Here is a 72,089-nt window from a genome sequence, read left to right as displayed (position 1 = left end):
TTGTTGTGACGCGGCTCAAATGTTTGAGTATATGAACCTTAGATGCAGAATATAATTTCATAAAATAAGAGAAGTTCCTGTAGTATTTCTATATAGCAGATAAGATTTAGTTATTCATTAAAAAAGGTGAGAGAATATTATGTAAAAGAAGCTTACTCATTAAGCATTTCACCCGAATCTTTGTCCATCAGTTTCAAACTGTTGTCAAGTGTAGATACTAACACACATTGTGCATCTCTTGTAAAGTTGACACTAGTTACAGATTCTATAAATAAAGGATGTAGAATTGTCATTTACTCAGTTGAAAGCATACACAACATATATCATATATCAACAACATAGTTATCAATTTCAAATGACAATTATTGATGATATACAAAGTATTATATCATTACATGTATATCACTTATCTATATTTCATTTTCCTATCTGTTTCATGATTTCAAATACAATAGCTCTCCCTATTCTTCAAATAGTCAAGCTAAAAATGTTCGAACAATTACAGACAGTCTAACAGAAAGTATTGCTTCTTAATCATAAATACATAAATTTATATCATTCTATAACATACTTATTTTAGATGAGATTGACTACTTACTTCCTATAAGGTCTGTGTGTAGTTTGCCATTTCTGAGATCATATCTTCTTATTCTACCATCTGCTGAACCAGTAAGTATTTCATGATCGGAAACTTGTATACAAGTAACACTGTCCTTCGATTCATCTAAAACCTGTGAGTAAAATCCAAAATACAGTTGTAGTAAAAAATATTCTATGAAGAGATTGCGACATAAATGTTTTACTCAGGGAATATGTATAATCAAATATTAAGGATAAATGGCCTTTAAAGTCGTTTGGACTCACATTCTCTAGTATCCCATCTTTGTCATTGCCATGCCATATTTAGGCCAACCTCCCTCAAGTCGCAAAATGTCAGAGCATCAGCAGATGAATTTGTACAATAGCAATAGAAGCTTAACTCCCATTTGATAAAGGGGTAGTTTGGTCTGTAGGACCTGTTCTATATGTACCAAACATTCAGATTTAACCAGTCAAGAATTTCAGACAAATCTGCCGATGCCCTGTTTCTTCCCTATATCTTGCACATACCGAGGGGCAGAGAGAAGATACTAAATACCCTTTTCCCAAGAAGCTTTCATATTACCTGGACTGGTTCCATTTTTCTTGATTTTAAATCCCATATTTTCACAGTACTGTCTATAGAACCAGACAAAACCAGCGTTGACTCTTCATTAAACCTAACACAGTTAACTGTTCCTGCAAATAAAATAGGTCAAAATTTTATATTGCGATAAATGACATATTTTTTATGTATAACAAATTCTGATCAGAAATGAAATATGAATTATCCATATAATTTCATTAGAATGATATTTCATGGACCTGTTTTATGACATTTACGATTTTGTTTATTTTAGGTTCAAGCAGGTATTCCTTTCATACTGGCAGACACTAATCAAGTGTGAAGAGTCCATAGATTCTACACCAAAATCAACCTGCTTTTCCCTTATTAAAACAAGACATACCAGTAAGGCATTCTGCTCAATCATTTTGAGTGCTTTCACCTTTGATAGTAAAAAGAAGAGTCTGCATAATGCACAGATAAGTAGGATATCCTAAATATCCTTGTCAATCTAGAAATGATTATTGATGACATTGACAAATAGAGAAATATTTTCACAAGACGGAGAGAAATGGGTTTTATATTGTATCCCTATTCCAAACTAAGCTATATTGAATCTAATGTTGAATATCACGATATTCATTGCCAGCCCTATCTATATCCCAATAACACACTAACCTGCATGCCCTCGATATCTTCTCAGAGATTTCCCAGAGGCCACATCAAATACTATCACAGTTTTATCCATACCACAGGAGCATATCTGACTGTTGTCTCCTGAGCTCTGGGCATCAAGAACTTCATACCCATGACCAATATACGACTTAAGCAACAACTGTCTGTGTGGATTCCACAGTTTTACACTCTTGTCACTTCCACAGCTCAGGCAGTATGAGCCATCAACTGTATAAGGATAAAAACTATTTCATCAACTGTAGAAAGACAAATACTATTTATTCAACATAATGTGGCATTTGAGTTAGGCAAAAGTCAATTGTTTATATGCCCCCTTACTATTTATAATCTGAGCACGATAAACAGAACTTTCTTCATAACTTTTTATAGTTCGGAACATTCCATATTAATATTATATAGGTAAATGAAATGTTGCACATCTCAATGATTGTACGTTTGACTGATAATTGTATAAGTAAATAATAAATGTCGCAATAGCTCAATCGGTAGAGCACTATGCTCAGAAGGAACCTACTCATCGACAGGAGGGTAACACGGGCTTCAAAAAAGTTTCTTTTCTAGTTTGTTTATTTTCCCTTTCATATATATACACGAAACTACATAACGGTAATTCTTCTTGTTTATTTTTTATTGATGTATCTATATTACTTTTTACACGAAGTATCTTCACCTCCTTTATTACATGTTTTTCATTTCATATTACAAATGTATGAATATTTTAACAAATTTCAAGAGACAAAAAAATACAATATCTTTAAGTTCATATGCGTAATCATATATTCATTTTGTCAGACAGTAAGTAATCGGAAAAAAAAATTAAATAAAATTTAAACAGTTTCCAACAGGTTTCGAACCCACTAGCTTAATTCACTTTGAAATTCATATTAATAAGCAGTCTTACTTACTGTGCTATACAGTCAAACGAAGATAACATCTCACAAAATATAATTTGTATAACTTTCAATGTAATTATTTGGTTAATCACTTGCAGTTACCTATGTTTACCTGAGTTAATCTTTTAATGGACTGTGCTGGTATTTTTAGAACTGACGAAAGTTCTGTTAATCATGCTCGGACTATAGTGATGCTTCCATCAAATTGATCAGGCCTTTATATTTTATTACAAGATTTGGTGTCAAATGACTACAGTGCAAGGGCTCTGAGCAAGGATTTTAATTTCAGACTGGCTCGACATGATCACGGGGGAGGAACTGTTACACGAATGATGGAGTTCTTATGACAACTCGTTCAGGAGTTCTTGTGATAACTGTCACGGTGTTTGTCAGAAAACATCTGTATACAATACAAAAACACTCGTCAAAAATGGCTATTTTCATCTTTAAAAATGAGTATTAGGTGCTAAATTTAACTTTCATGATTAAGCTTGTCATACTTCTTGCATTATGTGTCAAAAACTAATTGATAGGCCATTTCCATCGCCTCTTGCTTAAAATCTGGTAATTTTGAGTTAAAATTTTAAATTATTTGCCAATTCAAAATTACATAATTATAATGCAAAATTGCAAACATAAAGCACAGGCTAACAGATTTATACCCGATTTTTCAAATGTTCTTGAGTTCTTGTTTTTATTGTCAAGTTTTTATAATCTACATGTAGTCTGGAACGCTACATGTAATTACGAATGATTATCCCCTTACAGCATTGCAATCATGACACTAAGCCTTTGATTGGTATATCTATGTGCCCCTTCCAACAAACAATTATCGGCAATAATTTAGATCAATAAAAACTTTATTAAAAAGGTTAATTGTTTACCCCCTGTGGCTCCCTAAGCGAAGGTGTCATAGTACACTGTAATTAACAACTGGCCAGTATTAATTTAATCTGCCTGCAGGCAGGTATTAGTGGTCAAACACCATGAAAATTACCGCTAAATATGAAGTGATGAAATCTACAAGATTCAGCGAATGTTTCAGGTAAACGACATGGCTAATTGGTCATTACTTAACATAGCTTTATTCTTTTCTGTGGCTGATTGAATATACGATCCCTAAATACTAAAAAAAGATAGACATTTCTTTTATTAATTTTCAATAAATTGAACAAATGTTATCAGTTACAGTACAGTATCGACATATTTACATAATTGAAACATTCCACTTAAATGTCCTTTACCATACGGCATATAATGAAATATACTCGGGACAGTAAAGTAAAGCGACTGCAAGTCTCAGTCGTATTCAATTTGAATCGGGGTCAGCTCGGCCCTAAAATGTACTCGGCCCCCGGGTCAGCTCGGCCCTATTCCAACTCGGCACGGGTTTACTCGGCCCATACTTATATATTACTAGTAATGACTACTTTTTAAATGTTTTCATCATAACTTTCATTCTTTAACATTTTCACAGTAATAGACATCTACTTAAGGATATTGAAAAGTTTTTTTTTGACGAAAGTACCAATTTGTATGCGAGTTGTAGAGAAAGGAAGAGTTTACAATTTATATGCATGTTTTGTCTACTTCAGATGTTTTTAGTAAAAAAAAAAATATCGTTAAAACAGCATTGGTCGTATAAAAGAACAAACACCCAAAAAGTATTAAATACAATAACATTTATTGTCATAAAAATTCAATCCAAAAACTTTATTTATGGATCAATATTTAATTAACATACATGTGTATTGTATCTTCTTAACAAAGATAATTTCAAACAATACTTAAATGTACACCGTCATCCTTTTCAATTTCTATTTGTAATTGATCGTACTTTTGATTATTTTTACAATAATTTACTCCTTAAATGTTATATTTACAGGGGTTTTTTTTAGGAAAAGGGGAAGACGCTGGACGCTGGTAGGGAGGGGAAAAAATATACGAAAAAAATCAATTTGGGGAAACTTTATTATGACGTTATTTATACTATATACTTAACTACATGTATAGTAGAGAGTTACAACTATATCTTTTTCCCCTTAAAAACTTTATCATCATGCAAAATATTCTTTGCAGTATAACATATTTTCTTAATATGTATGGTGGTGAATGGTTTTTATACTTCTATTTTTGTATGAAATTTAATACAGTATAGGTATAATAGTGTATCTGTGACACACTTTAGCTCCATACAAGTCATTTTCATAATAAGAAGTACAAAATATATTACTTTACTAAAAATAACCAAGAAAATGACAATATTTTGATAGCAACTGATTTCCAGAAATAGTACCGTTCAGTACGGGATATAGCCAAGAAAAAAAAATGGCTGCCTCCATGTTGAGACAGTACTTGCAGTTTCCTGCAATGTTTTTGGTTATTTTGAACAACAATTGGTGGTTTATCCTGCATAAAATGAAGAAAAATAATATTTTAAACCATGTAATTATTAAATCTGATCCAGTTTAAAGGAAAAATAGAATTTTTTGGGGGAAAAAACTTGGCTATTTACCGAGGGGAAGACGCCGACTATCGGTGTCAATTTGTTAGTAAAAAAAACCCCTGATTTACTAAACAATCTAAATCCTAATATAAGTTTTTAAAAGAGAGCCGAGTTGACCCGTGCCGAGTTGGTATAGGGCCGAGTTGACCCTTTACCTTCAATTTGACCGAACACTACTTCACTTTTTCAACTGTCATATTACCGTTGAATCTTACAGCTCTGACAGCACCCTGTTTGCATATTTGTGTGTAGATAAGTTTACTTGGAATGTCTTCCGTCATTTTTACATGTGTTCGATTTCTGATTCTTTAAATGCTTTGAAATGTCAAAACGTTTGTTGACGTTCAGACGATGCTAATTTTTTGGCATAGCAAAATATTCGTATCTAATAAATTACGAGTTTGAGAAGATTTATGCACAAAAACATTGATTCTCACCTATGTTGTATATCTAGAATGTTATTTATTTAATATTATCGGTTATTATGGTCAAATCCGCATCTATCAAACAAATAGTACATAACCGAATATTTGCATTGTATACAAAGTACTAGCTTTGTGTTTAAAATGGCTGCCTCCACAGATTTTTACCTCCGATATTATGTTGGACACAAAGGCAAATTTGGCCATGAATTTTTAGAATTTGAATTTCGTCCAGATGGTAAATATTCATATCTATGTTTGCTAGAAGTACACTTTTATTTCCACTTTGATTTAAACAAATAAGCCGATTTCAATGTAGCATCGGCTCTTTAAACAAAGGGAGGTAATTTTACTTTTTTTGTTGAAAATTCAATTCTTTGTTAGACTTCATTTATTTCTGTTTAATACATTTATTTTGTTGTGCCACAATGAAAAGGCAAAGCCTCAAAGTGAGCTCAATTTAATTTTACCATGAAATAGTATCAAACAATATTCTTCATTTTTATTTAACATTTTCCATTTTTATGATTTTAGAACTTTCATTCGGTATTTTATACTTTGCTTCCATTTAATGTGGTTCCCTGTCCTTGTATCGTTCCTATGAAAGTGCGCAGGACACCAATATAAGCATTCATTTTCAATCAGAATTTTTCAGCTTTTATGATGTTATCTTGTAATTCGAAAAGTTGCGATGTGTAGTGTACGCAAGCAGGCCCTCAAGCTCTCTATTATTATTTGGGGTGAAGTGTCTTGTCAATCCTGGGAAGACGGTTTAAAAAGATTTCATTTTTCCATTTAAATGCCAATAATAATGCCAATAAAGGTGACATCCGGTGTTTAATGCACTAGATAGAAAACTGTTTTCACTCAGAATAATCAACGATTATTATTAATTCGAAAAGTTGCTATTGTTCGTTATAGGAATAACTTGCCCATTTTAGTGGGCCATTATCTTTGAGTAACATTGAAAATGGCGACGCCCAACTAGAACTGATGCTGAAAATTTCATTGATAGGTATAGAAATTTAGATTTCTATATATTCTTTAATTGTTTTTTTATTTGATTTTCTCTTAAATATACATGTGTAGCCTATATAATAGCCCAGAAAGGCATACATGCCAGAGGTTTTTTTTAAGGAAAAGGGGAAGACGCTGGACGCTAGTAGGGAAGGGAAAAAATAAACAAATAAAATTAATTTGGGGAAACTTATGATGTAATTTATATTATGTACTAAACAACATAATAGAGAGTCACAACTATATGTTTTTTCCGTTAAAAATTTATACAGTTTAGGTTTTTTCCCTTAAAAAATTTAATACAGCAGAGCATTGAACAGATAAGCTTTAAAAGTGAATTGGGTATTACTCCATCATTTCCTTTGGAATTGGGTATTGGTTCCATTTAATTGGGTATTCCAACAACGATACCATATGATTTCAAGATCAATTGGGTATTCAAGTATGAAAATATGAATTTTATGGTTTCTATCCATAAAATTTAAACTGTTTTAAAAAGAAATTTTAAATAGGATTAACAATTTACTAGAACTTTTCACAATTGTTTTATTTTTATGCCCCCACAAAGTGGGAGCATATAGCGTTGCACTTGTCCGTCCGTCTGTCCGTACGTCTGTCTGTCTGTACGTCCCGAAATCTTGTGAACGCAACTCCTCTTAAACCGGATGGCAGATTTTGCTTAAACTTACAGGGATGAACAACCTTAATGTGTAGATGGTAGTAAAGGAAGGAATTTTCGCTGCGACCAAATTTAACAGAATTATGGCCCTTTGTTGATTTTTTTCACTTTATACTATGTAGAAATTTTGTGAACGCAACTCCTCTTAAACCAGATGGCAGATTTTGCTTAAACTTACAGGGAAGAACAACCTTAATGTGTAGATGGTAGTAAAGGAAGGAATTTTTGCTGCGATCAAATTTAACAGAATTATGGCCCTTTGTTAATTTTTTTCACTCTATACCATAAAGAAATTTTGTGAACGCAACTCCTCTTAAACCGGATGGCAGATTTAGCTTAAACTTACAGGGAAGAACAACCTTAATGTGTAGATGGTAGTAAAGGAAGGAATTTTTGCTGCGATCAAATTTAACAGAATTATGGACCTTTGTTAATTTTTTCACTATATACCATAAAGAAATTTTGTGAACGCAACTCCTCTTAAACCGGATGGCAGATTTTGCTTAAACTTCTAGGGATGAACAACCTTAATGTGTAGATGGTAGTAAAGGAAGGAATTTTTGCTGTGACCAAATTTTACAGAATTATGGCCCTTTGTTGATTTTTAGTTTTCAACTTGTGGCACATGTAGTCTAAAAAATATTTGACCTAGAGTCATAAGATTGACAGAACAGTGGCGGGTGGGGGCATCTGTGTCCTATGGACACATTTCTAGTTTTATATAAAATGCTCATGTTATATTTCATATTATTTTAACAAGTTCGTTTTCTGACTGATTGTTGATTATTTACGACTGTTTTGTTTAAAATCATTTTCCCTTTTGTATGACGCCATATTGCTTTCAAAGCGTCTATTGATACAGCTGGGACCTTCTTATTGACGGTCTCTGTCGGTCTGTAAAGACCGTCGACCTGAGTAGACAAATCGACGATCTCATGCTTTATTGATATGGCTTAGTCGGTCTTTTGAGACCGGGGACTGTCGAAGACCGGAGGCGTTGATTAGTTAGCATTGATTCGGGAATGTTCGGATAGCCTGCATATCGATATATTTTGTCCAAAACTAGGAGCGTACGACAGATTAATTTTGCTGTGATGAAAATGACAATATGCACGGGTTTTTAAGACAATTGCGTATTTTATTTCTTTAATGGGTTTTGATACGCATTCTTAAAAAATTAATTGCGTATTTTATAAAATTAATTGTGTAAATACGCAAATACGCACCTTATCTGTTGCTCTGATACAGTGGAGTTTAGGTATAATAGTGTATCTGTGACACACTTTAGCTCCATACAAGTCCTTTTCATAAGAAATACATAATATATTACTTTACTAAAAATCACAGATTAGCAATGTTTGAAACTAGATTTGTCACACAGTAACCAACAAACACTGAGGAGGGATTGAAAGGGGGGAATCAGTTACAACTCTAAATTTTTAAAGAAAGAAAACAATAAATCATTAAATGATTAAAATATAATTGCAAAACAGTCTATAATTATTCATAATACAAATGTATATATTAAACTTTTTTAAAGTGAAAACTGGAAATAAAACTCAATTAAAGATATTTCCATGAAGAATTCATTGCAGATTAAATTCCAGTGTATCTTTTATTTGACATTCTTCACATTCTTTGTATCAAGAATATTTGAATTATATTTAGTAATTAAAGAAATCACTTAATTCCTGACGCATATCAACATACATTGCTGAAAGAATCAACAATGCCATGTATGAAAAAAAAGTATGTGATTTCGGATGTACCACATTGTGGATAATGTTTTAGTTGTTATTTATTTTTGTTTAAAACTCAAAAATATCAAATGATGTTGTAGAAATGCTCATTTTCATAATTAAAGTTAAATGGGGGAAATATAATTATATGTTTGCATAGTTTTAAGATTACAACTGGTTTGCATTTGCTTAAAAATCACCCTAATTTTGGTCCAAATTTGCTGCTTTTTAAAGGCAAATCCCCCTATCTGGATGGCTAGAAATTTGGCATGACTATGCAGAAAGGCAATACCCAGGCCCACTACATGGTCTCGGCCTTTGACTTCCCTGTATGAGATGGGTCCCATGAGTTGGTCCAAGGGGAACAAAAGGTCTAGGATTTCATTATATTTATGGACAGACTATAAATTTTTGGACGATCAATAATTTAACAGATTTTTATACGCCCGTTTGAAAAACGGGACGTATTATGGGAACGCCCCTGGCAGGCGGGCGGGCGGGCGGCGTCCAATTTTGTCCGGAGCATATCTCCTACATGTATGGAGGGATTTTAATGAAACTTCATATAAATGTTCACCACTATGAGGAGCAGTGTCGCGCACATGAATCAGGTCTCTAGGTCAAAGGTCAAGGTCACACTTAGAGCTCATTGAAAAATGCTTGTCCGGAGCAAAACTTCCACATGTATAGAGGGATTTCAATATTACTTGGCACAAATGTTCACCATTGTGAGGCGGAGTGTCGCGTGCAAGATTCAGGTCCTTGCGGCCAAGGTCAAGGTCACACTTAGAGGTCAAAGTTCAGATAAAAATATGAAGATGTGTATATGGACCATTTAGTCATCATTTATTGAGGGATTGTAACACAAATGGTCATTATCAAGACTATGGCTGTGATACATATAATTTAGGTCAATATATACAAGGTCAAGGTCACTAAAGATGATGAAATATCCAGATTTTGTAAATAGAATTTAATCAAAGGGAGACAACAAAGTTATTACTTTGTTCATAAATGACTTACACAATTACTCCCCTTGATCTATTTTCTAAAAATAGAATTTAATCAAAGGGCATGAAATAATCCTCTTTCTTGGACTCGAGTATGTTGTAAAGAATGTAACATTTATTTACACATGTTTCATTCATTGGTCAAGATACTTAACTGTGATAACTATGGTGTTCTGTAGACTTGGTATTTGTTCATAAAGATCATACAGTAATTACCTTATCAAATGTAAATACTTTCTCATAGAAATTTAATTATATTTTAATTTTCAAGTAAATATCAGTTCAGCTCATTCAAAGATTAAGAATTGTAATGAAATGTATTTCCCTAGAATAAAATCTTAAATCAGAATTTTTTAGTTATTAAATTACATGTACTTTTTATACGCCCGTTTAAAAAAAGATAAAAATATGAAGATGTGTATAGGGACGATTTAATCATCATTTATTGAGGGATTGTAACACAAATGGTCATTATAATGACTACGGCTGTGACACATGTACTTTAGGTCAATATATGCAAGGTCAAGGTCACTAAAGATGGTGAAATATCCAGATTTTGTCTGGAGCATATCTCCTACATGTATGGAAGAATTCTTATAATACTTTATGGAAATGCTCACCACCATGATATGTATTGCTCCATGCATGATCCAGGTCTCCAGGTCAAAGGTCAAGGTCACACTTAGAGCTCATTGAAAAACGCTTGTCCGGAGCAAAACTTCTACATTCATAGGGGGTTTTCAATATAACTTGGCACAAATGTTTTTCATTGTGAGGCTGAGTGTCGCATGCAAAATTCAGATCCCTGCGACCAAAGTCAAGGTTACACATAGAGGTCAAAGTTCAGATAAAAATTTGAAGATGGTTATAGGGACCATTTAGTCATCATTTATTGATGGATTGTAGCACAAATGGTAACTATCATGACTACAGGTGTTACACATTTAATTTAGGTTAATATTTGCAAGGTCAAGGTCACTGGAGATGATTAAATATCCAGATGTTGTCCGGAGCATATTTTCTACATGCATGGAGGAATTTTAATGTTACTTTTATAGAATTGTTCACCACCATGAGACGTAGTGCCCTGCACATAAATCAAGTCTCTAGGTCAAAGGTGAAGGTCACAGTTAGAGCTCATAGAAAAACACTTGTCTGGAGCAAAACTTCTACATGCATAGAGGGATTTCAATATAATTTGGCACAAATGTTCATCATTGTGAGGCTGAGTGCCGTGCATAAAATTCAGGTCCCTGCGACCAAGGTCAAGGTCACACATTCTGTGCATATCTTCCCTATTGATTTGTTTTAAGGTTCATTTAACAACACAGTGCCAAGAATAAAAACTTGCTTGCTAGATAACACTTATCCATAATGCCCCCATCTCCATCTAAAGCTTTTTCGTAAACGGGCGTATTTTGTGACTATGGCACCCTTGTTTTATCTGTAAATTTACAAAATAGAAAGAGTTGCATTAAAATTCAAAACCACAGGTTAAAATGAATAAGGTTACATATTATATGATGCAATGTAACAGTATAATAAGATCCAGAACAATTTGATGACTTTCAATTTTCACTTTTAACAAAAATTTCAAAATCATCATACAAAGTTTCAAAATCATCATACAAAGGTGAAACTCCCCCATTATCTTTGTAAATATAATCAATCAATAAAACAACTTTTCTTATGCTGCAGATTTTAGTGTTAAACTATTAACAGCAAATTTAACATTGAATATCTTAAAATTTATTGATTGAAAAATCTTTAAATTTTAAATACGGAGAGTCCATAAATATCAGGAAATTCTAGACCTGAACAATACACTTCAACCTCAAGACACTTCAACCCTAAAATTTTGTAGACAGTTTTCAAGACACTTCACAAACAGATTTCATCAAAAGATGGATGGAATGTCTGTAAAAAATGGCTTGGGATGAAGTGTCTGAGGGGTGAACTGTCTGTATATCCTAGGACCTCCTATTTGATTTCAGGACTTTTCACTTTTAGCTCCAAGATGTTGTAACCTTGTCATGGCCAATGTTTGATAAGTCTGCAAGCCCAATATATATTGTTAATATGTATTAATAATCATTCAAAACTTTTTAAATTTATAAATTTTCAATTGAACACTTGAACAAAGACTGTTAAATACTCTAATTTCAGGAAAACTGAGATATGCAAACAACTCTAATTACAAAAATGACACAATGATCAGGAAAGAGGTATGTTTTCTTATTTATAAATGTTTCATTATTTTTTAGGGATAAATGCTAAATTTAATGGTAAAGAATGCCCATCTATTAAGAAAATGTACAATGATAATTTTAAAAAAATGTCCCGAAATACAACTATTATTCAAAACTAATGGTTCCATTAATTCTATGCCATTACTGAGTGTCAACTAGTAAAACTTGTAAAAAAAGAAATACATGTATGACTATGTTTTATATCTATTGTGTGATCATATACTTATATTTCAATTTTTGATGGTTTAAATCTAAGTTGAACATACATGTTTCAATTTAAATCAGCATTTAGATATACTTGTAGATGAATTACAAGAGGTGTCAGTCAATGTTTTAGTCCAAAGCATTGCAGCCATACATGTATATCAAAATAATCAATATAAGATGACTAATAAGTAATATATTAGTCATCAATTTATGAAGTATAAGTCTTCGACTAACCTTTTTCATACCTGTTTTCATGATTTCAATAAAATACTTATTCTGAATTATGATGTGTATTAGTTTTAATACAGTTACAATTAGCATGTTTTCTTTCTTTTTTTCTTTACTAATTAGTCAAAATTACCTTTTTTTTTTCAAGTCTGTATTGATAATTGATTCACTGAGAAAAAAAATTCAATGAAACATCAATATTGTTCCTATTAATGATAATAGCTGTAATTTTGATGGTGACATGCAGTTAAACTCAGATTAAGCCATCCAGTTAGTTCAATTTGAAGAGCATTCAACTGTGATTTTATCATTTTATTGACCCAGGTTTCATGCCCGTATGATGCATGTCACTTTTGTTTTGTGATCATGAAATCCTTTCAATGGTCATTCTCACTGTACCTCTGCACATACATTAACATATAAAATATCAGTTCCTTGCAAAATTGATGGCATCTACATGTAGTACTGGTAAACTGCTTTAAAGCCTGCCCAGGAATGTGGTGGTTGAGCTGTGCTCTGATTTATTCAAAGTGGCTTACTGTCATATTATCCAGAGGGTAAACTACAAAAACCACTTCCATATATTTACATGAAAAATACATGTAACTGTGGTTTTACACTTTCCTAAACTTTCATTTATTGAAAGTTTTCACAAGAAGAAATTAAGAATTTAATTTGATTTTTGACTCAACCAATAATGAAATAATTGAATTGAAGCAAACAGTAATTCAATAAGAATTTAGTTCAAGTGAACTTAGCTTATTTTGTGTGACCCTTTTGTATTGCTGTGCTATATGTAAATATTTATCTTTTTGCTATGAAATTGTGACAGTTTTAAGAAGTCTAAAATAGAGTGTGATTTAGAATTTCAATTTTCAAGTTGTGTATAGTGTATATAGCATTTTGGCTGTTTGTCCTGTGGTATGGAATTTCCATACTAAATTGATAATAAGGCACTGTGTTGAACATTTTATTGGTAAGCAATTGACAATAACAATACAATTACTTTTATAGGCTTATGTACACAAGTCAGTAATGGAGGAACTAAAGAGAATTATTGATGATTCAGAGGTGATGCATGAAGATGATGCTTTATGGCCACCTCCAGACAGGGTTGGCAGACAGGTATATATTTATCATTTCCTTAAAAAAAAAAGTGATTCATTTTCATTCATATGGAAAGATTCTTGCAAGTTGAATTACAAATAGTAATTGATATCATACATATTCTTATATTAACTTTTTATTTTGCCATTTTGAATCCAGTAACTTTTGCCATGATAGATTTTGGGGCAATACATGTAACAACGTCCAATACCATTTTTCCGTATTCACTATTTCAAGTGATACCTGTAACACTGTATTATGTAAATTCGTGCAAAATCAAGTTGATTCTGCTAAATTGTTTCAAATAATTACTTACATGTTTTTGATTTAAAAAAAATATAATTTAACATTTTCATCTATATACATTTACAATTATACGCCATATCTTAGAGATTTATAGATACTTCCAATTAATGAGCCTATTTTCAAATAAAAGGTATTGTAGCAGCCTTGTAATTGCGAGATCTGTAACCATTCTTCAAATGCTGTACATTTATCTAACTCTTGGAACTGAAAATGATTTGCTTGCAAAATTTTCATTTATGCTGCTTTTGGCATTTTTTAGAAATTTCATGTCTCTCTATTTGGCCTAGAGTTGCTACTCATACTTGCAGTCGTACCATGCTCTAACTGCTTTTCTTCTATCGTTTTGATATTGAAATCCCTTTAAATGCATAGATCCCTGACCTGTCTAATTCTAATGATCAGATTAAAAAAATTTCACCATTACACATTTGTTAACTTAAGAGCACATGCCAATGTTTGTGGTGAAACCAATTGTTATTCAAATAAAAGGTCAAAGTGGGAATCTACCAATAAAAATGGACTTTTCAAATTCAAAGTAGAAAAAAAAACTCTTACACAAATTCAGGAGGTTCAGAGGTAAAACAGACTAAAGTTAAATAAATTATACTTTCAGGAGCTGGAGATAGTAATTGGAGATGAGCATATATCATTTACCACATCAAAGATTGGGTCACTAGTTGATGTAAATCAGAGCAAGTGAGTATTTCAAAACAGTATTATTACTAAAATATATGCTCTATCCTATTCATATTAAGTAAACATTTACCTGAGCTGATTTCTGAGGGGTAGAATCTTTCATGCTGTAGAAAGATAGGGTTATCTAGCTGAATCAATGCAGTCTGCAGGTTTTATGGTTATAAAGTTTTTAATGGTCGATATACATTCTGTGCTGGTCTGACCAATCAGATAACTGAGAATGAGTTTGAGCATAGAAATTTTCTTTATGATCTTGGATCCCGGTCTGTGTCGTGTGTAATTGTAAAGTGGTTAAAGAGTGGTGCCTGTCACTCAAGGCACAGCTGTCCTATCTGCAACTTCTATTTGCACATCAGTGTTGGATTTGTTTGATTGTTGTTTATTTTTGCATAAAAAAAGAGGCCGAATATTGGCCTTTTACAAATTGAAAAAGTTGATTCAAATTGAAAATTAATTCTGAAAATTCAAAAAAAATTGTGAAAAGTTTTTCTAACCAGCTCAACCTTTTAGGCATATATGGCTTGTTATTAAAGAACATATTTAGATATGTGTAGTACCAAAACAAAATGAATGTTAGGTTTATCGAGATTTCCCAATTTTCTGACAATTTCATTGAGTTATTCCCCTTTGTCAAATTGAATGTTTTAAAAATCTGCATTATCCAGGCTCTTATTTGATTTCCAAGAACTAATATTAGTCAAGTATGCTGTCTGCCATTATTTTAACTGTAAATGAAAAAATTAGTTTAGTGATAAAACATTAATAATATATTTATGTCGTTTTTTTATGCAAATTTAACTAAACAAATCAATTTGCTTCTGTATGAATGATTCCATTTTGTAGATTACTGCTTTACCATTGAGTATTATACATGTAATCTGTTGGTGATCATAGATTAAAGCCACTTTGAAATTAATGCACAAGTTTTTATCAGATTAATTGATCTCGGAGCTTCACAGAAATTAGCTCAGAAAATGCAATGCATATTGATTGATGGGAGGTATATTGTATATTTCTCTGTTGATACTGCCTCTGCTATCTAATGTAATTATATATTGCATTTGATACTTAAGTTAATTAGAATACATGTTATTCTATTTCACCAATTTTAAAAGAGAGAAGATAAGATATTTGCACTGCTACTTTATACATTGTGTGCTAGCAACAATGATGCAAGGACATGGTACCAGTTTAGAGCCTCAAGTGTCTGTTAATGCTTGAAGTAATGTATATTGTTACCCTGTTCCATCATTCGTCATCATCAGTTTTCTATTTTCTTTTTCAGTGTTAACTTACGGTCAAATCTTGAGTTTTAACAAATCAATTGTTAATCATATATAGTCTGTCACTGTATGTGTAAAATTAAAGATTAAATGATGCTGAATATGTAATTTTGGCCCTTGATTGATTATATGTAATATAACTCGATTAGTATAGTAACATCATGTTGAATGTTTGAAATTTTTACTTTTTCTTGATGAATGCAATAGCCAAAATATTGATCTGACAAATTATTATAACTATTGTATAATTGTTGACTTTTCAATAATAAAATAACATGTTGGCATGGCCTAGTGGTTAACGCTTTGGACTAGTAATCTAAGGATTGTTGACCACATGGGTTCAAACCCTGCTGGTTGTTTCCTTGAGCAAGAAACTTTACATTCATTGCTTAGTACTGGTTGATTCCAGGAAGGGATTCGAGAGTGTTTCAATAAGCTTATAGCTTCCAACACAATCAAATTAAAATAAATTTGTATATACCAAATAACACTTCTATACACCTAAGATGATACACCCTTAGACCTTAGTGATTGTACTGCCAGTTGCTTGTATCATGATCAAATCATCAATGTTTAAATATTGATTTACAACAATCTACAATTTACGATCTTATAGTAAGAAAGAGAGAAAATTACTTTTCTGAATAATTGATTATTGGTTTTAACAGGTAGATATCACATGACTTTTGTTTTATTATTTCAGGGACCCGGAGGGTTTGAGGACATTCTACTACCTAGTACAGGATCTCAAATGCCTTGTGTTCTCTCTTATTGGACTGCACTTTAAGATCAAGCCTATATAAGTTCTGTAGTGACAAAGAGATTTTAAATTCCATTTCCAGAAAATCATCAACATTGCCTATTAATGGGTAATGTTATATAGCAAGTGTCTAAGGATGTTACTTCTACAGTAAAAGAAATACTAGTATGTCTGATGGTTAGAAATAACTAACAGCATAATAATGTGAAATATTCTAATAAAAGTGAAGGATTTTAGATTTTACTTTTCTTATGTTTCTTTACAAAAAAAGGTGAAAAGAAGTCTTTAGTTGTAATTCTCTTGCAAAATATTGTATCGATAATGATTTAAATGACTTTGTTTTTTAAACTCTTTTATTTTTCTAGGTTGAAATGTTTTACTTTGCATTCAAATATTTTATGAACATATTTGCAACTCAACTCAACTCAACTCAACTCAACTCAATTTTATTTAAGTAAATAATGGCCTCCGGCCCAAAATACGCAACAGTATAAATATTATAGTGTATACATGTATTGAATGTAGTTGCATAACATATAAAATTAAAATAAAATAAGTCAAGAGCTGGTACTTTTCAACAAGTGAAAAATGATTGCAAAATGATTGGTAACATTTTCATCTCATTTTCATTTTATGACTGTTTATCATGGTAATCATTTCTATAAGAAATTAGAAGCCCGATGTTTTCATTTTCATCTTACATTTTGTATATGACTAAAACATTTGAATAAAGGTGTAAAGTTCAAATCTGTTGTCATTTTTTAGTTCACCTGTCTCAAAGTGACATGGCAACCGAAAGAAAAAACTTAAAATATCTTCTTTTAGAAAACCTCAAGAGCTAGAGCTAAAATATTTGGCATGAAACATCAACTAGTCAGGGTCTACCAAGTTTGTATAAATAACTGCCCTGGAGCCAAAGTTGGCCCTGCCCCGAGGGTCTTTTTTGATTTTCCTTATTTGTATATAGTAAAAACTTTAAAAAAATTCTTTTGAAAACCCTAAATAGCTAGAGCTTAAATATTAAGCATGAAAATTCTTCTAGTGGGTGTCTACCAAGTCTGTTTAAAGAAATGCTCTTGGGTTAAAATTGGTCCGGCCCCGGGGGGTCATTGATATACATTATTTGTATATAGTAAAAACTAAAAATATTTTCTTTTAGAAAACCACAAGAGCTAGAGCTTAGATATTAAGCATAAAGTATCTTCTTATTGGTGTCTACCAAGTTTGCTCAAATCAATGCCCTGGGGACAAAATTGGCCTCACCCTGGGGGTCATTGATTTTCCTTATTTGTATATAGTAAAAACTTAAAAAATCTTCTTTTAAAAACCCCAAATAGCTAGAGCTTAGATATTAAGCATGGAACATCTTCTGGTTTGTTCAAATAAAAATTGGCCCTGCCCCAGAGGGTGATTTTCATTATTTCGTTGAAAGTAAAAACTTAAAAAATCTTCTTTTAAAAAACCAAAAGAGCTAGAGTTTAGATACTAAGCATGAATTATTTTCTAGTTAATGTCTACCAAGTTTGTTTAAATAAAAGCCCTGGGATCAAAGTTGGCCCCTCTTTCTCATAAAAACCCCAAAGAGTTAAAGCTTAGATATTTATCATGAAACATCTTCTAATTGCTTTCTACCAAGCTTGTTCTAATAAAAGACCCTGGTTTAAATTTGGCAATGGCCCAGGGGCCTATATACAGGTGAGCGATTTCAGGGCCATCATTGCTCTCTTGTTTGATCCTGATTTCAAAGGAAATGTTGAGTTATTGTGTCATATGCCTTTTCCTAGACATTTTGGAAATACAATAATAATAATTGAACATTAAATAAGAGGAAATATCATTTTGTTAGATACAAGAATGAACATAGTAAATTTGTTAATTTGGATATTGGGTGCCAATGGGATTTTCATGTAAGCTTTTGGAAAAAAATGAGCATATTTGCCATTTGTAATAATGGGTCTGACATTCTAGTGGCACTAGGAAAAGGCCTTTATCATGACCCACACTTCTGCATAGACATCAATGTTATAAACATTTTTGGTTGGTCACTTCAATACAAAGAATGGTATTATATTGAAATGTAATACATGTTTGTAGATGCACCTAAATGAGTTCTATCTGCCACACCTTTTTCAGGTAAAGAGGTCAAGGTCACTGGGACATGTAATAACAAACAGGTCATGAAATCAAAGTGCATTATCTTAAGAACTTTGTAGATGCACCTTGTTGAGTTTTCCCTCAGGTCAAAGGTCACTGGGACTTGTCAGATTAATGTCATACAGTCAAACCTGTGAATAAAGGCCATCCAACGGAGGACCATAAATGGCATTTATAGAAAAGTGGTCTTTTTATAGACATTACTCTCTTTTATTTTTATCAATTTAGGTTTGTCAGGGAGTAGTCTTGATTTACAGGGAGGTCTTCTTTTTTTTCAAATGTGGTCTTCCACATAGGTTAAACTGTATTTTGTATAGGCATCTGGTGAGTTACAACCATGTTCAGGTAAAATAGTCAAATGCCAATGCCAAAGGTACTCCTAACATCAAAACATTAAATTAATCATTAAATCAAAGTGAATTGATCTTGATATTCAAACTTTGTAGATGCACCTTATCAAACTGTCCCTGTAAACTACAGCAACATTTGAAATGATGTCAAACTTTTATTCCGAATTATCTCTTCATTTTACTTTAGGATTTGTGCAGTTGAGAAAATTGAAGCTCACTGCTCAAACAAGTTTTGTTATTTAGCAAGTCTGAGTACAGTTTATCTGTATTGTCAATTTGTCAGACATATTCAAATCCAGAAGCAAGCAATATTAGTAAGGGGTCTAAATGGACGAGTTTTGCAGACTTCAGAAAGTGTTTTGCAGGAGGAATCTTCCAGATATCTTGAAAAAAAATATTGTTGGTTCAACTCCCTGATGGACTCCTTTGTCTTTCTCTATCGTCGGTCAAGCTGGAATGTTGACATACATTTTAAAGCAAGTCAAAGTGAAAGTAAAAATAATAAAGTGTTGTTAATTGTAAAGTTCATTGCTGAAAGTATTATATATCGTAATATGATTTCTTTTAGCATGTGGGAAGAAAGATAAGTTTCAGTCTCCATAAATGTACAGTAGAAGCTTTAAGGCAGGTAGTTTCTTTTTTTCTACGCGGATTTTAACACATTTTTAGTCATATCTCGGCGGTTGATCTTTGATAGCTTAAAGGTAATTACAAATTTCTCGGTGACCGACTACTAATCTAACATGATTTGCGGGATCATTACATTCGTTCTTCGACCAACTATTTTAAATGTGCTCTACCTTATGAGCTAAGCCGGCTTGCTTATAACTAACTACATCTATTTGTATGGCATACAGCCTAATCTACTGACATAATTTATAGTCGTGCTATTATCTTTTTTTTTCAATAAATACAGCACTGTTGTTTGTTTTAACAGACTCTGCCAAGAGTTGTCACGGAGGCTTTTTAAAATGCAAGGACTTATTCACTGACTTTTGGTGTAAATATGTGTATTTATTGGAGATGGAATGGAAATTTTCAAATGACATCAAAATGGTTTTTTCTTTAATTCGGATAAATATTCTGAAGGGTGTCATAGATAACTGATTTCCATCTCTAATAATTTATTGCACAATTTTTACCATATTTAGTATGTTGGTTGATCGATGTATTGTTTTTTTTTCTTTTTGCTTTGTTGTTGTTGTTTTTGTTAAAACAGACACGAAATTCGTGTTCCATAAGTAACTCGTAAAGAAAATATACATTTTTCAGGTATAAATATTTTCTCGTGTTCATCAATTCAGTTAAACCGATAGATATTTAGATATTCGTTTTTAATATTCTTGTTGTTTTCCTAACAAACCTGGTGATATTATATACAATAATATTATCACATCCATTGATTTACATCGGATAAAATAACAAAACAAAGATGAAATTGTCTTACATTGTCAAAATTATGACAGACATATGTACGCAATACATAAAAAAACAATATAAATGTGTTCGGACTATTTCCTAATGATATAGCAATGTTTTCTTGAGTTATTTCTTGTTATCACATAAATCCTATTCATATGCTTTTCATTGTCATTTTCTTTTCACGTTTAATCACACTCCGTTTACATTTTTTGTTGAAGCCAGTTTCGCGTCCCATCTTGGCCATATATACTCTTCGCTCTACATCAGCATGCATCCACCACCTCCAATGCTCTTTTCGTTAAGTGGATTATCTTTTGCAGTCGGGAAGCCGACAACTAGTTTATCACTCTCTTTATTCGTTTCAATAAAGTTCATGAGATCCTTGATAGCCTCGGAGACAATAATTGGCTCAATTTTCACTTCGATCCTCAGTTGTTCAACAAGATCTCTCAGCTCCTCGATTTCTTGATTCATATTTCACTACAAACTGCATAATGAGAAGAAAAAAATCAAACATTTGTTGAGAGTATGATGAATTAGTTCCGTCAATTTCGAAGTAATTAAATGCTCTTACTCTATTGCGCGCTATGTAACTTTACAAATGAAACAAATATTTGCTTCGCAGAGTATAAAGGAATGCTTTTACATTACAAATTTATCCCTTCAAATCATCATAAAATTTTTAGTCTTGCCACTAGTATAGACAATGAAAAGTATGTACATGCATGCATTCTGACCATGCTTAATAATGTGGCAGCTCAATGTTGGTATCCATCAAAATTTGAATGGACTGTTCAAAATTCAAAGCGGTCTACTAGAATTCCAAATCCAGAACAGATAGCTTCATAACGATTTGCCTGATGAAATACAATTTTTGGAGGGAGAGAGAAAAAAGCTGTACCAATGTCCTAATGCATTTTGTTTTTTCAAACGAAGGGCTTCGAACATGTTTGTTGCATAAAAACTATTTTCACAAACAGAAAAAATGGACGAATAACATTGGCAAACACAAGACTGAATAGTTGAATCGGTAATTTCTTAATGATAAAGTGGTATATCTATAGTGAACTTTACATCGACTTTTACAAGAAACTTATCTTTTACTTTAACTGTTAGTAACAGCTAGATGGGCTTTATCGGATAACACATATCATTGTTATCACAGTGATTTATGCGATCAAATCACATTACAAACACACTTTACCGAGGAATTCATATTTTACTTTAATTTAGGGTTACACGGACCATAGAAAATTACTACCGAATTCAAACACCTTAGCAATAGTTTCTTTATTTATTTTTAGATCTACATAAATGAAGAAACAAGCGAAAAGATTTTTTTGAAACTTTGCATGATTGAAAAAGCATTTAACAAAATAGAATATGAAAAATGGGGATCACGTGCCTACTAGTACTTTGTGAGTCACCTGCCAATGAAAAAGAGATTTGTTCTCTTTTAGTTCATTTTCAATAGTCCATTACCATTTAAACATTTTATTTCAAATTATTCTTTGTTTATTGTTTTCAATTATTATGCAAAGTTTAAAACAATTATATCCAACATAGATTTTGCTATGCTCTACAGCAATTTTCTTCAAAAAAAACTTGAAGAAAATAAATATTTTGCATAAACAACTATGGGGTAAAATCTGTTTCATAGAATTTCAGCAAACTTTCTAATATGTCAGGGAATAAAGCAATAAACACGCATTTAGAAGTCAAATTAGGCGGTGCTTGCTACAGTTTTCAGTTATTTGCTCCTTAATATGTTCTAAAATAAGCAAAAACTCACTTTCAGGGACAGATAACTGAAAAAGTAAGATTGTAACCCCAACCCTTATCCGAAGAAAATAAGTTTCAATTAGGATACTCTTTAATCATGCAAATTTTAAGAAATCATGTTCAGTGGTTTAAATTTGCCTATGTAAAAAAGATATAGGGAATTTTTTAAGATTTCAACGTCTTTAACCTTGACTCCTCAAAAGGTGCCTTTGTTACCGTAGTGTAAATACAGTTACAAACAGTAGCTAGAAAGCAAATACAGAGGCCCTGCAATGTGTTCCATCACAAATGGACTTTTTTAGTATTTCTGCACATATCATTTAAAGCTTAATTGCTATGAATGGTATGTCCAATAGCTAGCGATATTTGTTTTATGTCAAACGACAAAGTTATATCAAATAGAAATACTTTCAGCATATCATTTCCTATGAATTCCTGTTTTGTCTAACATTTATGTGTATTTATGTTTAATGTTGTCATATTTGAAAGATTGACAAAAACGTCAAGATAAATGAATATATTTATTTTCAACCAAGTAGGGTACATACTTTTCAAATTCTGAATAAAATGGAGTCTTGAAACAGAATAAGTTTATAAGTATATCTCTATAATCAACCTTACACTAATTAATAAAAATTGATATTAAAAAATGATATACTAGGAGATGACGTTACACGGTAATGCAGATCAATAATTTTATGTGAAACACATATTTTCTATCTCTAACACAAATACCTGAAGATATCGACAAATTTAACTTGTGTAATATAAAGCTTATCTTTGGACATCTGTGACAAGCTATGTGTATATCTGTCATAGTTCAAATATTTTACTAATATAAAATTGGAAATCTGCGTGACAAACCATATTTGTTCTTGTTTAAAACATTATCATTATCATATCTCTTTCAACTAGTACTTTTGTCTAGGAAAAAAAAAGAATTTAAAAAGTAAATGAAAAAAAAAAAATTTCAAAATGGCAATTAAACCGAATTTGATGGTGATTTTTACCAAAAGAGTCAGACACTGCGTATACAATATCAAAACTGTTTTTGTTTGTTTCTTTCTTTGTTTATAAAGCACGAACTGAAATATTACTTAAAGATCCACTTACCCTGATTTGTAACACAAAAGTCCGACGTTTGATATGAACAGTCTCACAATGCCATTAAAATTTTTAATTGTTTCAATCTAATATGATTTTATGTTTATAAACGTTTTTTTACTTTTGCAATAAAGAAAAAAGAAACATACCGGATACAGAAAATGAAAGGCGGCTTCTACAAGAAAGGGCTTTGGCCTTTATGATAAAGAAATAAACAAAGTGGAATCAAAAATAAGTGTTTGTTGCGTGACATCCGTGCATTTGGAACATTTTAATCACATTTGTTTTGTTCATGTATTTATACATTAGCGGAATTTATTAGGAGTGAGAAACAATGCTATTACATATAGTTTAATCAATAATGAACAATAACTTTTACTGACTTTCCTGTTAATTTGGAAATATTCTGACACGACCAGGCGAAAATCTCGGCAACAGAGATTTTTTTTAAGTAATTAACGTTTTCAAAGTTTCTCAAAGTAACATAAAACAAACTTTTTGGAAAAATTATTATAAGATCTAAGTAAAAAATGGCACTACTGAAACGAAATTAGCAATAAATCTTGAAGTTAATTTGGAAACTACTTAAAAATAAATAAAGTTACATTTTTCTCGAAGATCAAAGAGCTGATGTTTTAAAAAGAAAGTCATTTACAATATCTTGTTTGATAATATACATATGTACATATAGATGTTTTTTTAATTTAAAATTTTACTACATTTGTCAGCATTATTTCATAGGCATCAAATATCGTTGAGAAGAACACCCCTCAGACCATAATTCTTAACCATTTCATTTGAAACCATATGAAAGATTTGTATAATAAAAATTGAATCAATCTTTGTATTATCTATGTATTTAATCAATTGACTAATCTTAAAGTATTGCAGCGACAGAAACAAATTGGACAAGTACATTATGATCAGGGAGCGTGTGGATGACTCATGCAAAAGACCATGGTTAGACAATTTGTTAATTAAGATCAATATTATTTTTTTTTATTTTGTAAGTATCAAACATGTAGGGCCTGTGAATTAGCTACTTTAATAAGTAACCTTTGTGATTTTAGTGTGTGGTTTTGTATTCCGTTCAGGAACGTAACAAAAAACAACAGCTGTATACATGTACTATACTATATATAATTTTCAACCTATACTTTTTCTTTTTTTTTAAATGTATATTAATATTGAAATATCTTCGAAATTAGATATCGACAGTAAATTTGTCTTTTTTGTTATTGAAAACCTCGAAAAACTCATAAATGTTATATTTGAATATAATATATGTCAATTACTGATTGAAAACTTGGACAAAATGCTTGGATGAAAGTGAATAGCTGTGGTGATACTTTAATACAAGTAAGTGAATTTAGATAATTACTATCAACAATATTCCATCACATGATATATATAAAAACACACCGTACAAATAATTAAATATATTTTAATCGTGAAATACGGAGATGAACCGAATGTGTTCGGAAAGCTATTAAATGATAATGATAACTAAAACCATAACGCAGACAATTTTGTTATAATTCATAATTTATTTGAACTCAGTAACAAAATTAATATATTCAAATATAATTTCCTTTACACTCAATTATCATAATACCTTTACATAACAGTATCACTACCATCTCTTAAAAAGTAATATATCGAACGTTTTGTGAATTATTTCGTTCCAATCATATATTATTTACAAGTTAATGAATTGTATAAACGCTGATACATTATAACTCGATAGCAATTAGATAATAACACAGGTAGCCCCTTGATCAGAAAATGGGTTTTCTTTGGAATTTTGGAACCCTTTCACAAGTCTGTCTTCATCCTCGTGTTGTTTAACATAGTCTATCAGTTCTTTCATTGCATCAGAGCATTTCATTGGATCACGATGTAGTTCTACCAACAGTTGTTCCCGAAACTCTCGTAATTCCAGTATCTCTCGAGCCATTAGCGTTATCATATCTTTTGCTGTAAATAATATACAAGGTGAAAAAAACAATATAGTCTTAGATTTATTAAAACGATTTAATTGTAATATATTACTAGAACAATACAGAGACATATCTGCATTGTATTTGTACCGTATTTCTCTTCATTTTCATAAATAAATCATTACAATTAATATATTTCTGTACTATATTTTAAACGGAATTTATCTAACATTCTCAAAGTAGCTGATGTATTAGATTTAAACTCCAGATTACTATTATAAAAATGTACTTGGAAAAAAGTTTTTTCTGGTATCCGTTAGCCAACTTTTGTTGTATTTTAGTACATTAATTTTTACATAGACAAACAAAATGCATTCTTCATTTTACACATATACGCTCATTCTCAATAAAACACAGCATTTGATGTTCCACTGGGTAGCTCTTATACGAAGGTTTTTCTTGAGGTCAAAATGTCGTTAGAAAGGTGGCTGCCACTTTGTCTAATAGGGACACTCTCAGTTTTACATTTCTATCTGTTATTTTTCTTTTACAAGTACCATTAATGCCCTAAAATGTAACATACGTTACTGTCGCCACCTAGAATTTTCAACTTTGAAATTGTGTTTCAGAAAAATAAGTTCCAGAATAAACGAAACATGTGCAATTAGTCATTGCTGCGTGTATATGCACTTTGATTATTGGTAAAAATTATATTTGACTGTTAAAATCTCATTGGTATAATGAATGATCAAATGTCGCCAAATGCATATAAATAAATAGTGACAAACCTAAAACAATAAGAAGTGAAACCCAAATTACATAATTGAATCGATGCATGCTTAATAATACAGCATATATATAATTATAAGTAAAAATAAGCTTGCAGCCTCTCAAATATCATTCTATTTTCGGAAATTTTCATTTTTTATTCAAATCTTTTCAACAGCACTTTAAAAAGAAACATACGTTACCATTATTTAAGAGCCAATCCATTCAAAGAAGAATCCAAACAAGAAAGAATATTAACATGTGTGTAACTCTTATATATTAACCACAAATTATGGCGGCTTAAACGGTCTTAAAGATAAAGTTGGGATTAGCATGCCTGTTAGTAACGGTTACCTTGTATAAGATGTAAGAAGACACAAAATTGTTTTTACAAAGGAAAGATATGTTAATAATATGTTGATGTACCAGCAGAAATGTTAAAAATATATTACAAGATATTGATGTTCTCAGCAACAACTAATTCGTTTCTGCAAAGAGCTTACTGGCCGTATTTCATCCTATATAATATATTTAATAAAAGAATGCATATCGAATTCCATACAGTGTTAATATAAATTTTAAAATGTAAGGATAAATTGGTAATAGCAAGTACAATTCGTTGTGTAAATAACACGTGAAAAAGAAAATGTTTTGGATAAAACAACATAAAATCATAGACAATCGTTAACAAAGTGATAACCTATTCATAGTGAATAGGCTTCAAAAATAAATAATTCTGTTCTGTTCTCATTATACACGTATTAATTTTAATCAATTTGAGAGGCATTAGATGAAACCATATTATGATCAAAACTACATTTAATAAGATATCTGAAAATCTCAATAAAGATAAGATGCGTTATAAATTGTAATCTTTTTATTCTTATCTGCTAAACTTATATATAACGTAAATTTTAGTTGTTTAATAATTGTAACAATTATTGCCTACGGTTTTAAAATTGCGGCTGGAAAAAGTTATAATAACCCACTATAAAAAGAATCTAGTTTGATAAAGGACAGATATCAATTACGTTTAATTTTTTTTCAATACTCACCTTTATCTTCAAAAAAACCTCGGCCAAACAAACTCATTTTTAAGACACTCCAAAAAAACCCCTCTACAACCAAAAACGAACAATTCTAAAAACGAAGTGCTTATAATATGTAATATTCCAACATTTAAATACGAGCGTAATACTGTATATGCACAGGTAAAATGTGTCGTTCGTATGCCTATGCCTTATTAACAAAACTGTTTGTTTTTATATAGATTAATCAGATAATTAAATCTTTGTTGGTGGAAGATCTTAAATTGTTAAAAGATTAATTTCACGAGTAATTTCAAAAGATTAAAACGAAAGCAAGAAACCATCAATACCTCTTCTCGTTCGATCTGATTTATCTTGCACTTCTTTTAGCTTTTAACTTATTGGATTTACTGGTTCTGGTGCCAAAAATCAGTCAAACAAAACGAACATTTTTTTTTACAATTACACATTTATTCGAGGGGTATTCAACACTATCTGATTTTTTAAATCTGTTTTTCACGAGATAGATATGGTGGTTTTAAGATCTAATTTCAATTTTGTCAAAGAATGGAAATGGGCGGGTCATACAGTGAAACAATAGGTCTACATGGGATAGACATTGTAACAACTTCTTCCAGGGGCAAATTATATATTTACCAGTAACGTTTTATTAACAAATTGTTTGAAGGAAACACATTGCCATGTAACTTCTTTGTTGGTATTCAACTAGCCGATAAATCACATAGTGAATCCCAAACTGGCTGAATTACATACGATCTGTTGAAGGGGTAAAGCTTATTACCAGGTAGCAAATAAAGCAAATTCTTTGTTAAATAATAAATTTATTTTGAAATTTTGTTTCAGAAATGAATTTATTTTCTTCTTTAGAAAAGAAAAACATGTATTTTATACTGTTTTAATAATGACTTTAGAAAGTAACAATAGATGTGAAAAAAATATCATAGAAATATCAAACCGTGGACAATCATGTAATTTGACTACACTTCAAAATTCTAAATCACTATAAATGTATTCAGTGCGATAATGCAAATTGTTAAGCAATAAGTATCGTTTGGAGACTGAAACAAAAATAAAAAAAAGTTTTGAGAAATTAAGATAATGCTGTCTTTGGGCTGGATTGGTTTTTCTGATGATAGCTGCGCGAGCCCTTATTTTTATGTGGAAGCAATCATGATTAATCCACGCCTTTCAGTTAATTCTTGCTTAATCATACTTGATAGTGCAGTAGCAGATGTACATACATGTACCAGAGTACTATTTCATATGTTAATGAACATCCCTTGTACTTTTTTGTCTGCAGTCATTCAGGGAATTCACGAACAAATTGTCAAAGATTCACAGATGTGGATGTTGATGGGCTATGCAGACGTTGATGTTATCTGGTCGTTCGGGATAGATATGCGGATGTTGAATAATATAGTGAAAAAAGAAGGGTATGTTAGTTATACTCAATGTTTCGCAGCTTTGTTAAAACATATGTATTTAAGTTCGATCGTGAAACATTTTTTTTTACTTTCGGGTCCTTTATAAGTAGTGGAAACTTGGTCGTGATCTGAGTAGGGATCGAACCCACGGTAACCGGGTTATGCGGCAGACATCACTCCCTTTTTTTAAATAACATCTTACGCTGCATATTAATAATTAATTGTGTTATAATGATTCATTAACCTGTTTGAAAATACAATAGAAATAAAATACTTAGAGTTATTTTAGGAGTGTCTTCGTGTTGAGTAGTGATGCATGTGTGCGTGATGCATTCAATAAATATTTTAAAAAAGTATGTAAATGTATATAATTTTATGATCTTATTACATATTGTTATGTAAGAACAAGAGTAATTTGTTATTTTACATTTAACTGTACAACAATTGAGGTCATATTGAGGAGCCGCCGGTCGAGTCTCATATGATTTCTAAAGCTGTTTTCGTGTCCAGATATATTTCCGTATTGTATTTGTTTAATGTAATAACCTGTTTACTCTATTTCTAAATTACAATAAGGAAATGCGACTTACTTTTGTCGTTTTCATCTCTGACTTTACCTGGAAAAGGGCAAACGTACTTAACTGTTTAATATATGATAATTGTATTTGACGTACAGCGTCCAATATGGGATATATTGCATGCGAAACAAATTGAATGTTAATAATTTATATAGAATAATGAGTAACATGTCCTTGAAGGTTTGAAAAGTTATTACAAATTGAATACTGATTAAATTAATTATAGGATTTGAAATGTTATTTACGTTAGCATTTGTAATATGTTGTATTACATATAATTATATGAGCTGCGTCATGACAAAATCAACAAAATGTGTTTGCGACCAGCATAGATCCAGATCAGCCTGCGCATCCGCGCAGTCTTATCAGGATCCATGCTGTTCGCTATCAGTTTCTCTACTTGTTATAGGAATGGTAAGCGAACAGCATGGATCCTGATCAGACAGCGCGGATGCGCAGGCTGGTCTGGATCCATGCTGGTCGCAAACGAACTATGTTGGTTTCGTCGTGACGTGGCTCGTATGTTATAATGGGCTGAAAGCTCTCTTGTCTTTGAAATAGTATTACAGCGAATTAGAATTTGAGAGTTACCACATCACAAGTTATTCTTTACAATTTATTTCTAAATTTTTCAATGTTCTAATTTTAATATCACGAGCTTTCCTTTTGTTTTGTATAATTATTTCCAAGATATCGAAGTACGCGTAATATGTGAAAATTGTCTTGATGTAAACGCAACCGACAATGGTCAATATATAAAAAAAGATAAAAAAAGTTTCCGAAATTGATTTTGTTGCTTTTGTTTTATATGTACATGACAAACTACAAGTGTTCTAGGTTTTAGAAAGAGTTTTGTGTAACAGAATGAACTTTTGACAATGACTAAGCGAATTTTCTCTTTACTTATTGACATTTAAAGAGAGAGAGAGATAAATTTGAATATAAAAACAAGGTTAAAATGTCTACATTACTTGTTTAAATATTTATATCATGAAATATGTACACGACATTCAGAAAATCGCTCACTATGTCTCTACGACTTGTAAATGTCACTGTGTTACGTCGAAATGTTATGTTTAATATTTGCTGAATATAATTGAATATATGGAAGTAGAGATATACAATAATTGATGTATATGTCACGAAATGTTTGGTTGTCTTTGGTTACGGATTAAATGTTGTATATTTTATAATAAGGAAGAAACTCTAATGACAATGCTACAGTATTTATCTAGCATGCCATGGACACATCTGTTGATAACGTAATTTAGCGCATAAAACGTTATTTTTTCTTTTCATATAAGCATATTGCAATATCCATAAGTTTGACGAGATACGAACAGTAGTTTGATGATCTTTAGAGGTAAAGTTTCAGTGATTTAGTATTTTGTATTGAAGTCAATATGATCAAACCACGACCACGACAAAACCAACATAATGTGTTTGCGACCAGCATGGATCCAGACCAGCCTGGGCATCCGCGCAGTCTGATCAGGATCCATGCTGTTCGCTATCAGTTTCTCTACTTGTAATAGAGTTGGTAAGCGAACAGCATGGATCCTGATCAGACTGCGCGGATGCGCAGGCTGGTCTGGATCCATGCTGGTCGAAAACGCACTATGTTGGTTTTGTCATGATGTGGCTCATATATCACTTTCTTTACATTTTTGCTACCTTTAGGTCACATTATTGCGCGTTTAGCATTACGTTCATCAAGTGGTTTACATCTTACATGCTCTTAATCTATTATTAAAACATTTCCAAATATATTTAAAAAAAGTCATGTCCGTCATGGACTATAAATACGAGGAGCAACAACACAAATTTATTTAGACACTTTATTTCAATAGTTGTATAAGTGATCACAAAGCGTGAGTAAGTTACACCATAAGGTACCAAACAATATCTATGTTGAATGAAACACCATTTTCAAAAACCAAAAAATATAGCGTAAATATATAATAGAAGTGTGAAAAGAATACGTAAGAAGCGAAGTTCTTATGTGAGATATAGATTGTTTCCTGCAAAATTTGCGTTTTCTTTTGACAAAAGAAAATATAAAGATGTAACTTATGTACCGATCTCCTCTTGTTTTGATTTTTCGCAACAAAATATCACAAAAAGAGAGCACTCATTTTGTTACACAATACTTCTTTTACTTACTAGAAAAAAAACAAACAAAAAAAATGTAGAAGAACACACAATATAGTTATAAAACAACATAAAAAGGCTAGCAAAATTCCAATGCTAATTTTAGACCTTCAGTTCTCTAAACATGTAGATGTAATATACATGTATATCTCAAAATTGATTTTCTAAAGGGCCATATATAAAAATATTAAGTAATTATTTTTTACTAAGAGGTCTTAATTTAGTGTCAATTCTTTTACATTTTGTTTCATAGATTCAATTTGGAAACCCACTTTGCACAGTTGAATATGTTTTTATCATGAAACGTATTATGACAAGTAAGCATTCTTTTCGTTTCAATGATTTTGAAAATATATACCAATAATACAATAAGCCTTCAGTATTGCTATTAAAAGCTTTTATCTTAAATATAAGCATGATCTCCATTTACTTCATAAAAGCAGAAAGCAGTACTTATAAAATACATTAGTCACATTAAAAAATAAATTAATACAGTCACCTTAAACAATGTAGCATAACTGTAATTATCTATCTTCCGTAAAGAAATAGCAAAATATGAAATAACCAACAAAAACAATATAGATTAAATTGCACTTTGTTACACACCTACGACACATCTTTCTTACAAACATAATGTTGATAATGATTTTTATATAATAATTCTTATCCCTCTCATGCAGTTATAACTGGGGAATTATGACATGGCTAAATCTTGATTATCTGTTGCTGAATTAAAACACTGTAAAATCACAGCGTGACTATCGTGAGAGATTAGCCTAACCTACACAATTGCTCAATAAAAAACTTGCAAGAAATATAATAAGGTCTACATTCCTTTGTTTGTAATAGAGTACACCAAACTCTTGCAAATACTTCCTTTTATTTGTATATGGTCCTTTGTCTAAACATTCGGCAAACTAAATGAACATGTATTCAAACATAAACGTTGCTTTTCTTAAAAAAAGAAAACATTTCACTCCACACGTTCACAATTCTGAAATGATTTTAAATCCGTTTGAAAATTGCTATATATGTTATAAAGTGGAATGAAAAACAACTGATATTTGAAGTTTGAAAAACTCTGTTTGAAAAAAATGTACTATCATTAACAATATTTATTACTAATGGAAACAATCAATGAATATTCAATGCCACTGAGCTGCAAAATTTGTTGTGTTATAACAATTGCTCTAACTTTTTCAGCATTTTCCTCTTAAATTTGAATTAAAGTTAATTAAATAAATGTACTATAAATTGTTATTCCAATTGTCTGCAAATAGCACATTGTTATTCCAATTGTCTGCAAATAGCTTTCAGAATTGACGGATGCTTAACCTATTACTTTATCATATTACAAACTCTTTTCATTCATTTGATATGAATCAATTTACAATTCGTTGCTATTTACATTGCTTTGTTAGCTACCTTCGTTTATGCCGGCACGAGCTAATCCAATGAAATATTGTTGAATAGAACATTTTTAATTCAGCTTGTTCACTATGTTGATAAAATAGCATAACACCAAACTATACGCACTACCTTTCTTATAAATACTATGACATTCTTTTTTTGATATAAAGATTACATTTTACTACAGAAAGTGTGTTTTGATGTACAAAATAACAAATACTAGTAATCACCGTTTCGGATTAATTCACAATGGGAAAAATTGAGTCATATATATAGGTCTGAAACGAATGTGATTAATTTCATAAATTACTTTGGCAAATATGAGCAAACATGAATGAAAAAGAAACAATATTTAGTAAGAGAATCCAAAACAACCAACAGTTTAAAGCATCTTCTTAATAGGAACAATTAAAACTTAATCATTTCGCTTTAAACTTAAATTTAAATTGATTATCAGTAACATTTAAAGTGATCTAGTCCTTAAACAAGCGTTTGCTTAAAAAGATTTCAAATGTTGGCGCAGCCAAGTGAAAAATGCACTTTAGTGTATGTTTGATTTTAATGCAGTGTTTTAAATATGACAAAAATCAAAATAAAATTGTTTATAACATTCTTTGTGTTAAATCTTTGTGTTATGCATTGTTAAAGAATGTCCTATAAAATGTATTCAAAAACATGACTAGTATTTCAGAAGAAATGCTACAGTATATAATCCATTCTGAATCATTCAACGGTATAACAACGAAATATTTGAGATTTGGTATCAACATAATAATAATATTAAAAAATAACTTCAATGTCATTCAGAAGAAAATATACAATATCATAATTCAGCCAATGACTCACATGAAGGAATAAGCTAATACTAGAAATGTGTCCATAGGACACGGATGCCCCCACACGCCACTGTTCTGTCAATCTTATGACTCTAGGTAAAATATTTTTTGGACTACATGTGCCACAAATTGAAAACTAAAAATCAACAAAGGGCCATAATTCTGTTAAATTTGGTTGCAGCAAAAATTCCTTCCTTTACTACCATCTACACATTAAGGTTGTTAATCCCTGGAAGTTTAAGCAAAATCTGCCATCCGGTTTAAGAGGAGTTGCATTCACAAAATTTCTACATAGTATATAATGAAAAAATCAAAAAAGGGCCATAATTCTGTTAAATTTGGTTGCAGCAAAAATTCCTTTCTTTACTACCATCTACACATTAAGGTTGTTCATCCCTGGAAGTTTTAAACAAAATCTGACATCCGGTTTAAGAGGAGTTGCATTCACAAAATTTCTACATAGTATATAGTGAAAAAATCAACAAAGGGCCATAATTCTGTAAAATTTGGTCGCAGCGAAAATTCCTTCCTTTACTACCATCTACACCTGAAGGTTGTTCATCCCTGTAAGTTTAAGCAAAAATCTGCCTTCCGGTTTAAGAGGAGTTGCATTCACAAAATTTCTACATAGTATATATAGTGAAAAAAATCAACAAAGGGCCATAATTTTGTTAAATTTGGTCGCAGCAAAAATTCCTTCCTTTACTACCATCTACACATTAAGGTTGTTCATCCCTGTAAGTTTAAGCAAAATCTGCTATCCGGTTTAAGAGGAGTTGCGTTCACAAAATTTCTACAGAGTATCTAGTGAAAAAGACAACAAAGGGCCATAATTCTCTTAAATTTGGTCGCAGCGAAAATTCCTTCCTTTACTACCATCTGCACATTAAGGTTGTTCATCCCTGTAAGTTTAAGCAAAATCTGCCATCCGGTTTAAGAGGAGTTGCGTTCACAAGATTTCGGGACGTACGGACTGACGGACGGACAGACGGACAAGTGCAACGCTATATGCTCCCACATTGTGGGGGCATAAAAATGTTTAAGTGTATCAAAAAATGATACGATTCAAATGAGAGAATGGGATGATAAGTTACACTCCAGTAATTGCACATCTTAGCACAACAATTACCAGTACAATTATTCTAACATTCACACAGTGTATGCCATCTCTATGAGCTTTGTATTTCATTAGTTGTATTTTCCATGGAAAAATGTTCCTCTTTTTTTCTTAATCTTTCACTACTTTTGTTCTGTTTATGAATAAGATGAATTTGCTTACAGTGTTTACAAATCAAATCACTTGTTTACATTTTGCTATTTTGTCTTTTTTTTTTAAATAAGTGCAAGTGATGGGAAAGATACGCGCTCACTGAAATTTTGAATTTGAATTAATAAAAGATGGCAGTAGAATTTGAATATCTAAATCCGAGTTTACACGTCCAAAACAGCGCACAGTCATACAATCTCATATAAACTAATCCGACAGTTGTTATTTTCTTAGGCGTATCATAAAACCCCCCTTTTGTCTCACTCATAAATGAAACAACATTGAACATGATAGAACGAGACACGCGCACACAATCGGCCAAATTCATAGAATAGTGCAGCCGCCCTTCTCTTTGTATGGGTTTTCTCCCGGTGTCAGAAAGCCGTTGATGAGAGCATCTTCGCTAGTATGTTGCTCGCAGTATTTCATGATGTCTTCTATGCATTCGGAGACTCGCACTCGAGGCACTGCAGCCTCTAATCTAAGCTGCTCGACCAACTTCCTCTGTTGTTGAAGGCCCTCTTGGAACTTGCTCATTCTCGCCTCTGAAAAATAAAATGGTTGTTGTAGTAAAATTATCATACGAACAAATTCAATGGTAATGTAAACTATTTGCTGTAAGTAAAATGGGCATAAACAAAATCTATGACAATGGCGAGGGGAAAATATCGATCATTGCTCATTATGGTGATCCATGATGACAATAAAGACATTCTAACAAACAACTTCTTCCAAACGTGAATTATATACATGTACATATATTAACCTTTAACTTTTATTAGCACAATGTTTGTATGAAACACTACAAAAAAGCTATATTCCCATGGAACTTCGTTCAGCTTATTTATAATTGGTATTCAACTAATCTATAATTAAGTCACATAGTGAATCCTTTCATACGATCTGTTGAAGGGGCAACGTTTATTTCCAGGCAGCCAGTTAGGCCAATTCTTTGTTAAATCATAAATCTGTTTTGAATTTTTGTTTTTGGGGCACATTAAGCCCCAGAAATGAATTTATTTTCTTCCTTAGAAAGGACAATCACGTACTTTAGAACCTGAAGAAAGTAACAGTAGATGTGGATGTGAAAAAATGTCATAGAAATAGTAAAACGTGAACAATTACACTACAAAATACTAAATCACTATCAATGCAAATAGTTCAGCAATGAGACTGAAACAGGGCACCAAACAAAATAAAACAGTAGGTTCTGATAAATTAAGATTATGCCATCTTTGGGCTAGATTGTTTTCTTCTTCTGTGTGAGCCCTTAATTTTATGCGGGTGCAATCATGATAAGTCTAGCTTTATCATCTAATTAAATGGTATTTGAAAATGCACTAGTAGATGTACATACAAGAGTACAATTTCATATGTTAATGATCATCCATTGTACTTTTTTGTCTACAATCATTCAGAAAAGTATACAAACAAATTTGTCAAAGATTCACAGATGTAGATGGGCTATGCAGACGTTGATGTTATCTGGGCGTTCGGGATAGATATGCGGATGTAGAATAATATAGGAAAAAAGAAGGGTATGTTACTTATACTCAATGTTTCGCAACTTAGTTAAAACATATTTATTTACGTTCGATCGTGAAACAATTTTTTTCACTTTCGGGTCCTTTATTAGTAGTGGAAACTTGGTTGTGATCTGAGTAGGGACCGAATCCATGGTAACTGGGTTATGCGGCAGACATCACTCCCTTTTTGCAATTTTGAATAACATCTTACGCTGCATATTAATAATTAATTGTGTTATAATGATTCATTAACCTGTTTGAAAATACAATAGAAATAAAATACCTAGAGTTATTATAGGAGTGTCTTGAACTTGTATTTGACTATGGTGGAATTTACTAGGTTTGAATCTAACGAGGAGCGGAAGCCTAGAGCGCGATTTGTTGTAGTTAAATCAGCTATATACAAATTTTCTTTATGTTGAGTAGTGATGAATGTGTGCGTGATGCATTCAATAAATATTTTAAAAAAGTATTTACATGTATATAATTTTATGAGCTTATTACATATTGTTATTAAGCACAAGAATTATTTGTTATTTAACATTTAACTGTACAACACGAGGTCATATTGAGGAGCCGCCGGTCGAGTCTCATATGATTTCGTGTCCAGATATATTTCCGTATGGTACTTGTTTAATTTAATACTTGTTTACTCAATTTCTAAATTACAATAAGGAAATGCGACTTACTTTTGTCGTTTTTATCACTGATTTTACCTGGAAAAGGCCAAACGTACTTAACTGTCCAATGTAGGATAATTATATTTGACGTTACAGCGTCCAATATGGGATATATTGCATAAGAAGGAAATTGAATGTTAATAATTTATATAGAATAATGAGTAACATTTCCTTGAAGGTTTGAAAAGTTATTACAAATTGAATACTGATTATAGGATTTGAAATGTGATTTACGTTAGCATTTGTAATATGTTGTATTACATATAATTATATGTTATAATTTTTCAATGTTCTAATTTTAATATCACGAGCTTTCGTTTTGTTTTGTATAATTATTTCTAAGATATCGAAGTACGCGTAATATGTGAAAATTGTCTTGATGTGGAAAACGCAACCGACAATGGTCAATATATAAAAAGATAAAAATTGTTTCCGAATTGATTTTGTTGCTTTTGTTTTATTTGAACATGGCAAACTACATGTGTTCTAGGTTTTAGAAAGAGTTTTGTGTAATAGAATGAACTTTTGACAATGACTTAGTGAATTTTCTCTTTAAAAGAGAGAGAGTGAGAGAGAAATTTGAATATAAAAACTAGGTTAAAATGTCTACATTACTTGTTTAAATATTTATATCATGATATGTGTATATGACATTCAGAAATCGCACACTATGTCTCTACGACTAGTAAATGTCACTGTGTTACATCGAAATGTTACGTTTAATATTTACTGAATATAATTGAATATATGGAAGTAATTGATGTATATGTCACGAAATGTTTGGTTGTCTTTGGTTACGGATTAAATGTTGTATATTTTATAATAAGGAAGAAACTAAAATGACAATGCTACAGTATTTATCATAACGTAATTCAGCGAATAAAACGTTACTTTTTCTTTTCATATCAACATATTGCAATATCCATAAGTTTGACGAGATACGAACTCTTGTTTGATGATCTTTAGAGGTATAGTTTCAGTGATTTAGTATTTTGTATTGAAGTCAATGAGCCGCGTCACGACAAAACCAACATAGTGCATTTGCGACCAGCATGGATCAAGACCAGCCTGCGCATCCGCGCAATCTGATCAGGATACACGCTGTTCGCTATCAGTTTCTCTACTTGTAATAGAGTTGGTAAGCGAACAGCATGGATCCTGATCAGACTGCGCGGATGCGCAGGCTGGGCTGGGTCCATGCTGGTCGCAAACGCACTATGTTGGTTTTGTCATGATGTGGCTCATATATCACTTTGTTTACATTTTTGCTACCTTTAGGTCACATTATTGCGCGTTTAGCATTACGTTCATCAGGTGGTTTACATCTAACATGCTCTTAATCTGTTATTTTAACATTACAAAAAATTAAAAAATCATGTCCGTCAGGGATTGTAAATACGAGGAGCAACAACACAAGTTTATTTAGACACTTTATTTCAATAGTTGTATAAGTGATCACAAAGCGTGAGTAAGTTACACCATAAGGTACCAAACAATATCTATGTTGAATGAAACACCATTTTCAAAAACCAAAAAATATAGCGTAAATATATAATAGAAGTGTGAAAAGAATACGTAAGAAGCGAAGTTCTTATGTGAGATATAGATTGTTTCCTGCAAAATTTGCGTTTTCTTGTGACCAAAGAAAATATAAAGATGTAACATATTTACCGATCTCCTCTTGTTTTGATTCTTCGCAACAAAATATCACAAAAAGAGAGCACTCATTTTGTAACACAATACTTCTTTTACTTACTAGAAAAAAAAACAAAACAAAAAATGTAGAAGAACACACAATATAGTTATAAAACAACATAAAAAGGCTAGCAAAATTCCAATGCTAATTTTAGACCTTCAATTCTCTAAACATGTAGATGTAATATACATGTATATCTCAAAATTGATTTTCTAAAGGGCCATATATAAAAATATTAAGTAATTATTTTTTACTAAGAGGTCTTAATTTAGTGTCAATTCTTTTACATTTTGTTTCATAGATTCAATTTGGAAACCCCAAGGACATATGCTTTTTTACACCTTTGCACAGTTGAATATGATTTTATCATGAAACGTATTATGACAAGTAAGCATTCTTTTCGTTTCAATGATTTTGAAAATATATACCAATAATACAATAAGCCTTCAGTATTGCTATTAAAAGCTTTTATCTTAAATATAAGCATGATCTCCATTAACTTCATAAAAGCAGAAAGCAGTACTTATAAAATACATTAATCACATTAAAAAATAAATTAATACAGTCACCTTAAACAATGTAGCATAACTGTAATTATCTATCTTCCGTAAAGAAATAGCAAAATATGAAATAACCAGCAAAAACAATATAGATTAAATTGCACTTTGTTACACACCTACGACACATCTTTCTTACAAACATAATGTTGATAATGATTTTTATATAATAATTCTTATCCCTCTCATGCAGTTATAACTGGGGAATTATGACATGGCTAATAACGTTCTTGATTATCTGTTGCTGAATTAAAACACTGTAAATCACAGCGTGGCTATCATTAGAGATTAGCCTAACCTCCACAAATGCTCAATAAAAAACTTGCAAGAAATACAATAAGGTCAACAGTCCTTTTTTGTAATAAAGAGTACACCAAACTCTTGCCATGACTTCCAAAATTCCTTTTACATTGTATTGTATATGGTCCTTTGTCTAAACATTCGGCAAACTAAATGAACATGTATTCTCAAATAAACGTTGCTTTTTTTTCGAATCACACCTAAAGCCACACGTTCACAATTCTGAAATGATTTTAATTCCGTTTGAAAATTGCTATGCGTGTTATAAAGTGGAATGAAAAACAACTGATATTTGAAGTTTTAATTAAACTCTGTTTGAAAAAAAATATGTACTATCCATTAACAATATTTATTACTAATGGAAACAATCAATGGATATTCAATGCCACTGAGCTGCAAAATGTGTTGTGTATATAACAATTACTGTAACTATTTCAGCAATTTCCTCTTAAATTTGAATAAAGTTAATTACTTAAACGTACTGTAAATTGTTATTCTAACTGGCTGCAAATAGATTTTAGAATTGACGGGTACTTAGCCTATTACTTTATCATATTACAAACTCTTTTCATTCATTTTATATGAATCAATTTACAATTCGTTGCTATTTACATTGCTTTGTTAGCTACCTTCGTTTATGCCGGTACAAGCTAATCCAATGAAATAATGTTGAATAGAATATTTTCAATTCAGCTTTTTCACTCTGTTGATAAATTATCATAACACCAAACTATACGCACTACCTTTCTTATAAATACTATGACATTCTTCTTTTGATATAAAGATTACATTTTACTACAGAAAGTGTGTTTTGCTGTACAAAATAACAAATACTAGTAATCACCGTTTCGGATTAATTCATAATGGGAAAAATTGAGTCATATATATAGTTCTAAAACGCGTGTGATTAATTTCATAAATTACTTTGGCAAATATGAGCAAACATGAATGGAAAAGAAACAATATTTAGTAAGAGAATCCAAAACAACCAAAAGTTAAAAGCATCTTAATAGGAACAATTAAAACTTGATCATTTCGCTTTATACTTAAATTCATATTGATTATCAGTAACCTTTAAAGTGATCTAGTCCTTAAACAAGCGTTTGCTTAAAAAGATTTCAAATGTTGGCGCAGCCAAGTGAAAAAATGCACTTTAGTGTATGTTTGATTTTAATGCAGTGTTTGACATATGACAAAAATCAAAATAAAATTGTTTATAACATTCTTTGTGTTAAATTTTTGTGTTATGCATTGTTAAAGAAAATCCTATAAAATGTATTCAAAAACATGACTAGTATTTCAGAAGAAATGCTTCAGTATATAATCCATTCTGAATCATTCAACGGTATAACAACGAAATATTTGAGATTTGGTATCAACATAATAATAATAATAATAAAACTTCAATGCCATTCAGAAGAAAATATACAATATCATAATTCAGCCAATGACTCACATGAAGGAATAAGCTAATAAAATGTTTAAGTGTATCAAAAAATGATACGATTCAAATGAGAGAATGGGATGATAAGTTACACTCCAGTAATTGCACATCTTAGCACAAGAATTACCAGTACAATTATTCGAACATTCACACAGTGTATGCCATCTCTATGAGCTTTGTATTTCATTAGTTGTATTTTGCATGGAAAATGTTCCTCTTTTTTTCTTTCACTATTTTGTTCCTTTTATGAATCAGATGAATTTGCTAACAGTGTTTACAAATCAAATCACTTGTTTACATTTTGCAATTTTGTCCTTTTTTAAAAGTACAAGTAATGGGAAAGATACGCGCTCACTGAAATTTTGAATTTAAATTAAATAGAAGATGACAGTAGAATTTGAATATCTAAATCCGAGTTTACACGTCCAAAACAGCGCACAGTCATACAATCTCATATAAACTAATCCGACAGTTGTTATTTTCTCAGGCGTATCATAAAACCCCCCTTTTGTCTCACTCATAAAAATCACTGGCATTATGAAACAAAATTGAACATGATAGAACGAGACACGCGCACACAATCGGCCAAATTCATAGAATAGTGCAGCCGCCCTTCTCTTTGTATGGGTTATCTCCCGGTCTCAGAAAGCCGTTGATGAGGACATCTTCACTAGTATGTTGCTCGCAGTATTTCATGATGTCTTCTATGCATTCGGAGACTCGCACTCGAGGCACTGCAGCCTCTAATCTAAGCTGCTCGACCAACTTCCTCTGTTGTTGAAGGCCCTCTTGGAACTTGTTCATTCTCGCCTCTGAAAAATAAAATGTTTTTTTTTTTTGTGTTAAAAATTATCATACGGACAAATTGAATGGTAATGTAAACTATTTGCTGTAAAAAATTGGCATAAACAAAATCTATGACAATGGCGAGGGGAAAATATCGATCACTGTTCATTATGGTGATTCATGATGATAATAAAGTTATTGTGATTTCTATTCAGAGACAGGTTTTTATGTGTTATTTTCTGAAGGAAAAGAAAACACTGGATATTAACAAGAAATTACAATAAAGGCAAGGGCTAATAATAAAAAAAAACATACGTAAACGAGATGAAACATTGACAAAGAAGGTCAGGTTTGCATTTCATTGTATTTAAAAGCTATAAGTTTCAGGTTGTATTTCATTGTATTTAAAAGCTATAAGTTTCTTTTAAAATGTATATACAAATATATGTAAGGTGTAAAAATGCTGAATTTTGATTCTGAAAAAAGACAATAAAACTAGTTTGACCACAAGCTGGTGAAGAATGTGTTTAAAATTTCATAAAAGAAGGCTTGCAGTTTTCACATATATCAAACCATTTTACCTTCATGTCCACAGACAAGAAACTTTATCCCCCCAGCACCGGCTTAAGAAATATAAAATCTTCGACATTAAACGTATTGTATCAAAACTGTAACGAAATGCCTCGCATACTGACGCATTTTTAGTGTATCCTTTAATTAATTTCATTCATATCTAATAAATTATTTGTATTCATTTATCTACGATTTTTTACTGTTATGTTATTATTATGATTTATATGAACTCTTAACAGAATAGAAAGATTGTTGTTTGTTTTTCGTTCAAAATAGCCAATACAAGATGTAGCAAAATATTCACTTTTTTATTCACTATAGTAAAACATGTTTCAGACCAATGACTTGTAGCAGTATCATTATATCCTCACAGAACAGCTGACGACGTCCACTGCTTCCAATCATTCAAATAAATTCTTTCAAAACTCAATACAAGATATTTTATCCAAAATATTCCACAACGATATATATCCCGTTAATAACGTTAAGATTCATCCTTTAGCACATACGTTTTACGCGCTCTGTAAATCTTCAGTAAAAAATAATCAACACATTTTCACAATATTTACCTTTAGCTGCTTCCATTTCATTCATGATTTCAATATTTATTTCAGTCTCTTTTGAATGAAGTTATAGAATGTTAACTAAATTTTTCAACGACTTAAATTCCAAACGCGTGCAGGTAGTCTATCGATATCAATGAAAAAAATGCAAATCGAGTTGTAGTAGTATACATCAAAGTGATACCAATTTCGAACGTTTCTATAGCAATAATTTCCCACAGGAATATGCCTCTTTAAACATTCAATGAAGGCAGAGGTTAACGTTTCAATACAATTGCTTTTATTCTGATAACCATTGCTAAAAACGACGGACTAGAGATACGAAAATAATAAAAGCCTACATTCCCCTTCCCCACCCCCCATTTTTAAAAAAAAATTACATGCATGGACCAAAAATTATTTAAATAATTTGTGAAAGGTAGCTCTGTAAGACAAAGGTCAAACTTTTTATTCTATTCTTATTTTGGAAGCAATATAACCTTGAAATAAATCAAATCTAAAGCAGGGCACATTGTACAAAACAAGAGGAACGTAGTTATGAGAATTTAACGTGTGTTATATTGTAAATCTAAGGTAACATCGAAACATATAAAATATTGTATGCTAAGTTCTGCTTAAGCCGGTGATAGGGGGCGGGATGGAGGGGGCAGAGAGAGATGGGTCCATTTACAGAGTAAATCTTATAGAGTCTGCAACCTTTTCAATTCTGTCGTGTTCAGTGACCTTTAAGGTTTGAGCTTTGACTATTGTATGGTTGTTCACAGTTTTTAATGATAATCTGAAATATTTTGACAATAAGATGCTTATGAATCATTTTTTGTTTTATTACATTAGAACACAATAGTGTTGTATTTTTGTAAAGCATATACTTTTATAAAAACTGAAAATTAGTACAGACAGAACAGGATTATCATATATAATTAAGGTTCCTGAAAGACATAGTTTTATACAGCTCCAAATCAGTCGATCATACTGGTTCTAAAGATAAAACCAAAGAGAGAGAGAGAGAGAGAGAAAAAAAAGAAATATTTCATGTTAAATTGTCTGATACATAGATTGATAGCAAAACGTCATGCCTACCAAAATCAATTTAGACAAAGTGTTAGGTGTGGTATAGCTTGCTTAATTTTTTTTTCTATTCTTAGATAAAATGCATATTAACATAAAATAAGTGAAGCAAAATGTAATATTGATACCGTTCAATTCTAGTTATAACTCGTACCTGAGCATCTCTGACAATCGTATTACTGTATTAAAAATTATTGCGATAATTCTTTACTGAAAGATCAATACAAATCAATTACATTAATCAGAAATCTCTGAAGTATTATCAGATAAAAAAGTGTTATTTTTCTATCTAGCAATAGAAGCCTAGCATTACGAGGTGGAAAAAAACAGAAGAAATAATATGATTGAAATGCTTCGGTGTTTTGTTTTTTATATTCAAGAAACGTATTCCAGTGTGAATTTATTCAAGTTTAATGGAGCGGGAATAGTCTCTGATAGGGAAGGGTGAATCTGGTAACGAGTTAATAGCGTGTTAAAATACCTATTCAATCTGTTTGATAAATTGATAGGCTTTATACAGCGAGGACATTGATTGACTCGCCTGTGGACACCGTGTCTATTTGTAAACTGCGTGGTTCTAGAGATTTTTTATTGTAATTATTTTAGAAGTACACAATGTATAGGGAACAGTCTATGACTGTCTAGACGCTTGAAGCATTTCTGATTGAATATGAATGCATTATTCAACATACATAAAGACAACAATTGAGAAAATAGTAAACACGTGGCATTGTAGGAAAGCTTGATTTGAAAAGGAAATTACTCCAAAGTCAGTCAAAGGGTACACACAAGAACAGTACTTTTAATTAGACCTACTTGTTATGTTCTTTTGTAGAAACTTCAATTTAAGAACTCGTGAAGAAGTAGATACGAGGGTTGTCCAAAAAATTCGTGCACTGCAGTTATTGTCGTGAGAGTTATTAATAAAAACAAATGAATTATATATCACTTGAAGGAGAAATCTGTCTCAAATAAGAAAACAAAAGAAAAAGCCGAGTAACCGGCGTGTTGTGTAAAAGAATGGTCATTGAGTTACCTTAGTATTGTAATACCGGCGCACGGCAAAAAATTGGGTTAGTTCATTACTGTAATTGTATTAATTGTTTGTTGCTTGTAAAGTGGTATTTGCTTTTTATGTTACAATTTGTTTTACTGACAATAGAGGAATGATTGATACAAAGTATTGTGTAGTTTTTATTGTTTTTATGCAACATACATGTAACATATTCCACCAGTGCAGGAATATATTGGACAACCCTCGTCACATGCGCCGGCATTACGAACGGACGTTAGCCTGACCGGTTGTCATCGTCTACCGACTCTCTCTCCCTCTTCTACAGAGCGTTTGTGCCATCTAAAAACTAGCCTACGTCTGAACTAGTCCCGCTTGCACTTTTAAGTTCTTTGTAGGTATCTGTTGGTGTTTTACCATTATGTGAACAAAATTAAATGATCGTCCGTATTTTCAGACGTTTAGCGACTGACATTTTCACGTAATTACAGTATTAACGACCACACACAAATGTTTGTTTACGACTGTTACAATAAAGCAAATGACGTCATATTTTCTATTGACGTTAGGAATACGTAAACACACTTTTTCCTGAATTTTAACGTTAATATGTAGTGTCTAAAGAAAACCGTGATGCATCGACTATGTAATGAACTAACCACATATCTGTTGGTGTTTTACCATTATGTGAACAAAATTAAATGATCGTCCGTATTTTCAGACGTTTAGCGACTGACATTTTCACGTAATTACAGTATTAACGACCACACACAAATGTTTGTTTACGACTGTTACAATAAAGCAAATGACGTCATATTTTCTATTGACGTTAGGAATACGTAAACACACTTTTTCCTGAATTTTAACGTTAATATGTAGTGTCTAAAGAAAACCGTGATGCATCGACCATGTAATGAACTAACCACATTTGTTGTCGTGCGCCGGTATTACGTTACCAAGGTAACTGTATGACGATTCGTTTTCAAGACATACAGATTACACGTATTTTTCTTTTGTTTTCTTATTTGAGATATATCTCCCCTTCAAGTGATATATAATTCATGTTTTTCTATCAATAACTCTCACGACAATAACTGCAGTGCACGAATTTTTTGGACAACCCTCGTATATCTTTTTTATTGAAGTGTAGTGTATATAAAAACTTACGAATAAAATGAATAAAATACATTGACAAACATTTTTGGAAATATCCTAATATATTGAAATCTATTAAACTTATGAAAACAGAAAATGAATATACACTTAAACAATTAGCAACTTTTGTATTTAAAGCTTTCGAATTGAGAAATCAGATGTTATTTCAAAACTTTTCTTCTTAACATGTCAGCAGTGACAATGTTATTTTTCCTCTGTTTTCTATATGTTTTGCATATATGTATGCAAAAATTGTAACATATTTCATTATTTTTATGTTTGAACAGCCACCATTGGCTTATTGTTTTGCAGATTGTATAAGAGTATTGTACTGTATAAACTCATGGGTTGTAACCTTTAGTTTAATAAACTATCTATCTGTCTATATATTCTAAATCAGTGACTATCTTAAAACCATCCTATTAAATTTGCATTAATGAATACCAGCTAAAAAGCAAATATCAAAAGGGATAATAAAAGAAACGCCAGGGACAAATGTTCACAAAAATATGCATAAGCCAAAACAAAAATAAGTAGAGGAACTGGAATACCATTAAGGTTACATGTTCAAAATACTTAACCGCAACACATGCTGTATATACATACCCAAAGACTGCTTAAGACATGCAATTAGTTATGTTAATTTCTTGACATTGCATTTAAATTATATTTTAGGCAATACTACAAATATAGGCTGAAAACGTTTTCGTTTAAACTGTTCAGTAACTAAATAAATGTAGGTCTCAAATACACGTCTGGAATGAAAATGTTTCGTAACTGATTGACTGAACGAATGAATGAATGTTATGGCATGATGAGATTACTCAGGAAACTGACTTTAATTTTCTTCACTTGTAGAAATCATGCAACAAAATTTGAATATACTATATTCAAATATCTGAATTTCGTTGAAAACCACTGGATATTTAACCATTAGAAAGCATTGCATTTGTATTACTCTTCCACAGAAGATGTTAACATGCATGCATTGCACTAATAAGCTTATACATGTAGAGTGTGACAACTGGTGGGGAAAATTTTACATTATATTGTAGTGAAAGTTCAACTACAGCTATTGAAATTCTATATATTTTGAAGGCTCAACTCTCAATCTGCTAAAATCAAAAGTGATTTGCCTATTTCCAACAGTTACTAGCCGGGCCATCCTTTATATCCGTGCGGTCTGACCAGGCTCTCAGTGCCGGAAGCTCATTTTTCAAACCTGGGCAAATCCATTACACATATTTAGCAGGTTGAGTGTTAAATACATGTGTATATATAAACATTGGATATTTATTGAAGCTGCGTTATATACCAAGCATAAGTATGTGTGTACATTAGAGCTTTCGACATATACCTTGGCATTTAGGGGTACTTACCCATAGACATGGTCCAATGCTGCACTTAGACAATTGTAAATAGTATAATGGGAGAGGAGATTGATTTAGTTCTACGAGATCTGAAAAGTACAACAAAATTACGACAAAACTACAAAATAAAACTTGACAATACAACCAAACATTTTCGAACATTCTCTTTAAACCTACTTTATTTTAGGCAATTTTGTAAAAAGCTACATACCTAGGCAAACATGAGAGAGATTAATTGAGACATTTTACGATCCAGCATGATCAAAGCCAATCTAGCACACCTACATGTAGTTTATTTAATATATTATATAACTTAATGATTGCATTATTATCATCACATTTAAAACACTCAAATCCAAAAGTTCTTCCAATAACTCACGTCAAAACATTTATTGCCACTCACATAGAAAAACGTTGACAATTTATGGAAATATTTATTCAGTTTTTGCACGCCAGAAAAATCTGAAACCCGACTCTGTCGTTAACTTGAGAGAAATAGCATCATAGATAGATGAATATATTATATTGCAACATTGACATTTGAAAACAGCAACATTTATACTTCCTTAAATCTAAAACAAGCAAGACAAGTGTTTAAAGACACTTCACAAATTCCATCCTTTAAGCAAAGACAACAGGCTTGTTGAAGAACAAGGAACATTTTGAAGAAATAAAATAGATCATTGTAAACTGAGTCACCGGCTTAAACAGAATGAATTACCACAATGTTTACATTTCAAGACATTCAAACACTTCGCGTCCGTTTATTTTATTCATTACATATGAACTTGTAAGGTTGAATATTTAATCAACAGAGTTATCATTAATAACGCTTGAACAATTCATTTTGATTGATATGCAAAATATCCGTCCATTTCTGACATTATAGTATTTGATAAGTATACATGAGAAGAGTATCCTTAATAAATGCGTGAAAACTTTGAAGAAAGATACAGATTTAATTAAGAACACTTTTAAAGGAAATTTAAAATATTTAAAAGTATGCACTCAAAGGAATATTTTATTTCATATTTTAACAGACTGTATCATATTTTGTATGCAATAACTATGCCCTTGACATTGGTAAACCCTTATATTTAGGATCATGAATGTATATAGACTGCCTAATTGCGTTGTGTCAAATTGCATTATAAATGGTGTGCAAAAAGCTTTTGCAGAGACTGAGGTCTGACAACTGAAGTGGCCACTTAAAAACGCTGTGCAGATGATTTTCCCCTTCTTCCACTGTGTCCCTGTATTTGTTCTTTGACAAAGTATTATCAACATTACTATTGACAGATGAAATTAATAATTAAATCTTTTTCAAAGTGATGGTCCAGTTTATCTCATGAAGAACTTTCGCCAGATTATGTGGTACACATATTCAAGTTCCATTATAACAATTTTATGATGTGTTGATGTAAATCTTACAGGGGAACAAGTATACTGAAGAATGTATCAGGAAGACTGCATGACAGTGCTTATAATATTATGACAATTTGAGAAGGGCATGCACTGTGTCACACTTGTCTCTAAGTGGGAGGAGAAGCATGACCGAAAACTCTTCGAAAAACCAAAAAACCCCAATACATCATTAAGGATGATTTAAAATAACCAAAATAACCCACCCCTGACAACCTGGAAGATCTTGAGATTTACAACTATGACGTTTGGACAAATCAAGTGTTTGTTCACTTCAAAGTGAAATACACTAACAAGTAGTTTATGTGTGTGCATATTTTATTTTGTTTGATTTTCTTTGCAATTTGTAAACATGGGTAATTGACGCTAATTCTTTGATTTCCTTTAAATAATTTATTCATTTTTTAAGGTTTCTGTACAGTCAGTTAAAGTAAACTGACGAAATAAATATCTGAGAAATATTCCCAGAGCGTTTCAGGTATTTATAGATGGCGCTTGTATAACAATTAATTTGTCATGATATACAGTACAAATTGGAAAGAATAATCTCAATTTACCTTCAACAAAAGAAACCATTCATATTCAAATGCAGAATTAGGTTCAAGCTTTCTAGACTTGCACATAAAAATCTATCATGTCGATACAACTCGCTGGTGGTTATATATAAATTAAGTATCAGTAATGCATTATTGTCAGTAGGTTTTTGCTTTCAAGAAAGAAAACAGACATATTTCGGCGAGAAGACATGGCGACGTAATTCATTACTTCTGCGCATGTATATATTTTTTTCTGAATTTCCGTATACATACACTTTCTACATTCGAAACAAGTCACTTGTACAATGCAATATCAATATTCGTTGTTGACAAAAACTAATTCAGGAAGAAAATCTGTTCATATTGTTGACCTTAGTCTTAACACGCAGTAATTGACATGAACATAAATATTTAATATGATCTCTATAATTTTTGCTGTTATGGTTTAAAGTCGATTCATTTATTGCCAAGAAAGACACGGCTATACTAGATGAACCTGCATGGTTTGAAAACGATCCAATGGGGATTGGCTTGTCACGTAGAATAACAATTACGTTGATTGATGCAGTCAACAGAAAGTGGCTAATAAACCAGTATTGCTTTATTTTACGCCCCTTTCTCGATGTCATAAAAGCAAACTAATGTATACTGTTTTAATGGACAAGAGACAAAGGTGTTAATACTAAAAGCAATATTTAGAAACTTGAAAAAAATCACGAATTTTACGATAAACTTGTAAAAACGTAAGAAAATCGCGGGACTCTTTTAAATTGTCAGAGAAACACAGATAAGCGAAGCTTTTGGACAAGCCAAATGGTTGTCAGTCAACTGGTAACTAAATTTTACTAAACAATTATCAGAGAAAACATCTTATGGAAATACACGTATAACGACTGCGTTATGTAACATGAAACTTGTAATCACTAATTACATAAATAAGTCTTATCTACGTACATCCTTATTTTGTTTATTCTAAATAATCAACTTATTTACTAGTTAAATATATCGTATTGCCGTGCATGAGATACGTACATGACCAATTACATTGATTTTATATACTGAAATGTGAACATGTAGCAAGATGATTAAGTGATTACGATATGATCAAAATCTAGCAATATCCGGTTAGAAATCTTATAAAATATTTAAATATCTCAAGACATTTGATTGGCATCGCATATTGTCACTCTAACTACGCTAGATATTTTAAATGGATTTGTCCATCTTTTAGAACGTCATTTTATTTAAAATTTCAAAATGTGTACTAACTGAATAACGAACCGTGCTGAGCATGATCAAACAGCACGGATGTGCCGGCATAAATCGCACGGGTTGATTCAATTGCCGCCAGCAGACTAAAAATTTCGATGTCACAAAAAATCAAATCGAAATGAAACATTTAGGAAAAGTTAAATGGCCGAGTTACAAAAGTGGTTATTAGAAAAGAAATTCAGTTCATCTTTCAGTACATATCAATTACAAATGTACATATGTAAAGGAAGAAATACAATCTCCTTAAAAGCACAGACCACAGAAACTTACGTTTAAAATTGTACCGTATATACATCGTTGAAAATCGGACAACTGTTACATTTCCATAGAATTTAAACATTTTGTGTGAATAAAAAAATGCAGTTTGTATCCATAGCAACCTAGCATTGAGTCAAAAGAAGTTGAACTTAAAGCATTACAAAGCATGTGCGCAAGAATGATAACCCAAGATATGATCGAAAATTGAAATCGAGTTTAAATCGTTTGAAGAACTGCAACATAAAGGACAATCTCAGATATTAGTGACTACTGCCAAATTTACACTTTATGCAAGAATGGAAATATCAGAATAAGAGAACAATGGTAATTTCAACAATCTTCCGATTTTCTGAGCTGCATGGCAAATTCTCATCGTTACTTTCAGTGATTTATAGAAGTGAAATCTGTGCAAAAGGAACGCTATGGTTTAAATTCATCTTAAATCGCTCAAACACACGGAATGCCTGTGGCCATGACATGCAAAAGTCATGAGCGTTCTGCATGTTCTTAATTCTAGTCACGCCCTGAAAATCGCAACCTTTCGATCATTTCCGTCAAACTTTCAGTTAAAATCAGACCATTATGTACATATTCGGGCCATTGTCGCATAATGGCGAGCAGTAACCAAGTATCTGCAAGTAACTTCAAGTAAAACCGCGCTAAATGTTATCGTTACAATATACGCCAATGAAAAATGATTCTTTTGCACTTTTAGGTCTTCAGTTTGGGTATGTGATGAATAGAACTACTACATTCGTGTAGGTTCATTACTGAATTATTGACTCTTGAATGAAATGATAGCGAGTCTCTTTTATTCCACTCGTTCAATAAATTTAGTATTGAACCTACACTCATTCTTTATCCTTTATTGTATGCCCAATCTGTTTGAGACAACAATATCACAAGCTACGCCATTAAATCTTACAAACGACAAAGGCAAAAAGTTAAATTTTTATTTAAACTAATCGGAACAGACAAAATGGTTTTTGAAAGAATGATAATCCGAAATTTAATACTATTGTCACTAAATGAAGGAATAGAAAACCATTAACAGACACACGATGTGCTGTATCATCAAGTATATATTAACAGAAATAATTGTTACAAAAATCATCCGAATAGTAATTGAGAACCTAAAAATAAATAAAAGAAAACATATTTACCAAGATCCTCATTTCACGGAAAAAAGTATATACAATTTATTACTAGTATTATATTATATATATCCGTATAGATATCAAGTATCCTTGGCGACCAGAAGCTATTATATTACACATAGTATATCTACGGATTTATTTCTCAGTATCAGTCTCGACAGCTTGACAACGTGCGGCAAGGTAATCTTAATTTAATGTCACGCAAAAACACCTCTTTTGAAGAAAAAAAAACGATTATTACTAAGAATTAATTCGTTCACAACCTTTAGTCGAAACTGTCCATAGCGTTAAGTTATTTTAAAGGTACATACCCATATCGTTTGGTTACTCATTACAGCGTTTAGTAAACTTTGGTGTCTACCTCAAAAAAAGCATTTTCCTCAGTTTTATTTTTACTTTATTTTTTTTTCATTTTAGACCCTACTTCATTGGAACAGCTTTTTCTATCTCTTTTTAAAGCTTTTCCCCCTGTTTTTAGTTTCTTTTCTCTTTTTAAAAGCAACTTAGCAATTTTTCCCCGTTTAGTCACCCCCCTGTCACCGTTTTAGCCACCCCCTGTCTTTTCGTTTATTTTCTTCCTTTTTTTTATCTAAATTAAAAGCTTTTTTAGCAACAGAAAAAAGAACCCGGGTTGGTTTTCATTTTAATTTTCCATCGGGTTTTTAAAAAACTTATTAATGTTTAAAAAAGTTTTTTGGGCCTGCCCACCTCAATGAAATCTACTTGCCTACAGCGCTTAGTCATTAAGTCTATCTTTGAATGCTTAGGTGACCTACGTTGGTACCAACATTTCGGTTGTATCTGGATTTCCCCCATCAAGCATGAAATTCCCACTTTTACAGCCTGTTTATGATGTTTTCTCTTTTTTTTTTAGTTTAAAATTATGGACAAAATGAAGATAATAAACCAATTTGTCTGGTTTATACGTAATTATGTTAGTACCATTGTGTTTGAGGCTACAATTTTATTGAAACTCTCGAATCAGTTCCTGGAACAAACCAGTACTAAGCACTGAGTAAACAATGGCTTGTCCCCGACAGGTTTGAACACAAGCGGCCTGCAATCCTAAGATTACTAGTTAGGTCGGACTCCAGAATAAAAATTACCATCAGTGGTTATAATCATTGCTTTGTGCGCAATAAATAAGCATATCCTGCTTTTTCACCAAATAATGTATATACCTTTTAAAATATTTTGCATCCATATAAATTAACATTTGGACTGGCCATAAAAACCATCAAAATTTAAAAATGAATTAAATGCTTTTTTGTTTATTTTCGTTGAACATTCTACATATTTAATGGTCGCATGGCTATTTTCAGCCGATACGCATGCAGACCATTCCTACATGTAAGCATAAGTATGCCATATGATAGACCCACCAACCTGCATTCAACTAGCTCTATCATTTGTCATATCAACGAGCGCTTGCCGTAAGACTAATTATACCAATTCTGGTCAGTGATATCTCTTATTAGATATAGTATATCATATACTTCATATAAATTAAGATTGACCTTTGCCAAAATTGTCATTTTCTGTACATAATACTTCTTAATGAATCACAACAAAACCTGTTGTTTTTGTTGTTGTTGTTCCTGATCATATGGCTGTAATCAGTATGAAAATATGATGCGAGGAAATACATAATGTATCATTATGCTAAATGTTTATGGATGGAACATATTATATTCATATTCAAACTCAAAATGAAGGGCCGGATCAATAGTATAGATACATGACTAAAGCTGCTGGCACAAAATACAACATTTATCAAGACTTGTGAAATATTTCATATATTTTATTTTGTTTTTAAGTAAGAACGATTAATTGTAACATAATTTACTAGAGTGCAACATTATTACATTGCAACTAAATATATACTGAATATACAATTACATGTACATCAAAGTAAACATTCTATGTTATGATTAAATAGAAATTGTAAACCCTTATCCTAAAGATTGCCTTTGTCAATATAAAGCCAGGCTAGCCTGCCAACCCGTGCAGTCTGACCAGGTTCTACACTGTTGGCTGGTCAACTTTAATTTTTTTCAAATTGATTGACAGTTGTAAAAATAGAATATGTAAATTAAGTAGGTTTAAGGGTCAATGTTATCACATGAACACATCACAACCATTCTTAAAGATCATTGCAGAATAACTGAAGTCATACATTTATAGAATACAATCATGTACGTTTAAATAACTATAATGTTACCTTAATGATGTACGTTACCTTAATTGCTATAGATCTAATATCTTTTGAACAAAACAAAACATGATGGCAATGAAAAATGGCGAATCTTTGAAAAAACATATTAACACTGAAGTATACTCTTGTACAAAAATACTACAAATCATGTTATTCATAATATAAGTATCAAATTATGCTGATTTTATGCAAGTCTTTTCCAAGCCATTTTGGAGAAAAGGTGTTACACAAATTTTGGGAAATTGTGTTGTAAAATAAAATTTCATAAATCATCTGGATTTAATTTCTTTAGTGTTAGGTTTTTAATATGTGCACAGTCAGAATGAAAGGAATTTGTTGGCAAATGTTGTTTTTTTTCAAATGAATTGTTTAGAAGATGGAGGGAAAAATGAGCATAATTGGCATTGTGATTGTCTGACCTGTGATGACACTAGGAAAAGTCCTGTTATGAATCATTAATGTCTTTAACCAACTTGCTGCCAATTATGCTTCGTTAATATGACATTATTGTAGTTTTCCCAGACTTTCAAAAACCAATACACAGTCATGTACGGAACCACAGCATTCACAATTAAGTGGTTTGTCCTTGACTTTCATCGATTCTTTAGAAAATACTACAGAAATCCCTGTTTAATAACACAAAACTTGTCATAAATTTCCACTCTAATATACTAATCTATCAGTGACAAGAATATTTTTCCTACTTCTTTTTAGGTTACAAAATAATATAAAACTTGTGGCAACATAATTAATATTTTGCCTTTACTTGAATTTTTATATACACTCTGTTTTTTATCAATTTTCTAAAAAAATGTTGTTGAGAAAAAGTGTTATTTCATTAATTTGGTTTAATGTGTTTTCATTTCAGGAATATTAAAGGGACTCCACTGAGGTTTTTTGACATGACGGGACTGGTAATAATTTTTTGAGATTATTACTCTATTTATTTATATTTCTGTTTAAAGTGCTTATGTCTATCAATGTGAAAATTATAATGTTATGTTTTAGGCTTATCAACCTCAGTGGAGTTCCTTTAAGATGTTTCATACAGACTATGATTTGAAAAAATAATGAATCCTGCAGACACCCTAAAAGTGAAGTTGGGCCAAAACTGTAACTTAATTTTCTTAATACTTAATTTCCTTTTAAGATTGTGTATATCTTAGTATTTTCATAAGAGCCATTTAAACATAATCCTTAATCTTATCTAGTCAATGTAAATATTAATTATATATTAATTATAATTATTATAATAATTTTATAATAACACTTATCTTGATATAATAACACTTATCTTGGTTCATTTTGACACAAATGTGTTAACAGAAAAGACTCCACAAGGTCGTCTATATATATCAGACATACTTAACAGCTTAACAACATATGTAACTGACTCTATAACCACTCTTCAGGTTTCAAATAAAATCTAAAGCACCAACAATTTTATTTAACTTGTCATAAGAATTCTAACAAAAAAAAGAAGAAAAAAAATATACTTAAAATGTATATATTTAAAGCCTACAAAAACATTTACTTAAGACTACAAAGCACCTTTCTGAGTATAATTTAATTATTAAAAGCTCTTATATACAATATAGCCATGGGAATAAGGGAGATAACTCTGGTTTGTTTTCATTGGGAAACTAAATCATTCATATTATTGTACTGATAGATGATTTAACAACAGGATATACGGGGGAAAGGTTAAATTTGCACATTAAAAAAGACTGGGCCTTTATCAAAATGGGGAAATTACAATTTCGCCCTTCTTCCATGCATTAGTATAAAAGATGTTTTTATTTTAATTTTTCAAGATTTTATCATTTTTAAAAAAGCCCGAAAATAAAAATAAAAACTTTTAAGAAAATGCTAACTTTTGTAACTTTTATTACTGAATAAGAGTTTTGGCCTTTTGGGAGTCTGAAGTCCTGAAAACTTACACCCAAGAAAATTATAGAATAAATTTATATAATGACGGTTTTTAAGAAGGATGTATTAAGAAGTAAATTCACATATTAATGAAATAAAATAGGAATTATGACCTTTACAGTAAGTCAATGTTTGAGCTATATGGAATAATAAGCATCTTTAATTATAAAATGCCTGATTGAGATTGAGACAAACAAAACTCGCATTCAGCAACATTTCACAGACTAGAACTATTAAATCATAATAATATAGAAATACATGCATACTACAACATACCAAAGAAAAAAACAAAACAAAAATCATGTCCGAAAAAAAAAAAAACAGAACAAAAAATTACAGATACACTGCAGATGTGAAGAGATATAACTTATATGGGCATCTGTTGCATGACGGTGTGGGGGTGGGGAGGTGTTCAAAAACTACGAAAACTTGTGTCAGTCGTTAACTTGCTCTATTTCAGATAAATAACCCTTTAAAAAAATCCTACTGCTTTGGCTACATCTCTGCTTTGGTACAAAACTATAGTATACCCTTCTTGTACCAAAAATTACTGGAATGATTAATTAACAAAAACTTTGCACCAAACACATTTAAGCTGCATGCCTCCAGATGAGCTAAAATATGTCAAGAATATCAAATTTGAGAAAAATGTTCCATAATTTTAAGAGAAATAAAAATACAATGTATTAATATTCAAGTAAATATCTTAAATTTTAAGTGCGATTAATGACTGATTTTGCAGCATTTATCACCATATTTCTACTGTGTGACTAACACAGTAAGAACTAAATTTGCTTAATATGACCCTCCTTTTCTCTTACTTATGTGGAATCTAAGTGCTGTTTGCATTTTTTAAATTAATTTCTTTGGTTACTTATAATTACTGGTATTTTTCAAAATTTTCATGAAAATAAGCATGAATCTAGAGGCATGCTGCTTTAAATTGAAATAACATAATCCTTTTCTTTCTTCATCAGATCTTATATGGTAACAACATTTTCTTATAAAAAAAATAACAAAAAAGAAACAGCACTAAAATTGCAAAACAAGACAGTTTGTTTTTTAAATTACATATACAAAAAAAAAAGATGTGATGATTAAAGGATTTGGCAAGTTCTTTTATCCTTGAATGGATTCTCTCTGACAGGGTAGATGAGGGGGTCCTCTCCCTGGTGTTGCTGGCAGAACTGGTTGAGTTCTTGTATTGCCTTAGATACCTTCATTCGTTTCATTTGTAAATGAAGAGACAGGGTATCCCGTTCAGTTTTCTTTTTAATAACCTGTTCGGATTTGTTCTGGTAAGGCATGCTTGTAGTATAGGGTAGCAGGTGATACACAACACAATCTGGGCTACATAAAAGAAACAAAATAAAAGAGGAAAACTAAAGAATATATAATATAAAAACAACATTCAAAATCATGCCAGAACAAAACTGAAAATAATAATATGAAAATCATAACTAACAAAATGCACTATATAGTTACATAGACAACACAGAATAAAGACAGCAAGAAGTTGTCATTCCATAGATATACTCATGATTGTATGATGATAACTTAGCAAATTATTCATTAATTTTCATATAAGTTATATGTAACAAACCTAAATAAAATACTTTGGCTGACACTTAAGAGTAACATTGTACTTGCAAGAAAGTACAGCACCTTGAGAAATATCACAGACTTGATGTTTCATTATGCAAATATTTTACCCATTATAAAAGTCATTTGTAAAGATTTAAGGAAATAACTGAAGTGTCTCTACAGAATATGGATGCCCTCACATTCCATTGTTTTGCAAGACTACAAACAACAGTATGACGGACAGACAAGGGTAACTCTTTAGACCCCTGCTCCTAAGTGAGGGCATAAAAACGGTTTGAGGTTAAACTCAAAATGTAGTATGCAAATTATGAAATACATTAAGTTGTGAACATATTATGACAAAAGCTCTCAGACTGTCAGCTCAAAAATACAACATAACCAGGACTTGTAGGAAATTTCATATTATATATTTCACTTTTATAAGTAAAATAAGAACAAATATTTTCATTCACATTCAATGAAGTCAATGACAGTCAAGATATTATAATAAGAGTTAGACCTAAGTTACATGTACTTATAAGGTTATTTCTTTTTTTATAGGCTAAAAATTTGTAATGCTCCTTTTTATTAAATGAAATAAAATTTTATCACCAACATGAACAATTATTTGTTAATTTAATTCTCGATGAAATAAGAAACATAGTAATGTATCCAGCTTTTATCTAAAAATTCTCTGTCTCTCAGACAATGTACTCAAAAAATGTAAATATGACTACATATTAGAAAAGTTCTCTAAAATATGTCAATTTTAAAATAAAATCTAAGTCAGTTCTCTGGGGAAAAGCCTTCCAACTAACCAGAACAGACACTAGCTTTTTCAATAAAACACAATAAGAAGCATGAAAACTTCAATACAAGATTATTATCATGCCTTTTGTTCCCATTATTTAAAACTACATGCTCATTATACTTTTGTTAATATTATATGTTGTTCTTTCCTTTCAATATCATAAGTAAATGAAATGGCCTTCATGGAATGTCAATGAAATAGGTTGAGAGAGATTAATAATTAATCCGGGAATATAAACCTTTATGTACATGTATCAAAAATTACTTATAAAGAGTCATGTGCTTAAAGCTGCACACCTCCAGATGAGCCAAAATATTTCAAGAAATTCAATCTTTAGAAAAATGTATTAAGATCTTAAGAAAAGTAAAAGGATTCAACATTGAATTAATTATTTACATGTTATGTGCGATTAATGCCTGATTTTGCAATATCAATCACTATAATTCTACTACGTTACTAATGCAGTAAGAGGTATTTATGTATATTTTGTCCTCATTTTGGTAATTAACGTGGATTGTAAGTGCCGTTTGCAATGTGTAAATTACATTCTTTGTTCACTTAACAATATTCTACTTTTAAATAAATTTTCAAAATGTTCATTAAAATTAGCATGAATCTGGAGTCTGGTGAGAATTGAAGTACAGAATCTGGTTAGACTTGAAGTACAGAATCTGGTTAGACTTGAAGTACAGAGTCTGGTTAGACTTGAAGTACAGAGTCTGGTTAGACTTAAAGTACATAGTCTGGTGAGACTTGAAGTACATAGTCTGGTTAGACTTGAAGTACAGAGTCTGGTGAGAATTGAAGTACAGAATCTGGTGAGAATTGAAGTACAGAGTCTGGTTAGAATTGAAGTACATAGTCTGGTTAGACTTGAAGTACAGAATCTGGTTAGAATTGAAGTACAGAATCTGGTTAGAATTGAAAGTACAGAATCTGGTTAGAATTGAAGTACAGAATCTGGTGAGAATTGAAGTACAGAATCTGGTGAGAATTGAAGTACAGAATCTGGTTAGAATTGAAGTACAGAATCTGGTTAGACTTGAGTACAGAATCTGGTTAGACTTGAAGTAAAGAATCTGGTTAGACTTGAAGTACAGAGTCTGGTTAGACTTGAAATACAGATTCTTATGAGACTTAAAGTACAGAGTTTGGTCAGACTTGAAGTACACAGTTTGTAAAGAGTTTGGTTAGATTTGAAGTACATAGTCTGGTCAGACTTGAAAGATTTATAGGCTGGTCTGACTCTATACAGGTTATACATATGGAGATCACCATCACAGGTGCTAGACCTACCATCAATATACCTTATGCTTTTATATCACAACAGAATATTCTGTATGTAATTGTATACTATATACATAATATATATATAATGCTAGCCACAGGCCCTAAAATCTTTATATATATATAAAGATTTTAGGGCCTGTGGCTAGCATTCAAAATGTTGAATAGTATACAGTTGTAACTAAAGTATTAACCATCATAAATCTGCATTAATCCATTCTACACCACCAAGTCTAACGTCTTTAGAAAAGAAAAATCTGTATGGTCAGTTTATGGCCGTCTTCCCTGCCATTTAAATATATATGTGTATATCATACAGTATCACTTTTTATGTACAGTAAACTATTTAGGGTCAGTAAAACCACAGGGCACTTTTTTTTTATTGGCTTTAACTTGCTGTGTTAAAATATTTTCAATACTTTGCAGTTATGAGACATCAGATTAGATGGCCAAAAGACACAAGGGCTACAATTATTGCCCCTTGCTGTGTCAGGAGCAAACAGATACCCTGAATGTATGTATCATGGACCATCTCAGGGCTACCTGAATAACATCCAAATTCAGTACACAGGAAGAATCACTTCATTTAGCTCAAAGCAGGAAATGGTGAGTGTTTTACTATATGTCTAAACTTTGAACACAACACAACCCCATGACATAATTAATACCAGCAGAATGACTGACTGCCTTCTTGAAGTTCTTCTATAAATTATAATGTTTATTTTGCTTGCCTTTCAACAGCAAGTGTTTTTTTCCAGAAATTTCATTCACTATTTACTGTAGAAAAGTAATTAACTAGATTAGACATTATTCAATTAAATCTACTTGAAATTGGATTGATTCTTAATTCAATTAACAAATTTGCTCTTTTTTTTGCAATCTCATACAAAAAACCCCATCTGACTCAAAACAATTACTAGTTCATCTAATCACAGACCTACATACATGTAGTGGAATACATATTTTATCTCGTCATAATTTACTGCCAAATTTACAATCCCACCATATTCGTAAATTGTTAAATTATTGAAGTACAGATTCATAAAGTCATCACTTAACTCGATATTGATATCAGACAACTCTTAATTCAATATTTCATTTCTAAATGATTATTGGCTTAAAATAACAAGCTGCCTTTATAAACACAAATGCCTCTGCACAAAATCTCATTCTGTTAATTGTTACAGAAAAAAAATTATTCTTGAACTTTTAAACTTTGACCTCAAAGGTCAATGTCATTTAAGGGCCAAGATCACATTTCAAAATGTCATTCTAAAGCATTTAAATTCTTTGGATTATTATTACCATTCCCAAAAATGTTGTTTTTTTTCTGATATGTCATGTATCACATTTTAATTTTGCCTACATCGTCTATACACTTGTTTTATTTCTTCACTTATTGTTTATTATCTTCTATTGATAGTTTTAACAAATAAATTATGCATTCATTAATGATATAAATGGAAGTTTCATTTGCCAATTAGTGCCAACAAGCACACAAAATACATTCTCCTAAAGTACTAAAGCCTGTTCTAGTATCAAACCAACATCACAATGTGCAGGCCAATAAATCAATAACAGCATAGGATGATGTCATCTCAGTTCTCCCCAACAACTTTTTGTTATTCAGGTATAATATAGAGTCAACATTTGGTGCCAGATAGAATGTCAGTGCACTATTTACAGTAAATTAACACCATGTTTGGTATGAATAAATCTGTTGTTATAGCAAACAATTGGGAGTGAATTATACAAAGCTACCAGGGACAATCAGATATGGGATGTATGGTGGTATATTGGGAAAACTTCAAAATACAATAGAAATGTATTCTCCCCTAAAGGGCAATACACCCATTGTTTGAATTGAAACTAATGTTTTTGATGATAAAGTCACAAAAATCATTACCATGCAGTCAATAAATGCAAAATTATACATTCTAGGCTCACCAGTAAGAAATAAAGCAGTTATTGAAAAGAAAGAAAAGCAAGAATCTGTAGCAAGACAGAATGCTCCTCTTTTCTTAGTACAAACAAGATGACAGTAGTTATTTCACACATGGGGAATAAAGCTTCATTCTAGAATAAGGGATATTGGTGACCGGTCAGTGACCTTATACTATGAATTTAAGGGATACATGTGTGAAACTTCAAGTAAATAACTTCAGCAGGTGTAGATTGAACTGGCATGCAAATCCATAACTAGATTTGTTCTCATTTCACAATTGGGTTTTTTTTTCTTCTTATTAAAAAAATATTTTATCTTACAAAAATGATTGTTCAAGAAATAATGCAAAAATATATATCATTAATTGAAAAAAAATAATAAAAATATCAAAAGATAAATAATTCCCTTGCAAACCTTAGCTTATGCAAATTTATGAAATTCAATAAATCCAATGCCCCCTTACAATGTGCACAGAAACTTTGAAAATCTAACCTTAGTATCAACTTTATTTATTCATTAAATTATAGATGTATACAAGTAAATATTTACATGAGAAGACACGACTGGATTGAAAACAAGTACAAAATATTGATATGCATATAATTCTCTTTGGGTCAATTTAACCTTAAAGTCAAAGTTACTACATGTAAGTACTTGAGATCATCTTTCAATTTGTCAAAAATAAAGCCCTTGTCCTGGTAGCCCTTGTCCAGGTGTTCAAGAATGTAAGAAACTAAACTTATGGAATATTTTTTTTTATAAAACAACATAATGACAGCCACTTTCACACATGCAAATACTACACAATATTAAAAAATACCTGTTATTATTTAGTTTCCCGGTGAAGAGATATACCACACGACAACTTCCTGTTAGTCAAAAGCCTCTATCACTAGCCACACACTGTGAAAAGATAAAATGTAAAAGATAACAGTAGATAACAGTCATGTTTCAACCTTTTATTTCATGTCTTCTTAAAGTAGTAATCAGTTTGTTTAATGAAGTTGTCCGTGATGATGGATTGGAAAAACCAATGGTATAGATAATACACAAGTTTTCAACTTCAAAAAGGAAAATAATAATATTCATTGACTGTAAGAGTTAGAGGCTTAACATGCAAGTCCGAGACCAACATTAAACAAGTGTTGGACAAAAGTCCACTAGGAGAATACTCAGAATAGTCCACTTATATCAGATTTGATATTATTTACTTACATTCATTCTATACATTATTTTGTGGAAAAAACAATGAAACTTAACAAATGTCTTCTAAATCTTATATATATGCAATGTGCTTAAAAAATACTGTTACAAACACTTTCATTCAACATTGAAAATGTATACGGGGATTGAAAATTCCACTCATCTGCTAGTTTTTACAAGAACAGTTTGCTGCAAAATGAGTTGCAAAATGTAACCTGCTTGTCCAGCAGGACAAGTGGAAAATCTACAAAGTAAAATAACACTGGAACAAATATATTTATAGGTTTACATCTATCACAAATAAAAACTGGAAACCAAGCCCATAATTTAGGATAAGTATAAAATGTGCACAGTACAAACAGCTGAATCAGATTTGCTTACTTCTCACAGTGATTGGCAGAGCTATATTCCAAAATCACTGCCTCACATTTATTCATAAACTTCATTGTAGCTGGAAATTTTTATAATATCACAATATGTGTTACTTTGTATCTTACAGCACCTAAGATACACAGAGAAAGGGAGGTAAGTAAACAAACATAACCAAAAATGAAACTGATTAAATAATAAATATGTTGCAAGTTACAGCCACAACAAGTTAAACCGGGCTCTTAGAACATTCATTTTCACTATTATCATCGTTTAAATCTAGAAATGGGTATGCTCTCACTCATCAGGGTCAGATGATGTACATTGCCTTATCAAAGTAAACAAGGTTAACAAGTTAGGTAGGAAGAAATGTTATAAGTTACCCCTTTTGTGTGTATTTTCACTCACCTTTAGTCTGTTCAGTCAATAGCAATGTTTCATAGGAAATGAAATTTTTCTCTCTCTCCTGTTTGACCTTCTAGATATAACTGAAACTAAATGTAAAGAGCAATTGGATAATTGGCACATTATCATCATTTATTGTTGAAATCAAAGAGCTGAACCCTCCATTTTCATCAAACATCAATACTTATATATCCATGTTAATAAGGAATACTATAATTGTTTTGTGAACAGATGGTTTGCTTTAAGTCATCATATCTTGGTATTTATACTGTTTAAGCACTTACTTAAGAAATGAATTTGCGCTCGGCATTGATTTTAGAATAAAAAATCCATTTAAGCTAAATGGATAGCAGAACAAAAATATAAATTAGAGTTAAGACATTTTGCTGGTCTGACTTTACTCTTATAAATAGCATTATAAATCAGTTATTTATCTATCACATCTTACTTTTATGGGGCAAAAATAAAATTGTTTGTTTCCCCTTCCCGACCCATTAAAATTAGGGTTGGGTAGGTAGGTAGGAAATTTTTTTTTATATGTGCATAATAAATAATCTGCATATATGTATAATGAACTATTAAAATTAATTTATTATGTGCAATAGTATATGTACATGCATTTAATACCATATTCACAACTGACACATGCAGTGTTTTTTCCACCAAAATATTCCGCGAAATTCGACCCAATTCCCCCCTCAAAATAGTATGCTTCCCCCCCCCCTCAAAGCCAAAATTTCCCCCTATAATATGGCAGCCCGAATTAGCCTGAAATGAAAATCAATTTTTTGCAACTAACTGCCGAAAAATGCTTTATTTTATGCCTGTAAGACTTACTGTTGAGCAAGGTTGTTTACAAATCGTTCTCATGTAGGCGAGGGGAGTTAATGCCGTGTCCCAACAAGTTTAATATGTGACAAGTCAATATTTTAAGATCCTTATAAAATCCCCCTCCTATTGCATTTTTCCCCCTCCAAAGGGCACCGACCCCCTTCCCCCAAAAGTGAAACAAAAACACTGATATGTAACAATTTATTAACTATGCTAGCTGTCTAAAATATCAAATTAGATTGTACCTATTGTACTCTGAAAGAAAAAAATACTTTCATAATTTCATCCCCTAAGAACCTGAAAAAATCTTTTGGGTAGGGGCAAATTTGTTTGGTAGGTAGGGAAGGGGAAACAAATTAAATTTCATTTTAGGCCCAGGAAACAAAGGCACCAATGTCGAATAACAAAGCCCTTCTTTGTGCAACCAAAACTTGTAAGTTGGTAACACATAAAAAATAATGCACTGGTCTGTCAAAAGTTTCAATTGTTAGTCTGACCCCTAATCCCCATAGAAGAATATCAGGGTCAGCTCAGCCCTTAAACTTACTAAACCAACAGATTATATTCTGCCACATACAAACTAGGCATAGGTCAACATGGTTCATATTTACATTCACTTTCTATTCAAGTACTTGCGGAATAATAATTGTTTAACATTTATGCTAAGGCAAGCTAAGAATATTTTTGTTTCCCATTCTGGAACCCATGCCACATTGAGTAAGGAAGGTATGTAGATTTTTTTTTATTGAACACATTATAATTTATATCTCACCTATAAGAATTTTAAAAAGAAAATGTAGAGTTTCAGATAAAACAAAAGTTTCAATATACATCTCTGAGTTTGTATATTTATAAAGCAAAAACATGAGACTATCAGACAAAAAGAATTTTATTCTCATTGACAGACTCTGTTCCATGTTAACCCTTAACCTGCTGGAATTCTATCAACTTTTGCCACCAGTATAGAATCATGCAGTCTCACATGACTATACTGTTGGTAGCTCAAGTTTTGCATTTTGATACTAAAATCCCTTAAATATTAAATAGACAGTTCCAAATTAAAAGCAGGGCAATTCCAGAAATTCAGCAGGTCAAGGATTACGTTAAATTTTCTGGGAATCACTGATTTTTACAGCTAGATAATTTAATAAGAGGGGAAACAGTGTTTTATTTTAGATTGAATGGATTCTTGCATATTTAATTGATGTGTAAATGAAGAATTTACAAATTGTTGGCGATGTACACTTCATACTTTCCTTTCAACAATTGGCCAAGATGACATGTGCCAAATTTGCTGAGCTCAACTTTCACCTTCAGGAATGTTACACTATATAGAGCCAAATTATAAATGTTCTGTCATTAATGCCAACTCAATGTGGTGATGTTCTCTTTAAACACCAACAATAGCAGGTGATCTGTCAAACTGACTGTATGTGCCCTTTACAAGAAATTAAACAGTTTGACTGTCCCGGTTTGACTTAGTTCTGGCTCCCAAAACTTTATAAGCCGCTATTTAACATTTTTGTTTTTCATCAGATGCTGCATTAAAGTTTTGGATTAGACCCGTTACGAAACCTAACCAGAATAACATAAGTTGATTAATTCTTATTTTTCACTTGCAAATACACTTGACCCAATCAATTCTTGTGCATTTTACGATAAAACAATTATTTTAATATCGTTCTATACCAATTAAAGTATCAAAATATTAATACCGTCATTAAAATCGCCTATTTAACTGTAATAAACATCAATTTCAGTCTTCAAAATTAACGCCAGTCCGAGGCCCGAGGCCACTAAATTTAGCATCGGTCGGGTGATTATTGCAAGGTTGGTGGTCCGATGGACCTGCAGGGCTGCCAACAGCAAATTGCAAAATCAGTGGAAAATACGCCGGGGGTCAAGGGGACTGCGCAAGCCCCCTTTGCGGATCCAGGGCAGAGCCCTGGTGGGGGACCAGGGGGCAAAGCCCCCTGAAGCTCCTGGATTCTGATGATTTGGTATGCCCTAAAATCAATTTCCTGGACTCTAAATTTGACAAATATCCGACATTTTGACGCATTTTTACAACAGACAAGAGCGACAATGTACACTGTAATTTGATTGGTTATTCTAAAATAGAATGCCGGAAAAGACTCGATATGACCAATGAGAAAAGCGCTTACAGACGTACCATAGGCGGCTAGCGTAACGATAAAAGCCGAAGCGTGCCGGTTTTTGGGTACTGTATAAAATATGACGAATGAATTTATTGTCTTTGTCGAATTTACATCGATCTCAAAACTGATCCAGGAGCTAGAAATCCGCAGATTTCCGCGGATCCGCGGAAAATCGGCAGCCCTGGGACCAGTAGATTTTTTGTCATGAAAAAATTTATAAGAAAAATTCATCAAAATAATGAAGCAGGGTTCTCTAAAAGATTGATCTTTTTGCCTTTTTTGCAAATGAAACCCATCAATTCTGTCCTAAATGTTCAAAACACAGCGAGAGATGTCTAAATTGTATTGAGTAATGGAGGCCGCCATTTCTTTTTCTTGGATATTTTCCGTACCGCACCGTACAGTTATGGAAATTAAACCATTGTTTATTATGGTCATTATTTAGCTATGATTTTGTGATTATTGAGTTAAGTAAATATTTTGTGTGAAAGTGATTTGTTTGAAGCAAATTGCGTTGTTCATGTTCAATTCTAGTCAATTTTGCCTAAACATTTGGTCCTTAAAGATTTTTCAAAGCTGTCAACATATGGCCCAGAATACAAGACGTATTATGCTTCTTTCAAAATTATCAAGGGAAGCATGATAAAGTGTTTTCCTGTACCCATCAATTTATTACCTATCTATGTATTTGGTCCGGCTAAAAATCACCAGGTCCAGTAAGATTTGATATTTTACTGGCCCGAATGTCCTGTGCTTTTTTTAAGTTTTTCGTGAAGACTGCAATTTACGCTGACTATAATCGTCCATGACATTTAGGGACCACGCGAGACCTTGTATGACGTCATTCGCGGGAACTGATTTGAATAGAGTCGTGTACTATATTAAGAACATTTTGTTGACATGATTTCGATTTTTTTATTAAAGATAATGTTTTTATTTATTTTCATTAATTTTTTAGTACTTAAATATGATTTTATTGAATATAAAAGTCAGTAAATCACCTTTTTCAATACCTTTTACAAAGTAATTTATAAAAATATTGGAAGCACATGGGTTCGTAAAGGTCAATCTCGTAATCACGTGGTCAAACATTTTGGCAATATGGCGGCCAATTGCAGGAATTTTTACCTGTCGGAAACTTTTAGGTAGTTTATGTTAGTAATAAGATTTTTATTTGTCCGTCCTTGGCTCATCAACAGATTATATATAGTTTTATCAAGGTATGCTTCACTTTACTTCATGGCATGTTCGATGAATGAAAACGCGCGTGTCAGATTCCTGGCACGATTATTGTTGGACTTTCCATACGGGGTTGTATTCAGCGTTCACGTCATGTCATAGTATATAAACGGGTACGCTGAAGACCTTAAGCTAGGTTTGAGTTATGCCACATAGATGGGGAAAAATGAAGCAGTTTGATAATCAGAAAATAAATTCTCTGCTATTCTAAAAAATATATTCAAAGGGGGTGTGGTGGCCTGGTTACAGATCTTCATTAAGCAGAAAACATATAATGAAGATAAGTTGTTGTAATAAGTTTAGAAATTAGAATTTCTCTAGTTCAGATTTAGTCTATTGACGGAAAATACGCCACAAATAAATGAATTTTGTGTTAAGGTTTTTATAAGTTGGTAATATGTTAACATCATGAACGAAAATAAACAGTTTGCAACTGTGCAAATCTTTATTAGACACTCCATTCAATGATAAACAAAAGGATAAAAGTAAATTATTCGTACTCCGATTTGTCCGAGCACTAGCACACTTTGATTCGAAATGTAACCAGTGTTTGTAAAATATAACTGTTTTAACTACCAGATAATCATAAGAGCGTCAAATAACCAGTAAAGGGCATTCAAAAGAATTGACTCAGCACCAAAATCGAATTGCCCTCACATCAAATGTCAAAATTTAACGGCGAATAAAAACAAAAAAAATATATCACCAGATCGAGGAAAGGGCGAGCTTTTTAACCGGCTACAAAGTGAATATATTCATTACTCCTGTAGACACAAAACAGGACTAACATGCTTTTTATTTCGGTTACCTTAAAACGCTCGTGTGTATGACTGCTGCAGACAATGGCAAATTTTCAACACCGCCCTGCTTCCTAATTGTTTTCGTTTCAATATGGCTGCTGACTTGACATTAGAGCCTCGTTTTCGAAACAGACTATAGTCTATTTCCAATATAGGTGTCATTTCAATAATGCCACTTTTTTTGACAAACCTGTCACAAATATCAAAATAAATTAAAAAATGTTACAAATAAAAAAAGAAGATATTATTGATTTTCTCAAAACAATCAACGTTAACATAACCCGCTACTGTTACTGCATGCCTGTTAAAGCTGTAATTAAAAGCAGCATGCCCCCAGATGAATTCATGCTCATTTTCATGAAAATTTTGAAAATGTAGGACATGTTACATTATTCAAAAATAAAATATTGTGAACTGATCACAGAAAACATTTAACATATTGAAACAGCACTTACTAGTAGAAAATCCACGTAAATTACCAAAAATACTACTGAAAATACATATATATCGAATCAGAGACCTGTCAAACTTTAAGATGGGTCTTAAAGTTTTCTGCAGCCTGTTGTGCTATAAGTACTAAGTATTATGGCAGTTGCTCTAGATAACCCGTCCCAGTATCCTCGGGTGTACCCCAAGGCTCAGTTCTAGGTCCCCTTCTGTTACTCGCCTATATAAATGTCCCCCCCCCCCCCCAAAACATAAATTCCCAGGTCCGCCTTTTGCAGACGATACTGGAATAGGTCTAGATGCTCTGACATCTGCAACTCCGTCGGTTAGAAAAGTGGGATTTGGGTTGGGATATGGAATTTAATAACCCCTCCAAGTATCAAGTTATCCACGTCACAAAAAAGATACATCCCAGAACAATATTACCTTCATGGAGTCCAGTTAGAATCGGTTGGCTTGGATATATCAGTTCTGAAATCTTCAAAAGACTATATAGGGGAGATAGAGGATTTTAAAGATATTTCAGCAAGGGACATAGAGCATTTAGAACTATTCACGTGATATAATTTAGAAATTTGTTTGGCCAGATTTATATTAATTTCTGACGATAACCGCTAATCGAAATGCTTTTATAAATCATGGCACAGGTTGTATCCTGGAGATAGACCATTTTAATAATTATTTTTATGTTCTAATGGCGGAGTTAGAGCAAAATCTTACTGAGGATTTTTGTCAATGACGCCAGGGTCTTTCAAATAGAATTGTTAGAATTTTCATTTTTAATCCTGTATTTATGTTTTACCCTTTTCTTGAACACTTACATAATTTGCCTACACACCGTGTATATCCAGTAACGCAGGAATGTGAAAATAACGCAAGATTCGTGAAATAAGTAACGCAGAATTATGCAATGAATGGCGGATAAATGACAGGATTTCCAACGCGGTAAGAAAACTGGACAACATATTTTTTATTTAACCGAACTGAAAAAAAAACAACAAAAAAAACAAAAAAAAACAATAGCCGCATACGGCTGCGAAGACATAACTCTTCATCCCTCATCAAGATCATTTCCACAAAATTGTTTACTTTCAAGATCATTCGTGAAAATGATGGCTTGACCACCGTTTTGAGCGATATTTTGGCTTTTTGTCGGCTCTTATAAGTACAACAATGCATATTATACCGTATAATTTCGATTTCCGATAGACAAGCGACATGAACCTAACTTCTTGTGGTATAGAAAATTGAAAATAAACTGATAAAATGTGAAACGTTTTTATGAGGTAACGCCGATGTACGTGAATTGTGCTTCGCAGTAACGCCGTAAAATGTGATCTTTTCCTTATATGGTACATAATTATTACATAGAGGATATTGAATGAGTGTAAGTTCAATACTGAATTTATTGCACAAGTTGAATAAAATAATATTATGCGAGCCTCTGGCGAGCATGATATTATTTTATTCAACGAGTGCAATAAATTCAGTAATGAACTTACACGAATTTAATATTCTATTTATCACATACCCAAAATTAAGACAGTTTAAAGTGAAATAAGAGTCATTTTGTATTGACGCGCCTATAGTATAACGCTAACATTTAGCGCGTCTTTACACTATGTTTGTATAACGCTAATGACGTCACGTCAAAATATATGCACGGCCGTGCAATACCATATTTACGGAGTCGCAAAATCGGCACGGGTGTGTGATAAACAGGTTTAACGCCTATTATCAAGTTATTTGCGACCTATAGTCAATTTATTTTCTTCGTAACTAATTAAGAAATATATGATAATTAGATCTTGACAAACTTTCAACATTTTGATTGCATATTGTAACATAGTACAATTTGACAATTGTTTCCTGAAATAAAATTATTATTTGTGAACATGCTGCCAACGTCTGATTTTGTTAGAAAATAAGAACAATAAACTTAGTTTGCAAATAAATTGAATATAAAAATAAAAGAAAACAATCAAGAGAAGAAGTGTTTGTATATTTTTTGTCTGAAATAATGCACCAGTAAAGCTTGAAAGTCTCCATATGTGCTTTATTGTCTTGGCGTGATGTGAAACCCAACCAAAACATTTTTTTTGGCTGTAGCAATTTGCCTGGTGAACTTCTGTGAAAATGGAATATTTATTTATTCTATTTTTTCTCTAATATAAGGAAGTAACTTGTATTCAAAAGATATTTTACTTAGAAACTATAATGCACAAAACTTGTAAAAGCATAACCTTATTGTCCTCTGCTAAAGTTGAATAAATTATAACCCTTCGGCTACTCTCAGGGTTTCCTATTATATGT

The 72,089-nt window shown here is 31.7% G+C and overlaps 4 protein-coding genes and 1 long non-coding RNA gene across 7 annotated transcripts in view; 1 reads left to right on the top strand and 4 right to left on the bottom strand.

Annotated features, from left to right (window-relative positions):
* Positions 1–5,633, bottom strand: part of LOC132747279 (WD repeat domain-containing protein 83-like) — a 7,231-nt gene extending 1,598 nt beyond the window's left edge. Inside the window, exons 1-5 of the mRNA XM_060736606.1 lie at positions 5,442–5,633; positions 1,823–2,047; positions 1,166–1,278; positions 599–731; positions 157–265 (exon numbers count right to left, since the gene is read on the bottom strand). Coding sequence (XP_060592589.1) covers positions 157–265; positions 599–731; positions 1,166–1,278; positions 1,823–2,047; positions 5,442–5,520 — 659 coding nt within the window. The 5' untranslated portion in view covers positions 5,521–5,633. The remainder of the gene's footprint in view (positions 1–156; positions 266–598; positions 732–1,165; positions 1,279–1,822; positions 2,048–5,441) is intronic.
* A 111-nt stretch (positions 5,634–5,744) lies between these two features.
* Positions 5,745–17,689, top strand: LOC132747280 (protein mago nashi homolog 2). Its single transcript, XM_060736607.1, has 5 exons — positions 5,745–5,899; positions 12,273–12,331; positions 13,805–13,915; positions 14,817–14,899; positions 16,886–17,689. Exons 1-5 carry the CDS (start codon positions 5,806–5,808, stop codon positions 16,983–16,985), a joined length of 447 nt encoding a protein of 148 aa, XP_060592590.1. The 5' UTR covers positions 5,745–5,805; the 3' UTR covers positions 16,986–17,689.
* Positions 17,690–21,088: 3,399 nt separating this feature from the next.
* On the bottom strand, positions 21,089–23,943 carry LOC132747277 (uncharacterized). Its single transcript, XR_009628108.1, has 2 exons — positions 23,904–23,943; positions 21,089–21,355 (listed from the first exon to the last, which is right to left on the bottom strand). It is a non-coding gene; the product is annotated as an uncharacterized LOC132747277 (long non-coding RNA).
* Positions 23,944–25,315: 1,372 nt separating this feature from the next.
* LOC132747276 (guanine nucleotide-binding protein subunit gamma-1-like) lies at positions 25,316–27,677 on the bottom strand. The gene is made up of 2 exons (XM_060736602.1): positions 27,518–27,677; positions 25,316–25,731 (listed from the first exon to the last, which is right to left on the bottom strand). Exons 1-2 carry the CDS (start codon positions 27,552–27,554, stop codon positions 25,505–25,507), a joined length of 264 nt encoding a protein of 87 aa, XP_060592585.1. The 5' UTR covers positions 27,555–27,677; the 3' UTR covers positions 25,316–25,504.
* Positions 27,678–38,800: 11,123 nt separating this feature from the next.
* Positions 38,801–69,494, bottom strand: LOC132747278 (guanine nucleotide-binding protein subunit gamma-1-like). 3 transcript variants are annotated; one of them, XR_009628109.1, is made up of 4 exons: positions 69,338–69,494; positions 64,304–64,389; positions 63,144–63,226; positions 47,917–47,996 (listed from the first exon to the last, which is right to left on the bottom strand). XR_009628109.1 is itself a non-coding variant. In XM_060736605.1 (3 exons), exons 2-3 carry the CDS (start codon positions 47,924–47,926, stop codon positions 41,972–41,974), a joined length of 231 nt encoding a protein of 76 aa, XP_060592588.1. In that variant the 5' UTR covers positions 47,927–47,996; positions 48,119–48,230; the 3' UTR covers positions 38,801–41,971. The 3 variants fall into 3 exon arrangements, 2 of the variants coding, with proteins under 2 accessions (XP_060592588.1, XP_060592586.1); XM_060736605.1 differs by lacking the exons at positions 63,144–63,226; positions 64,304–64,389; positions 69,338–69,494 and adding exons at positions 38,801–42,192; positions 48,119–48,230; XM_060736603.1 differs by lacking the exons at positions 47,917–47,996; positions 63,144–63,226; positions 64,304–64,389; positions 69,338–69,494 and adding exons at positions 38,801–42,192; positions 43,309–43,440.
* Positions 69,495–72,089: the final 2,595 nt, after the last annotated feature.

Source organism: Ruditapes philippinarum, unplaced genomic scaffold (genome assembly GCF_026571515.1).
Source record: "Ruditapes philippinarum isolate M1 unplaced genomic scaffold, ASM2657151v2 ctg2936_1_1_1_1, whole genome shotgun sequence".
Taxonomy (NCBI): domain Eukaryota; kingdom Metazoa; phylum Mollusca; class Bivalvia; order Venerida; family Veneridae; genus Ruditapes; species Ruditapes philippinarum.
Note: the sequence above shows the minus strand (reverse complement) of the source record. Positions and strands in the feature narration are given on the sequence as shown.

Coding starts and splice junctions, on each gene's coding strand:
- LOC132747278 (XM_060736603.1), bottom strand. CDS start 43,333: ATGAATGAAATGGAAGCAGCTAAAG. Junction 42,193..43,308: donor TGAAATGGAAGCAGCTAAAG/GTAAATATTGTG, acceptor TTTATTTTTCAG/AGGCGAGAATGAACAAGTTC.
- LOC132747276 (XM_060736602.1), bottom strand. CDS start 27,554: ATGAGTTTGTTTGGCCGAGGTTTTTTTGAAGATAAAG. Junction 25,732..27,517: donor AGGTTTTTTTGAAGATAAAG/GTGAGTATTGAA, acceptor TATTATTTACAG/CAAAAGATATGATAACGCTA.
- LOC132747280 (XM_060736607.1), top strand. CDS start 5,806: ATGGCTGCCTCCACAGATTTTTACCTCCGATATTATGTTGGACACAAA. Junction 5,900..12,272: donor ATTTGAATTTCGTCCAGATG/GTAAATATTCAT, acceptor CTCTAATTTCAG/GAAAACTGAGATATGCAAAC. Junction 12,332..13,804: donor ACACAATGATCAGGAAAGAG/GTATGTTTTCTT, acceptor TTACTTTTATAG/GCTTATGTACACAAGTCAGT.